Source organism: Macadamia integrifolia, chromosome 8 (assembly GCF_013358625.1).
Source record: "Macadamia integrifolia cultivar HAES 741 chromosome 8, SCU_Mint_v3, whole genome shotgun sequence".
Taxonomy (NCBI): domain Eukaryota; kingdom Viridiplantae; phylum Streptophyta; class Magnoliopsida; order Proteales; family Proteaceae; genus Macadamia; species Macadamia integrifolia.
In genome coordinates this window covers 26,710,646-26,782,734 of record NC_056564.1, presented here as the reverse complement: position 1 = coordinate 26,782,734, position 72,089 = coordinate 26,710,646, and the positions used below count along the sequence as shown (strand labels likewise).

General features: G+C 37.2%; 3 protein-coding genes and 1 pseudogene across 6 annotated transcripts; 2 read left to right on the top strand and 2 right to left on the bottom strand.

Moving 5' to 3' along the window:
* Positions 1-8,327: 8,327 nt before the first annotated feature.
* On the bottom strand, positions 8,328-16,410 carry LOC122085658 (syntaxin-32-like). The gene is made up of 5 exons (XM_042654151.1): positions 15,919-16,410; positions 10,219-10,469; positions 9,671-9,846; positions 9,212-9,412; positions 8,328-8,624 (listed from the first exon to the last, which is right to left on the bottom strand). The coding sequence occupies exons 1-5, from the start codon at positions 16,148-16,150 to the stop codon at positions 8,465-8,467; spliced, it is 1,020 nt and encodes a 339-aa protein (XP_042510085.1). The 5' UTR covers positions 16,151-16,410; the 3' UTR covers positions 8,328-8,464.
* Positions 16,411-23,227: 6,817 nt separating this feature from the next.
* Positions 23,228-25,792, top strand: LOC122086848 (annotated as a pseudogene).
* Positions 25,793-27,294: 1,502 nt separating this feature from the next.
* On the bottom strand, positions 27,295-59,271 carry LOC122085852 (DNA mismatch repair protein MSH4). Of its 4 annotated transcripts, none has more exons than XM_042654448.1 (24): positions 59,152-59,271; positions 57,158-57,361; positions 57,033-57,068; positions 56,811-56,923; positions 56,087-56,132; positions 55,568-55,614; positions 55,249-55,356; positions 49,848-49,923; positions 48,871-48,943; positions 48,616-48,761; positions 48,462-48,547; positions 42,703-42,842; positions 42,478-42,617; positions 42,336-42,386; positions 37,143-37,206; positions 33,574-33,717; positions 33,420-33,487; positions 33,239-33,297; positions 32,951-33,107; positions 30,011-30,063; positions 29,821-29,919; positions 28,941-29,055; positions 28,733-28,855; positions 27,295-27,622 (listed from the first exon to the last, which is right to left on the bottom strand). In XM_042654448.1, exons 1-24 carry the CDS (start codon positions 59,215-59,217, stop codon positions 27,458-27,460), a joined length of 2,379 nt encoding a protein of 792 aa, XP_042510382.1. In that variant the 5' UTR covers positions 59,218-59,271; the 3' UTR covers positions 27,295-27,457. The 4 variants fall into 4 exon arrangements, 2 of the variants coding, with proteins under 2 accessions (XP_042510382.1, XP_042510383.1); XM_042654449.1 differs by having other exon boundaries at positions 28,733-28,849; XR_006142254.1 differs by lacking the exon at positions 27,295-27,622 and having other exon boundaries at positions 29,846-29,919.
* A 318-nt stretch (positions 59,272-59,589) lies between these two features.
* LOC122086266 (inositol 2-dehydrogenase/D-chiro-inositol 3-dehydrogenase) lies at positions 59,590-62,562 on the top strand. Its single transcript, XM_042655010.1, is given in 8 exon segments — positions 59,590-59,909; positions 59,978-60,148; positions 60,341-60,505; positions 60,597-60,618; positions 60,621-60,727; positions 61,605-61,739; positions 61,836-61,933; positions 62,086-62,562. Coding segments are annotated over 8 exon segments (1,110 nt in total). The 5' UTR covers positions 59,590-59,729; the 3' UTR covers positions 62,318-62,562.
* Positions 62,563-72,089: the final 9,527 nt, after the last annotated feature.

The following is a 72,089-nucleotide window of genomic DNA, read 5'->3' as shown; positions in this document are numbered from 1 at the left end:
AACTTATACTATCTTACACTTGATGGAAACAACCTATTCGGTTTGGTCCCTGTCTCACTATATAACCTCTCATCTCTTGAAGTTGTTTATGTTGGACAAAACCAACTGCAAGGGAGCATTCCTGAATCCCTTGGTCAGCTAGCAAACTTTTACTATCTTGCATTTGATAAGAACAACCTATCTGGTATGATCCCTGTCTCACTATATAATCTCTCATTTCTTGAAGTTCTTTCTCTTGAACAAAACCAACTGCAACGGAACATTCCATTCCAGAATACCTTGGTCAGCTAACAAACTTACACTATCTTGCACTTCATCGAAACAACCTATCTGGTATGGTCCCTGTCTCACTATATAATCTCTCCTCACTTAAAGTTATTTCTTTCCATGAAAACAAGCTATCTAGTATGTTCCCAGTCACACTATATAATCTCTCATCTCTAGAATATTTTTCTCTTGGACATAACCAACTACATGGGAGCCTTCCACGAGATATAGGCTTCACTCTTCCAAATCTCGAAATACTTTTGATATGAAGCAACCTTTTCTCTGGGAGAATTCCAGACTTATTGCCTCTATTGTCTCTCCCACCATTGATTTATGTAGATTTGTCACATAATCAATTTAGTGACATACTCGATGGTTTCTCCCACAGCACTACACTGGTTGGACAAATCCCTAACTCCACCTGTAGCGGAACTAATCTTAAAGTTCTTGACTTGTCCAATAACAAATTGAGCGGTATGATTTCCAAGTGTTTTGGTCACTTGATTGGCAATCTAAGTGTCCTAAATCTAGCGCAGAACAACTTGAATGGGCCCATTCCTGATGCTTACACCAAAGGATGCAAACTACAAATATTCAAAGTCAATGGGAATCAACTACAGAGACAACTACCAAGATCATTGGAAAATTGTAAGGATATGGAGGTGTTAGATGTTGGGAACAACCAGTTGAGTGGCACTTTCCCCTTCTGGTTGGAAAGCATGCCCCAGTTGCGTGTTTTGGTTTTGCAATCTAACAAATTCTATGGTCCCATTACACAAAAATCAAAGGTTGATGCTGATTCTCATTCTCCCTTCCCAATGCTACATGTTTTTGACATCTCTCTCAACAGTCTCACAGGAAGATTGCCACTGGAATGTATTTGTCAATGGAAATCAATGGTGGTTACAGATATACCTCAACTTGCCTATTATATAAGTTGGCAAAATTCAAGTTCTCTTGCAAATCTTATCTATGAAGTTATGCTCAAGATTGTAAGCAAAGGAATAAGTTTGGAGATGGAGAAGGTCATAGAAACATTCACCACCATAAATCTTTCTTACAACAAGTTTCGAGGAAATATTTTAGTAGCAATTGGGGAACTTAGAGCACTCATGGGGCTCAATTTTTCTGCAAATGACCTCACAGGCCAAATTCCATCTTCACTTGCTCAATTGACCATGCTTGAGTCCTTGGATCTTTCCAGAAATAGTTTATGAAGGGAAATCTCCCAACGATTGGGAAGCCTCACATTTCTTGCAGCTTTGAATCTATCACAAAACCATTTCACAGGAATGATACCACAAGGCAACCAATTTGGAACATTCTCAGTTGCTTCATATGAAGGGAATGAGGGATTATGTGGATTTCCATTACCTAAAAGATATGGAATAAAAGAAAGAGCACTACCTCCAGCTTCAATACATTCAACAAGTTTACTTGATTGGAGATTTGTGATTGCAGGGTATTGTTTTGGAGTGATAATTGGGGTGGTGATTAGACAAACCATGTTTTGGAGAATCATTGGTTGCTTTAAGTTAACATCAAGAATGAAAAGATTCAAGCCAAAGCAAAAGTCAAAGAAGAGCAAAAGGCATGGGAGAGGAAAATGAACATCTGTCAATTGTGGAGTGAACAAGATCCCACACCCCATGGACGGTGTAAGATGGGATTGAAGTATACAGCCGGCTGAAGAGGATCTGGGCTCTATTTCAGTTGCATATTTCGTGATATTTCTGCCGAGATATATGTATTTTTCTTTTTTCCTTCTTTCTCCTACTTGTATTTATTTGTGTACATAATGTTCAGTGTACTAGTGATGTTGGGTTGTTTTGGTTTCTTTCCTTATGTGGGGATTTTTTGGAATTATGCCGAGACCCTTCATTTAGGATGTTATCTGTGCTCTTTTTATTTAATAAATTTCCTGACTATTATGGAGAGAGAGAGAGAGAGAGAGAGAGCTTGTGGAGACTTCAAATGTCACGCCTATTTTAGTAATCATATCAAGACTTGTGGTCACTGATTTGTGTCAGGAAACTGTTTCTCCGCAAAAAAGTGGGATAAGACTGGATACATTATAACCCTCCTCACTAAGATTGTTAAATTAAGTTAAAACAATAGGCTAGCAGCTAGCGTATGAAAATCCAATATTTTAACAATTCGACTAGAATTTAAGATTTTTCTTCATGTGTTATATGTTACTGTAGATAATACACACTGTCAATTATATGCAGCTTGTGATTTTGGGAAACTAGTATTTGTTCTGTTTATGCCACATTGGACAGTCGTAATCGAATGTGAGCAATCATGCTCAAAGCAAATAATCCAAATACCCATCGAACGAGATGTTACACACTTAACAACTTTTTTTTGGATGAATACACACTTACAGTTATCATTTCCTCTCCACAGAATTCCCAACTCTATAATGGTAGCCCAAGTCAAAGTCAAAATCACCATACCTAAAGGCACCAAATTCTAGACCAATTTAATATCTCTTGGAGCCATGTACAAAATGGTCCATGCTTCTTAATTAGTCCTTCTCCTTAAAACTCGTGATGGTATTGGTAATCATTGGAGCATCTATGTGGAATATATAAAGGTGTCAATTGATTTGATTTTGGTTCAGCTCAAGATGCAAAATATACAAATCAAAATCAAACTAAGTCAAAAGTAGAAACATTTTCTTAAAACCAAAATTAAACCAACTCGGTTCAGTCCTGTTTCGATTTTTATTCGGTTACTTATCCGGTCATGGTCCTGTTCCACTTGGTTCAAGTTCGCTTTCAATTTCTTATTCGGTTTTGATCTAGTTTTAGGTGTTTGGGATCACTATTTACATCTTCACAAAAAATAAATGAATAAATAAATAAAATAAAATAAAAAGTATTTGTTAGAGTCATGATCCACCAAACTTTTAGCAAACATTAAAAGGAATAGAGTTTAAAATCAATATTGATTGAAATATTAAAAGAGAATATAATTTGCCGGTTCCTCATTCGGTGTGGTTCAATGATTTTAGTCATGAAAATAAAACTAAACCAAGCTGAGAAAAGATTCTAGCTTTTGAAATCAAATTCAAGTTAATTTATTTTGGCTCGATTCGATTTGATTTCAAACGTATGATTTCAATTTCAGTTCTAAATTGATACCCTTAATAATATGAGTGTCGTTTGTGACTTGAAATATCTGAGACAATTAAGTAAAACAGAAGAGAAAATCTGTAATTAAAATTGGTGTAGTGTATTCTATTATTCTGTTGTCAAAGACTCAAAAGTTTCATGTTGACTCTTCTTCTTCCTTGAAGTTTCAAATTTAGAAGACCCCTGCTTTACTGTGCCACCTAACACCATCCACCCATTGCTGGTATCATTCTTCTTCTTCCTTTTTTTTTTTTTTTCGCTGAAAGATTGATATTATTAACAAAAAAGAAAAGAAAAGAAATCAACAAAACCCAGCAGGGAGAGCAAAAAACAAACTAGCGGAACCTGAACCTAGGTTTATTCATAGCATCAGTCTCTCACTCTCTCATCCCGATTATGACAAGCAAAATCCCAAACAGCCCCAACATACATGAGAGCGTAGAGAGACTTCTCTCCAAGTAAGCCTATGACTATTAAAGACTAATTCTTTTATATATATATATATATATATATATATGTGGCAAGAAACTTTAGCAAGTTTCCAATGTGAGACTAAAGACAAGTTCACTTGTCAAAAAGACTCAAAAAAAAAAATGTTTTTAAAGAATATAAAGCAAAAGAATACTTGAGGGTTCATTAATTGATGTTTTGAAACTTGAAAAACACCAACAAAATCAGAAAAATTCTTCTCTAGTTCTTAATGGATGCTCCACTTTCCCTTCTACATTCACAAAACTCCAGCTATATGTTGGAAAGTGATCATATATTCAGCATGCAGAAGGGAGAAGGGAGAAGGGGTTACCACGAATCCCATGAAAGGCAGGTTAGCTTCTTGTAACTAATTCTTTGGGCATTTGATCACAAAGAAAAAGGAAGTAATGCTTTGGGCATCAAATTCCTGTCACCAAGTAAGTGATAGGGTCAGTCATGGGTCCTCACGGTAGATTCTTGGTAAGAGGGTGTTCCTTCTAGAAATTGTTGCGGAATGGGGTGAGTCATCTTCCAATTATAGTACAATTCTCATTAAGTCAAGGTCAAGTCATCAGGTTATGATGTGTTTAATTAGTGTATCCTTCATTTTTTTTTCCGGTTTCCAATTTGATCAGTACCGCAGCTCAAAAAATTGCATGGTTTCTGTATTTGTGTTCCATAATTCGATTCTGATGGCACTTCAGCTCTTAGTTTACATTCTTCTTTTTGGGAGCTCATTGAGGTTACAATCAGTCACCGGTAGAAGATTTGTAGGGAATGAGATAGCAGATCAACTTGCTTTGCTGAAGTTAAATAAACAAATTTATGATCCATATGAAGCATTAATTTCTTGGAACGATTGCATCAATTTCTGCCACTGGGTGGGGATTATATGTAATCATCGTCATCAGCAAAGGGTTATCGGCTTGGTTTTAAAAGGGTAGGGCTTAGAAGGAATCATATCTCCTTCCATAGCGAACCTCGCTTTTCTTCATTTCCTCGACGTTGCAAACAATAGTTTCCATGGCAAAATCCCCCAGGAAATCGGTAATTTGATTCGACTACAATACATTGATTTTACAAACAATACTATCGATGGAGAGCTTCCTACTAACCTGGCCAATTACACTCGTCTAAGAGAAATCTTGTTCTCCCATAACAATCTTGTCGGGAAGATTCCGGTTGAAGTAATTACGTCTTTGTCAAAGCTGGAGGTAATTTCTCTTAAAGATAATGGCTTAACAAGAAAAATACCAGCTTCTTTTGGGAACATTTCCTTGATCCGAGTTCTCTCTTTGGGTGAAAATGGACTGCAATGGAGCATTCTGAAATCCTTCGCTCAGCTAACAAACTTATACTTTCTATCACTTTGTCAAAACAAGTTATCCAGTATGTTTCCTGTCTCACTATATAATCTCTCATCTCTCCAAGTTATTTCTCTTAGACAAAACATTTTCTCTGGGAGAATTCCAGATTTATTGTATCTATTGTCTATTCCATCATTGATATTTGTAGATTTGTCACATAACCAATTCAGTGACACACTTGATGGCTTCTCCCACAACACTAAAATGGTTGGAAAAATCCCCAACTCCACCTATAATGGAACAAATCTTGAAATTCTTGATTTGTCCCATAACAAATTGAGCGGTATGATTCCCACATGTTTTGATCTCTTGATTGGCAGTGTAAGTGTCCTAAATCTAGAGAAGAACAACTTGAATGGGCCCATTCTTGATGCTTACACCAAAGGATGCAAACTAAAGATATTCAAAGTCAATGGGAATCGACTACACAGGAAATTACCAATATCATTGGCAAAGTGCAAGGATATGGAGGTGTTAGATGTTGGGAACAACCAGTTAAGCAGCACCTTCCCCTTCTAGTTGGAAAGCCTACCTCAGTTGCGTGTTTTGGTTTTACAATCTAACAAATTCTATGGTCCCATTACACAAAAATCAAAGGCTGCTGCTGATTTTCATTCTCCCTTCCCAATGCTACATGTATTTGATATCTCTCTAAACAGTTTTACAGGAAAATTGCCACTTGAATATATTTGTCAATGGAAATCAATGCTGGTTATAGATATACATCAACTGGCCCATTATATAAGTTCAAGTTTTGGCTATGAAGTTACACTAGAGATTGTAATCAAAGGATCAAATTTGGAGATGGAGAGGATCATAGAAACATTCACCACCATAAATCTTTCCTACAATAAGTTTCGAGGAAATATTTCAGTAGCAATTGGGGAACTTAAAGTACTCATGGGGCTCAATTTATCTTCAAATGACCTCACAGGCCAAATTCCATCTTCACTTGCTCAGTTGATCAAGCTTGAGTCCCTTGGATCTATCTAGAAATAGTATATCAGGGGAAATCCCCCAACAGTAGGGAAGCCTCACATTCCTTGAATTTCTGAATCTATAAGAAAACCATCTAATAGGAATGATACCACAAGGCAACCAATTCGGAACATTCTCAGTTGCTTCGTATGAAGGAAATGAGGGATTATGTGAATTTCCATTACAAAAAATATGTGGAGTAACAAAAGAGCACCACTACCTCTCGCTTCAACACTTGAAAAACAAAAAGAAGATTCAACAAGTTTACTTGATTGGAGATTTGTGATTGCAGGGTTTTGTTCTGGAGTGATAATTAGGGTGGTGATTGGACAAACTATGTTTTGGAAGATCGTTGGATTCTTTAAGTTGACATCAAGAATAAAAAGATTCAAACCAAAGCCAAGATCAAAGAAGAGCAGCAGCCACGAACATCTCTCAATTGTGGAGTGAACAAGATTCAGTTTCATGTTGGATAATACTTGTGCTGACATATATGAATTTTTTTCTTTCTCCTTCTTTTTCCTTCTTTTTCTGAGTTGTTTTTGTTTTTATTTGTGTATGTAATGTTGAGTGTACTTCTATTTATCAGTGATGTTGAGTTATCTTGATTTCTATCCTTGAGTAGGGATTTCTTGGAATCATGCCGAGGCCCTCCATTTAAGATGTTATCTATGCTTCTTTTTTTTTGGTGGGGGTGGAGTTGAGGAGTTTTGAGAGAGAGTGAACTAACTTGTGAGCATAGATTTAGGGAACGGTTTTGGTATCGGCAATACCAATTCGGGTCAGATCAGATCAAGTATCGGTTGGTTTTTTACCTTGATTTTTTTTTTAAAGTACTAGTTTTTTTACTGTTTTATCTCTGAAATGATATAAATAACCGATCTAAATTGATCAAGGAACAAAGATCAATATCAATCGATACCGATACTTGAACCATGTTGGTGGAGACTAGCAGTGTCAGACAATAATTTTAGTGGTCATATAAAGACTTGTAGAGGCAAACAGATGAAAGATAAGTATTTAGGCATTTAGTCATACACTAAAACTATAGAGGCAATTACGACCGTAGCCCTACCTTAGTTTTCTTTTATACTCCTCTATTTTTGAATTTTTACATCTTCTACTTCTTTGTTATTTTACATTCCTAAATTATCCCTCTTTTTCACTTTTAATTTATTAATATTTTTAAATTAACTGGTTCAACAGTTATTTTTACTTAATAAAAAAAGAACGGTCAAATGATTACCCATTTTTAAAGTGATAGATTCATAGGTTGCTTTACTGAACCAGGAAAGAAAAGCGTTTGGCTGAAATTCTCCTCCTACAAACAAAGTAGTTCTTCACAATAATGAATTAATATGGTTATTTTTTATTCAATTTCTTGTGAATTATGTATAAGGGTATTTTTACTGAGTTAATAATGAATATTGCTTATTTATTTATCATTTTTATTTTGTCTCATACATCTTCTTGAATTTAGTAATCAATATCAATCATGATGTTTAATCTTATATTGGTCTCAAATGATACTAATACAAATCGATATGATTCTCAATGGTACATTCACTAGGGTTGCAACACGTTATTTTAAAGATTAACAAAATAAGAAAATTAATAAAAACTATTATCAAATCAATATTATCCTCGATCAATACCAATACAGATCACCTAATTTAGACGGTCAGATACCAATTATTTGATCCATGTTCTTTATTATTATTATTATTATTATTATTAGGTTTTGTATTACCGGAAGAAAGAGGTAAGGGGGGGTGTTTTCTTCTTATTGGAGATTTGCCGTTGCTGGGCATTGCTCTGGAGTGATAACGGGTGGTCATTGGACATTGGAATCATTGGATGCTTCAAGTTAACATAAGAATGGAAAGATTCAAGCCAGAGCAGAGGTCAAAGAAGAGCAAAAGCCATGGGAAACTGAAATAAACATCTGTCGACTATGGAGTGAACCAGATTTCAGTTTCATGTTGCATAATACTTCTGCCGAAATATGTATATATTTTTCATCTCTCTCTCTCCCCACAGTGAGAGGACTAGTGTTTATTCTTATAAAATTGAATATTCTAGTTCTGCTTGTAATGTACATAAGTGAATGAATACCTGCAAATGTAATTTCGTTAAGGAAGAAAAAAAAAAAATTAACGCAAATCGGACAAAAAATCACACTTATCGCCTTTTGTCAAGGCACCCACCCTCTCCTTTTCACTTTGATTATCTAAAATATTTTTATGCCACAAAAAATAGGAAAATCATGAGGAATACAACTAATACAAAGAATATCTTGATCATCAACCAGCGGTTGGATGAGATGCTGTTAAGATACTTGAGCAGTTGCCCCTGTGCCCCCTCCACATTTGCCAGTGTGTCATCCATGTTCTCATCGATCCTATCATTACACAGCAAAAAGAAAAAAAAAAAATCATCCTCGAGTACAGATTAGATTAGAGGTGATCAGAACACATTGAATTGATCAATTACATGTCAAAAGACATAGACTATATGCAATATAATGACAGAGGACGTATTCATTGTTGAAGCACATACGAAGTAAGCCACAATCCATCGACAGGTCCTACCTTGAGGGTTCTAAGTTTTTACCTCAAAATTTGATTGTAACCAGGTTCATAAACCTACAATCTCTAAGACTATTCACAAGCTCCATGACAATCTGGAAGAAGTGGTGTAAATCCTTTACTAGGTCAATCATGGAAAGTATTCTACACCATCTATACAGCACTCTAGCTAGTCCAGGGTAAAATTGTAGAAGAGGGGAGGGAGGGGCATTTCATGCAAAAAGTGAGGTGGGACGACTTGAACCGATAATCTGCACAATGATGGCTAGCGTGCTTACTGTCAAAGCCCACTGAAAGGTGAGTTTAGACTGCATGCACCCATGGGCTGATGGTTCTCGTCATGAAGGGCTTGCACATTCATTTGCACACATGTACACAAATACAAAAGATAAAACAACACCTGATGGCAAGTTCTCCTTGCTGAGAAACCATGGTAGCCAGTTGAGTGAAAATGTTGCTCAGCTCATGAATGGTTGACTCCACGTTTTGAAGGGCTTCTGCTCTGCTTTGCATGTAACTGTCTTGTAATGGAACCAACTGCTGATGTTGCTGCTGATGCTGCTGTTGTAGCAATGGTTGTGTATCCCCATCCACTGACTTCCTGGAAAGAAAAAAAGAGCAGCAAAAAAGTTTCAACATACCCAGGCTATTAGTCAAGAATCAGGACCTTTGTGTGTTTCTTGCAAGAAAGCACACAGAACATCCATTAGTTCATCATAAATGACAAAACAAAATGTGGATTTCCAAAGCATTGGTTCCCAATTTAGTCGATCTTTCTGCTGTACGACCAACAAATGACCCTAGTTTAATAGGACATCTGACATCAATATAACCAACAGCATCAACAATTTTCTATTACCTTGAAAACAATTGGGGTGAAGATGTTGACCCATTTGCCCAAGGAGGTGGTGTGGCGGTTGAGGCACTAGGACCCGGCTTGGAAGCCAATGGACGCTGCCGAACAAAAGGATTCGTAGAATCCCTAGAAGCAGTGGAAGAAAACAACTGCCTTCTATTCTCATGAACCTTCAAATTCTGCAAAAAGCACTAAACCTGTCAACAACAGTTTTCAAACAGCACCAGCTTTAATGCTCAAGAAAGAATCACATACAGCTGAATTTAAGATATTGAGAATCCAATCCACAGGGAATTGGTCAACTTTTACATTGAATCCAATTATTGGCAAAATGGAAATTGCATGGTTCCACAGACCATATCCAACTACAAAAATAGGAGTTGAAACTTCCAATGAAGAGTGGGAGCTATCTTGGTGACTGTATCTAAACTTCCAGCAAAGACTAAATCATATATCTTAATTCATGGGAGTTTCTCAAGATACAAACTTGGCCCGAAAGGAAAGCAGACGTAAGCTGACTAAAGTGTGCAGGAACAGAAGAATCCCCCTACCTCAGTCCGCATGGTAAGCACTTCTTTGAATTCTTTTGTAGTGCTCATCAACCGGGTTTTCAGGCCATCCACAACTGTGGTTGAGTGGCTTGTGGTGTCAGAAGAGATGTTCCCATTTTCATTTCGGGAGTTGCAGAGGAGCTGCAGATCTACTACGGCTGAGTTGAGTGCAGTAATATCCTGCTTGATAACTGCAGTAAGCTCTTGGATCTCCACAGTTGGATCATCAAAAACTGATGTCCTCTTTGCCACTACAGAGAAAGGAAATAGTTCAATATCTCACACACCATACAAGGCTATCAAATTTTCACAGTAACTCTTTTTAAGGCATAATTTATTGCACAAATACATAGAGATATCTGTAAGATGTACGTTTCTTGATAATAATTCCCTAGAACTTTCAGACAAAAGCATTGGTGGAGAATTCCACCCTTGGTATAAACAACATAAGCAAACCGCTAAATTTTCTGGAAGCAAAAAATGCATTAATTTCAACCAATGAATGACGCATTAAAATATGATCATATTCTGCTACATGAACGAGCAACCAAGACACTGTTTGATCCTTGATCCTAGAGAGAAAACAAGAATACCATAAACCGTCTCCTCATTCCAAAGTTTGACAATTGATCTCAGAAGAGCTTCAACATGAGCATCAATCGGTTAACTAGTTATATGATACCCAGTGACTCTCATTACTTGCAATCTGTTTCATCTAAACTAGACAAAGGTATAAACTGTGAAGTTTAACATATTCCTCCTCCCCTTTAATAAGAGTCATTATTTGGTGTATTATAGACAATATTGAGTAACATCAAAATATTTCCTTTTGTTAGTAACAGAGATTCAGTCAATAGAGAAAGAGCATAGTGTTGTCAGATCCATCAAAAGATTGGCTGACCTAGCGGTCCAGAATTTAGATGTTCAGCTAGGACACCGTAGAATGATGAAAGTAAGATAATCTCCACATACTCGATTGCAGAGACGACATACTCCTAGTGAAGTCTATGAGTCGGAAAACAAGGTGCCATGCAAATTCGCAAAAGAGATAGGAAGCAGTTGAAAGTGGCGCACTTGGTTATGATGCAAGCAATGAAATGATTACGCTAATTAAAGCTTAAATTCCCAAATGATTTTATTAATGTATTATGAGCCTTAGATTTAAGACTAGTTAGTAGGGTACAAACAAGCATTGGTCAAATAGAAGTAGACCAGCCTTAGGGCCGGGCAGACTGGTTGCCTAACACCTTCCCAGTCTGTCACTCAACACTTGCCCAGAATCCTGGAGCAAACCAATTTTATCCATTGAGTCATTAGTCTCCCACCCTCATTGGCGGAGACATGTATGTGCCCTAGTCTCCTAGTCCCTTTCTAGGTGGTGACTCCTTTTTATTCATATTATGTATCCCCCTCTTAGAATTTGAGGATCGGGGTACCTATCCATCATCTTAGGGTCAAACCCTATCGTATGTCTGCGCTATATTCGCAATCCAATACCTCTCCCACCCTATGTCGGTACGGGATGAGGGAGAGCAAAGGTCCATGGTATATGCACCCACTAAGCTAATAAAGGCCCCCAGGCCTTGACGGGTTTAGCATGGGCCTTTTCTCCTTCTATTGCGATATTGTTGAATCCGATTCGGTCAAGGATATTAGAAGTTTCTTCTTTAATCCCAATCAAATTCAAGGAGTTAACCACACCTTCCTTTGCCTCATTCCTAAAAACAGAGGAAGCCTCCATGTCTGATTTCAGACCCATTTACCTCTACAATATCTTGTACAAATTCATTTAAAAAATTCTTGCCAATCGTCTCCAGTTAGTGATTGACTCCCTCATTAGTCCTAACCAATTTCTTTCATAGTTGATTGAAGCATTGTTGAAAACACCATCCTCTGCCAAGAGAATGCCAGAGATTTTGACAAGAATGCCCACTCCCCCGCTGCCCTTCTCAAAATTGATAATCACAAGGCCTTTGACTTGATCAAATGGGCTTTCATCACCAAGAACCTTCTGAAGATGTCCTTTCCCCCTGTCTTTGTCAATTGGATCTATTCTTACATCTCTTCCCACCACTTCTCTGTCCTTTTTAACGTTAGCCCCGACTGGTTTCTTCAATTCTTCTGCCGCCAAAGTTGCCCCTTTCCTCCCTTTTGTTAACCCTCGCCCTCGAAGCTCTCTCCAGATCGATCCAATCCTCTGCTGCCCATCACCTCAGTTCCCCCAACCCTAAATGCAAAGCTCTTAAGCTTACCCACACTGTTTTTGCTGAACATCTCATAATTTTCTCCAAGGCTGACCCCCTCTTCCATCCTGACCATCATGTCCTCCCTCCATCTCTTTGAATCCCTCTTCGGCCTTCTCATCAACCTCCTCAAATCCCACCTCTTCGTTGGTGTTTCTGAAGCCTCCAAAGCTCATCTCCTCCAACTAACTGGCTTATCTCTTGGTTCCCTCCTGGTCAAATACTTAAGCCTGCCTCTCATCACTGCTAGATTAACCACTCATCATTGTTCCCTATGCTTGATAATTTTAGGAAAAGGCTCCAGCTCTAGAAAGGCAAGCTCCTTTCTTAAGTGGGTCGCCTGGTCCTTATCAAGTCTGTGCTTCAATCTTGTTACCTATACTTGACTAGTATTTTTTTTCAATTGCCCAAGTCTATCATTAAGGTTGTTGAATCCCTGGTGTGCTTTTCATTTAGAAAGATGTCGACACCCTGCTTTCTTCACCCCATCTGTTGGGCTTCCATTTGTCACCCCGAGTAGGAAGGAGGCCTAGGCTTGCGTGAAATCAAGGATGCTAACAATGTTGGCCTTCTCAAGCTCATCTGAAAAATTGTTTCCAAATAGAACATCTGGATCTCTTGGGTCTATTCCTCCCTCTTGACGAAAGATACTTTCTATACCACCTCCCTTTACCTCCATATCCTTTTAGGTTTGGCGTCAACTCATCAATTCCAGATCCTTAGCCCCTCACATGCCATTTCCTCCTCCATTGGAGATGGTTCATCTACCCTCCTCTAGCTTGATAACTGGCACCCCAGCTGGAGTTCCCCTTTTGGTTGTGGTTTCAGATCCACTTACACCTTCGGTTTGGCCAAGGTCCTCCTTGTGGCCTCCATCATCTCTAATAGTGCCTAGTCCCCTCCCCTAGCCCCTTCATCCATCTCCTTCCTCTTGTCCTCCCTTCTCCCTCTTCCCCCTGCTTCCTTTGCTTTTGTTGACAAGGTTATTTTGGTCCCACTCCCCCTCTGGCTGCTTTAGCTCCTTCTCTGCCTGGGATCCGATCTGCCTCAGAGGCCCTTTTGTCCTCTAGCACAAGATTATCTAGTTTGCTCGTCACATCCCTCACCATGCTTTCACCGTTTGGAAAGATCTCTTCAACTACCTCCCCACCCAATCCTTCCCCATTCACCATCACATTCAGTTCCCCCCTTATGCTGCCTCTGTTGGAATGGCATCGAAGATTCAAAGCATCTTTTCTTCAAATTCCCTTTCTCCTCCTCGGTCTGGAAAAGGGTCTTCTCCTCCTGGTGGCTTGCTAGAAGAGACCTCTCCCCCTACTAACTTGCCAGGAGAAGACCTCTCCCCCTTCAGAGAGAATGGACTTTGGTTGATATGACTTTTGCTAGCAACTATTTGTGATACTACAGGGAAGCTAGCCTTCGGTGCCACCATCAGCCACATCTGGATGGAGCGCAGCCTTCACAGATGGACTTCCAACTCGAAGTCTTTTGACTTGATTTGGAATGCCATCTTCTTTGATATTAGCTCTAAGTTGGCCACTTCATTGGCTCACCATCACTTGGTTTATGATTCCCCAAGGAACAAGCTCATTGTTGCGTTTTAAGCCTCCTCCCTCCCTTCCCCCCTAGGGGTTTCTTGTTGTTTTTCTCTATATTGTTTGCCCCCTCTTTGGGTCTTACATATTCCCCTCCCCATTGGTAATGAATTTATTATTCACCCAAAAAAAAAAAAAAAAACAGTTTATAACAATTAAAACCATGATGCTCCTTTGTGGCCATGGCGCGTCTTGTAAAATATGGAACAATATCAGCAAGCAGCAGCAGCAGCAGCAGCATCATCAATGGCTATACCTCAAATAACCTCAATATAGAAGGATCTAGAGCTCATCACAATCTAATGGGTCATCATCCTACCATGATTCATGGATTTTGTTCATGAAGGAGTTAGTCAGCAGCAGCAGCAACAATCTATGTGCATGAAGGAGTTGCTTGAGCCACAGAGAGGTTCATAACTATACATTGGCTGTAGATTAATGCTTGAATTTATGAGTTTATCTTTACTTATTGCAATTATCTCATTGAAGTAGGACATCCTATTTACTCATTCTCTTAAGATATTTTTTAGTTATACTAAGAAGTTTTCTATAAAAGACTACTAGGATCTGTTCGTGAGGATGTCATCATCTTTTAGTGATATTTACTATGGAATGTCAAGAAGTTGCTTTTTCTACAGAGGTAAGCCTCTTTGCAGTTTTTGGTTGTGATGCTCATAGTTCAATAACAGCTTCCAACCTTCAAATCTGGATCCACTTGCATAGTAGCTAGATGAATTCCCCATTATTGAGACCATTATTGTTAATTCTATTAATCAAAAGGAAAGAAAAACAAGTATTTCTACTAGTAGCTTTGTTTCAGCTCCAATGTAGACCTACATATGCCAATATAGCACCAGTCAACCATGTTGTATCTCATCATTACCTTACATATGACCATTTAAGTGTGTTGGTAGGAATTGTGGAGGAATCTCTTGTATTGTGGTAAAATTTCATTCTTAGAAAAATATGTTATATTCTTTAGTGATGTTGTGTCTGAATTTCCAATAACTTATACGAAGTTATTCTTTAAGCTGTTACTGCCTATCCTATACATAGTTTTCATGGACAGTCTAACAGGTCAGTTGGGACTGTTATTGTCCACTGTTAGGCCTGAGAAGCCCTACAAAGCTCTAGAACTGCTTTCCAATAAAAAAAGTAAGGGGAAAAAAAAGTTAATTTGTTCAACAAGCTGTCCAGTTGAAGAATCAACCACTGGACTAGGGATCATAGTCATTATGTGTAATGCGTAATATTTGATAGCATTTAGTGTAAATCAGTGTAGTCCTTCCTTGACATGAAACTTAGAACCTCTAACATGGGATTCAAACTTTTTTATGCAAGAAATCTTGTGAAGAACCTCTAACATGGCATTCAAACTTTTATGCAACAGATCTTGCAACTAAAGAACTAATTTGAAACCTCAAATATAATAATTACTCCAAACATGTGACAACTCAAATTACTTATAAATCATTCACACACAAATACTCAAAGGCTCGCAATAGATATTTGTTACACCAAGTACCAATTATGCAATAAAGCATATAGAAGGTGAACACCTACAACAATTAAACAATCGCATTCCAATCCCATAAAGTTTACAGAATAGGCGTTTCATGTGCTCTATTGTCACTCATCACAATTTAATATTTGCATAGCCTAATCAGAGCCCTCATATGGAATAAAAAGCAAAAACAGAAATAATAAAACCAGATCAAACTACAGAGATACACTTTTTTATATTATTCTCAAAGTAGGTCTCATTTATTGGTTGCAGGGGTGAACTAAGAATAAAAAAAAATATAGGAAATTCTACGCAATCACAGTTAGAAACTAATTGCTGAGAGAAATTTATCACGTACATTTTGCAAGCTTGGCGAGTTTCTGCGAAGTCTGATTAATCCCATATCCGATCTTCGAAGCCCTAATCTTAAACTCCGACTGGATGGAGGCCGCAGATCGCAATCGCTCTGGTTTGGAGCTACTGCTCTGTCCATTCGAAGTCGAAGAGAGCGACTTCTTTTGACTCTGCGCTACTGTGAGAAACTCTTGTGTTCGATCCCGATAAGAAGATTGCGCGGATTTCACAGGCATTTCGAAGAAATCCCTGTACTTTGTTCAAATCTCCTTCAAAACGAAACCAAATAACCAATACAAAAGAGCAATTCCAGAAAATTGGACTTTCAGAACAGCTACGAGATCGGATCGAAGAACGACGCCAATTGAAGACGAAAAGAAAACTTAGTCAAAAAAAATCAATATTGAAGATGGAAGGAAGTCCGAAGGAAGGAAGGAAAACCAAACAGCTGGACAAGAGAAACCCAATTCCGACCTTTACATTCTGAGCAGTATGATGCGATGAAGTAGGAATCAGTTTATTAAATTACAACTGAAATATAGACCGTTGGATATCAGTCAACATATGAACTTGTTGACCATACATTCATGCTGTCGGTGGTGTCAAACGCGTTGGGTAAAAGACGATAGACCTATAAGGGTTACCTCAGGATGCTCTCCAACGCTCCAACCGTTCTCCAATGGAAGTGTTTTTTTTTCTTATGGGGCAGCGCCGCCCCGGATGGGATTCCACTCCATGGAGTCGGGGATCAGAGGTTGATCCCATGGCTAAGGTGATTTCGAGACGCAAATCTAGGTCTAGGAGTGTCTGTCTGCTGGGTCAGTTTTTGGATTGAATTGGTTTTGCTATGGGAATACTGAAATTTAAACCGAATTAATAAGGTAATTCCGGTTTTGGTATGATTTTGGTTTCAATGCAGTTTGATTTCAGTTTGTATTCGATTTCTTATATTGGTTTGTAATCGGGTTGGTTTCGATTTTTTGTCCAGCTTGGTTTCAACTTTCCATACAAATATATACAAAACTATGCAAAATTTGATTTTTTTTTTTTTTTAATTTTGGACTATGTTCGGTTTCTTATCGGTTTGGTTTCAATTTTCGTTTTATTTGGTTTTGAGCCAATTTTGGTTTGGTTTCAGGTTCATCCGGTTTCCCTACGTGGTTTGATTTGGTTTTGGGGTTGCAATACTCCAAACCGAAACTAGCCCAATAAGACTTTGGTTCGGTTGATCAGGGCCATTATCGGTTCTATCTGGCCGATTTTACCAGTTCGATTTAGGGATTGACACCCCTACCTGGGTCTTTCCAACTATGGGATCACTCTCTAGTCTCTGGGCTTTATGCAGAGGAGCGGGATCCACATGGCCCTTGTGCACGCAATGGAGCGCACAAAAAAGTATTAGATCACAGGTCATTATTGAATTTTATGAGGGTGAAATGTTCATTTTACTAATTATATGTCTAAACGCAAGTGCCACACTTTCCCACAAAAATCATTTCCCTAAAATACACGAGCCATGCATGCCATAACAAAATACAATTATAAGCCCTTGTTAAAAACAACATTATTTCCAAGAGGAGGCTTGGCAAGCTTTGGAGAATTTCTTTCCAAGAGTGGATGGGCCAAATCTCTATTCTGAAAATGATTAACCACCAAAACAAATAGCATACCAGATACTTCTATCAACTCTTTAATTGGATTTCTTCTTCTCCCTTCTCTACCCACATGACAATAGCATAATCAAGCCATTTTAAGAAACCAAATCTCTATGACATATTTCACCAAATACTTGACGACCAGGACCAACATTCATGTACCAATTTGTTGCAAAAATACATAGCTTAATTACAAAATGAAGAAGAGAACAAACATGAGTGAAGAAGAAATTCTTCTCCTGAGGAAGAGAACCAACAGTTTAGTTACAAGCAAACCAAATGTAGCATCTTGTTGAGAAGGAAAGCCACGAACAGGTGAGAGTTGCGAAAAGTTTGAGAGTCGTGTGAGAGAGAGAGAGAGATTGTCTCACCATGCAAGCAAGGTGAGAGTCACGAGAGAGAGAGAGAGAGAGAGAGAGAGAGAGAGAGAGAGAGAGAGAGAGAGAGAGAGAGAGAGAGAGAGAAGGGTTTTATTTTTTCTTCCTATGTTGGTGGGAAAATAAAAAAGGAAAGTTTTAATGTATAAGTGAAATTTTTTTCACATGTAAAATATATTTTCCTTGCAATCATACATCTAAATTTATTTTTCCTATAAAAAAAATTCCACTTTACATCAAAAATTTACATTCCCCTTGCAACCATGGAAAGCCTTAAAAATTATTTTAAATTTTCCTTTCCACGTAACATTATCATAAATTCAATAGAACAAAATAGGCAGAATAAAAATGGGTCCGAATGAGCCCATGGGCTAAACCTCAAACCTACACATCAATTATTCGGTTCAGTTTAGAGAGTCTTGGTGTGATTTGGAATCAAACAAAGAATCACATTGTTTCTGTTAGTGTAATCAGAAATTCTACAATATGATAGTATCCAAATTTGGTTCGATTCAATTTTGGTTTTGAATTCCAGTTCATATGTTGGATTTGGAATCGAACTAAGAACCAAATCAATTCTAAAATCCAATACTCAAACTGAACCTAATAGAATTCAGCTCGATTCGATTTGGCTTATGCAGTTCAGTTCCAATTTTGATTTTGGTTCGAATTTGACAACTTTACTCAAAACCCTTCAATTGATTTATTTAGCCTTGGTAAATGCAATTATTAATGTAATTGATGGTACCCTTCTCTGTAGGTTGCAGGGGTCTAGGATGTGGTGGGGTAGTGGGTTAAGAGTCCAGATCCTCTACGACGATTGTAGAGGTCGGTGAGGGTCCGAACTGTCTGATGGACCTTGACACGCACCCCAACATATGGCCAGAGTCTATATGACAACTGGGTCCTTCATTGCTCTCTACGGCTACCTTAGAGGATTTGGGGGAGTGGGTTAAGGGGTTGGGTTGGGGTCAAATAAAATATATTTTTACAGTTTTTAATCATAGAATAAGTATTGAAAAATAATTAAAATTGCAATTTTTTTGAAATAAACTTTGTGAAAATAAAACTGTTGATGCATTGTTTTCATTTAGCTGATCGGTTATGGCCCAACCGCTAACTTATGGGAGTATTTACCCACACCTTTACTTCCCTGAATACTTTTGCCATGACCGCTGCAAACCTTGCAAGATCCCTCTCGCCTTCAATGCCAACAATTACCCTATAATATTATAATTCGTAGTGGAAAATAGAATTATAGATCAGTACTACAAAAGCCCATCTAATATAACAAGTATCCTTCTCAGAAGAGCCATCACATATGTAGGTACCATGGACCTCCGCCCCCGTCGTGGGATCGCGATATGGCGCATAGCGCGTGTACACACGCTAAGGTTCAACTCTAATGAGATGAGATAGAATCCCATGGTCATCAAATGCCAAGGGGGGATACACGTTATGGGTAAAAGGGAGTCGCCACCTAGAAAGGGTCTAGGACCCATAAATGTCTCCCCCAATCAAGGGAGAGAGACTAATGACTCTGATGGATAAGGCTGGTTTGCACCAAGATTCTGGACAAGTGTCAAGTGACAGACTGGGAAGGTGTTACGCACCCAGTCTGCCCGGCCTTAAGGCCGGTCTCTTTTTGTTTGACCAAAGTTTGTTTGTACCCTACTAACTAGTCTTAAATCTAGGTCACTGAAAACCCTAAACTAGGTATCTAAGCATGACATGTGAAAACCCTAAACCAAGTGTCTAAATTATGCTAGCTAGGTTATGATGCAAATAATGAAATGATTACGCTAATTAAATAAGCCTAAACGATTTAATCAATGAATTATGAGTCTTAGATTAAGCTAATGAAATAAACCTAGACCTAGGATTAGTTTAGCAACTTATGAAACCCTAAATTAAACTAATTCGATTAATTGAACATAACCTAGATGGATGATCAATGAATTTATGAAATCCTAAATTGAATTAATTAAAATGATTAAACCCAATCCCTAGTAATTTGTGAAATAAGTTATTGCAATCCTACTTAATCTAATTGGTAAAAAGATTTTTAAATTAAATGGGGCCGAATAAAATTAGAAAAGTTAAATGGGCTAATTACATTAAATGAATGCATTTTTACTAATCTACCTAATCTAGTATATGAGGATTAAACTAAACCTAAGGTTTAATTAAATTAATTATGAAACCTAATTGGACTAATTATGTCTACTTTAAGCTAATCCTAAGATGAGTTAAACATTTTTCAAAACCCTAGTTAATCTAATGAGAAGAGAATCTTTTAACTAATTAATCTAGTTAATTATTCTACATTAAATAACTAATTAGTTGATTGGTTAAAATAAACAAACCACTAGAGGGAAAAAGATTGGTAATTACACAAGTTTAATAAATTGAATTGAATGAAAAAATCAAATGCAATGATTTAAAAAGCTAAATTAACAAACCACAATTAAATAAACAACAGTTGAAATGACTAATTACATTAACTAAGTTACTTTAATTAATCTAAATTAGTACTACACAAATGCAAGTGAATGTTGGAGTACAAAAGATAGATAGTAGGAAAACCCAAATCCCCAATACGCACCTAATGCTACGAGCCGGTTTGAGGGGCCAACCACGCCCGTCCTAAACTAAACACGCCCTAAACTACGTCCCTTATATTATTAAGAGAGAAAAGAAAACAGAAAAAGAAAATCATTTGATTTTAGGACCCAAAATTAGGCAAATTTGAGATCCCTGGAAAGCTTTTAGAAAACAAAAGAAAATAAGAAAAAATGAACAACTTATCAAAATCATTTAATCCACAATGAACAATTAAGACTATAATGAAGAAAAACAAAAAAATGCAGAAGGATTGTTCTGCATTTTTCGGTTTAGAAAAGCAGAGAAGCGAGGAGACAAAAGAAAAAAAGGAGAAAGGGCTTTGGCCGAGATGAGGAAAATCGAGGGGGGGAAGGATTTTCTCCTAATAAGCTGAGGAGCATGCTTTTAGGGATTGAGAAGAAGAGGTGCAGGTTCGGTTGCAGCAGACTTTGGAGGAAGGAAGATGAGAGGAAGGAGAAGAAAAGAAGAAGGAGGTACAGGTTCGGTTGCTTCCAGTTACAGCGGCAGGGAAGGAAAAGAGAAAGAAAAAGAAGAAAAAAAGAAGGGGAAGTTGAGTATTCGGTTGCTGCCGGTTGGGTGTTGCAGCAGCAGGGAAGGAAAAGAGAAAGAAAAGAAGAGAAGAAGAAGAAGAAGAAAAAAAGAAAGAGGGGGGCTCGATTGCTGCTGGTTGGGTGTTGCAGCAGCAGGGAAGGAAAAGAGAAAGAAAAGAAGAGAAGAAGAAGAAGAAAAGAAGAAAGAGGGGGGGCTCGGTTGCTGCCAGTTATAGCAGCAGGGAAGGAAAAGAGAAGAAGAGAAGAAGAAGAAGAAAAAGAGAAGGAGGAGAAACAGGTTCGGTTGCTGCCGGTTAGGGGTTGCAGCAGTAGGGAAGGAAAAGAGAAGAAGAGAAGAAGAAGAAGAAAAAGGAGGAGGAGTTAGTGCGGCTGCAGTTCTGCTATAGGGAAAAGAAGAAATAAAGGAAGAAAAGATGGGGAAGAAATTAGGGCTTGAGATCCTAATCTAAGGGTCTAGATCAAAAGAACAAAAAGTAACTTAAAAAACTAAACCAGATCAAAGGTAAACATAAAAAAACAATTAAACTTAATTAATCTAAAAAATCAATTACCTAAATACCTTTAATTGGACCGAAATAAATCAATTCATATCTAACGAACCGTATTGAACCCAAATGAGACTAATTAAACATAATTAATCTAAACAAATAAATTAGGAATTAATTTATTACATTAGATAAGCTAGTTCTAAACTGCAATTAGGAGAAGAAAAATACCTTAAGCCGGCTTTAATCAAGGAACAAGGGGAGATAACCCTTATGCTTTGAGCCCCCAAATCGAACCGAACCGGATAAGATCTCCCGGCTCAATGAAGGATTAATGTATTAAACTTTTAAACTTGGAGAATGTTTGATTTTAGAGGGAAGAAGTTAGCCAAAAACCTTAATGGGGCCATCCTCTCTCCCAAATTCTCAAATTTTCTCCTCCTCCTTGGAAGAGGGGAAGGGCTATTTTTATAGCCCTGGGACTTGGGACAATTTTCTCAAATTTTCGATGTGGGACTAAAACTAGAGAAGATTGTCCAAAAAGCCTTGCTTTTGGACAAAGGGGTTTGGGCCTGATGGAGGCCGAGGTGCAGCACGGCCTGATGGAGGCCGAGGTGGAGCATGGCCTGTTGGAGGCCGAGGTGATGCACGACCTGATGTAGGCCGAGGTGGAGCACGGCCTGTTGGAGGCCGAGGTGCAACACGGCCTGATGTAGGCCGAGGTGGAGCACGGCCTGTTGGAGGCCAAGGTGCAGCACGGCCTGATATAGACCGAGGTGGAGCACGGCCTTTTGGAGGCCGAGGTGCAGCACGACCTGTTGGAGGCCGAGGAGTGACAAACAACAATAATCCACAACATCAAATTCTAATTTTTGAAAACATTTTCTCTTGAAAGTTTATAGCAAAATATGATCATTTTCTACTCTAAGTTTGAAAATTCTCCAAGTCTAAAATATCCAACATGTAATCCTTCATATTATCATCATTGCCGGGGGGTGACAAAATTCGGTGTCTACAACATAAAGTACAGAATAGGCTAATCCCAGTTGGCAGGGCTTGATATTAAGCTGGGGACATCAATAACAAGCACTAGACAAATTATATATAGGATGAGTAGAGATAAGAAACAAATAAAATGGCTCTTGATATTTTCCGGTTCTTAGTTGTGTAATTCTCTTTGTCCACATGGTACCTGTATATTTTTAAAATCCAATGATTATAGATCTTTTTTGGAATTCAAATCCATTTTTGGAGAGAGAAGATCTAGTTCAGAGAGAGAGAGAGAGAGAGAGAGAGAGAGAGAGGGAAAAAAAAAAAAAAAACTAAAAAGCAATGTGAATCCTATGCTCTAACACGAAGTGGGGTAAAATGATCACCTCATCCCTTCATGAAAGGTGGAAATCATATCCCCGTTAATGTTTTCATATGCACTCCCATTAACCCCCACATGGATCATGCTCCTTTTAAGGAAATCCTCTCCCTTTATTTATTTATTCAAAATTTCATGAATTCATGAGAATCATGACTTCATTACTCAGTAGGTAATCTCATAGAGTCAGGTTCGTCTCTACTCTACCGGTAACCACCCCACCCCATTTCACACCATCCACAGGGTACCCCATGGATGGTGTGAGACCACACCCCATGGACAATGTGAGATGGAGTCAGGTGGCTTCTCGTAGGTGGGGATCATACGCATTTTTTTCACTTGAAATGACCAAAATAACCTTTCATGCACCTCAAAATGTTCTTGGGTATCATGCAAGACGCTGTTTTCTTAACCTTCAAAAAATCAAAATCATACTTTTTCTCTTCCCTTTCACAAGTTAACGGCTACGTACCTTTAATACCTTTACGCCTTTTAAGTTCATGCACAGGAAGATTTCATTCTCTTCATCCAAAATTTGGAGTCAATTTCTTCTACTTTTAGTAATCCATTATCCAAAGGACTCAATACCCTATATAAAGGAACCAAACCTTCACAGTTTCCCACCTCTCTCTCTCTCTCTCTCTCTCTCTCTCTCATTGAAACCACTCTTGCCTTGACACAATGTCTAAACACCCAAGAAGTCTTTGCTTTCTCTCCTTCTCATCATCCATTTCCTCATATCAATAAATGCAGATATCAATGTTGCAGATTTTGGGCCAAGGGGGATGGGAAAACAGATGCAAGCACAGCATTTCTAGCAGCATGGACCAAAGCTTGCAGCTCCTCTAAGCCAACAATGATGTATGTACCTAAGAAGAAGTACTTCCTGAGTCCAATTTCCTTCATAGGCCCATGTAAGAATTCGAGGATGAACTTAGAATTGATGGGATCCTAATTGCTCCTGATTATAAGAAGATAGGATCTCAACAAAATTGGCTAACGATTGATCAAGTTGAAGGGTTGACAGTCATTGGAGGATACCTCGATGGTCAGGGCTCAAGCTTGTGGTCATGCAAGGCTTCTAGGGGAAACTGCCCATCTGGTGCAACGGTACGAGAATATGATTGATTTATGTATTTATCTATTTCTTGATTTTTTTTTTCTTTTCTTTTCTTTGCAACCAAACATAGCTTTAGAATTTTGTTTCATGCATGAAATTCTTGTGTGAACTCTTATATGAAGTTCATACTTGATTATTTGCAGTCTCTTGCCATATTCAGTTCAAGCAATGTAGTGGTTCGGAAGTTAACATCCTTGATGCAGAACTAGGACATATTAATGTACATACATGCCAAAATGTAACATTGCGAAGGGTCAGAATCCATGCTTCAAAAACAAGCCCAAACACAGATGGATACATGTACAAGACTCAACCAACGTGAGAGTTTCAACACTGGAATCAAGACTGGGGATGATTGCGTCTCAATTGGCCCTGGCACAAATAATTTGTTGATTCAAAATGTTGCCTGTGGACCTGGGCATGGCATAAGGTGAGTAGCTACCTATATATAAACAAAATAGATCAGTGTTAAATAGTTAAACTACTCAAAAGCTTAAGCTATTGGATGAGAGCCAACAATATATGAATGTTTCAATTAGGTCTAAAATTCCATGTGGGCATTATTCCAAACATATACGGAATCCTTTTGCACCGTCAATAATCAATCTTGCATGGTCATTTTGTTTTTCTCCTTCTTCATCTGAATGACACCTCTATCTATAGTGTATTTAGAATTTAACATTTATTTTAATTACCCTTCATCTTATTCACAAAGTTCTTTAAGATAGGAGTATACAAAAGATTTCAAGAATAATTTGAAAATGGTATATCATTATCAAAACGTGTCACTGTCATGCACATTTTTCTAACAAACATGTAAAATGACATCATTACCCTCTTTGAAAAAAAAAGTGTATCATATTAAAAGAGTAAGAAGTAAACTTACAAATTATTTGACACCTTAAGGATGAAGAAGAAAATCCTGATATAGAGTACTTTAATGCTGATGAAGTGCATTTGTTTGTAATACAGCATTGGGAGTTTGGCGAAAGATAGAGAGGAAGAAGGGGTGCAAAATGTGGTGGTGAAGAATGTTGTGTTCACAGGGACTCAAAATGGGTTAAGGATCAAATCATGGGCAAGGCCTAGTAATGGATTTGTCAGAGGAGTTGTGTTTAAGAAAGTTGTGATGAATAATGTTCAGAACCCTATTGTCATTGATCAAAACTACTGCCCTCGAAATGAAAATTGCCCAAACCAGGTCAGTTTAATTCAAAGTAATTAATTTAACTTAAAGAGTATACATTGTTAAATATAAATTTAATTAAAAACTCATTGTATATGCTGTTAAATTTTATGAATTTCTAATTTTTTTTTTTAATAGAATTCTGGTGTACAGATTAGTAAAGTGACATATAGCAACATCACGGGGACATCAGCAACTCAAGTTGCAGTGAAGTTTGATTGTAGTAAGACTTCTCCATGTATAGGAATTAGTTTGAAAGATATTAAGTTGACATATGAAGGAGGGTCGGCACAGTCTTCTTGCCGGAATGCACATGGAACCACTAGAGGACAAGTCTCTCCGCCTGCTTGTTTATAGAAATTATTTCTTTGTTTCCTTTTGTGTATACTCTTATGGTAAAATTCCCATTCCGCTTGCTTAATTTAATTTGTGTGGCGTGGGAACCCTCCCCAAAATCTTATTAGAAAAGCATTGTATCTTTCATTTATTTATATTTTCTTTCTTTTGCTATCCCATTCTTCACCCATTGATGGAAATTCAGCTATACTTCATTCTTTATTTTTTTTTTTGGGTAAATATTCAACTATAGTTTTGGTATAACTAAACTGAGATTACCTCTTCCATATAAAAAGGGATTTTTGTTTTTGGCAATTAAATTACCTTCAATGCTGTAGTTGTTAGCAGAGGGTGAAATTTTGGTAAAGCTAGATGAATTATAAATTCCAAAGGCTATGTTTGGTTATGAGGGGAATTAAAGGGAAAGGAAGTAAATTTTTCATACTTAAAAAAGACAAATATGTAATTATTACCCATGTGATTTTAGCATTAAATTCAAATCATTCCATATTTGGTTATAAAATTTCACTTTATTTTGCATCCAAAACTCTTTGTTATAATATGTAAAATATATCATTACTAAATATGGCTAAAAATATTAAGTAGTTTATACAATCATATAGGGTAATAATTATAAATATTTCTTTTTAAAGTATGAAAATTTCACTTCCCTTCCCTTTTAATTTCCATTGCAACCAAACGGAGCCACAAGTCACAAGCTCAAATTATGCCACGTGGGATGCAAAAAATAGATAATACTCACTCTATAAATTTTATGGATAAATAGACCTCAAAATTTTTTGTTTACATGCCATGATTCAGCCTCAAAAGAATTGAACACTTAACAAAATGAGTAACTAAAAAACTAAAAGTTGTACATAATGTTTGGACCATCAACAAATGCATTGACACGCAAGATAGTTTAAATGATTGAATTTGGATTAGTTTACATATAGCAAACTAGATATACCTCTCCAAAAAAATGTTATAGAGATTTAAGTTTATTTTTTCCCCTTCAATAGAAGAACCATGATGCATGATATCTCTTCCACTTCGAACTCTTAATCTTTAATTTTTATTGGACAGTTTCTTCAAATTCCCTGAATTCACCGCCTGATCCTAGGGTCTACAAAACCCTTTGGGATTTGTAAAACTGAAAGTGCCAAAAATACCGCCTTATTAACACCTTGCTCTTTTGATCCTTTGCGATGAATGGATTCGTGGGTGCAAGAACACTGTCCATTCTCATCTTGGGAAAAAGAAGCCTAAAATGAAATGTAATCCCTACACCTAGACACAATTGGGGACAAAATAACCACCCCACCCCTCATGAAAAGTAAAAATCCCTCCCCTATTGATGCTTCAACTACTGTTCATCTTGGCCTCCACACTAGTGTAAAGCCATGCTGCCTTTCAAGGAACCCTCTCCCAAAAATACTAGTCAATATGTGTGAAGTTTTTAACAAAGAAATGCTCTCTCTCCCTCTCTCTCAACACGGAGAAGGGGAGGAATTCACACCATGGTTTAAAATTTTAGATCCGAATTGGTCCATTCAAATTGGAAAATAGACTGCCGCGATTATGATTAACCCAATTCTGATGAGCATAATTGGGATCGACTATGAGTGCCCACAAATTTCGGTTTGCGAAACCGTAATATTGCTGTAATTCCACAATGGCTCAAACGCAATAAAACGCAATCTTATTGTGGGCTATTAGCCTGATATATTCCCAACTACTTACTATCCAACCCATCGTTGGCTCAACAAAATTGAAACTATTCTCTTGCTTTTTACACTATTCCCCTTGTGGCTCCATTGTATCGAGAAGACAAGACAATTATAACTTCCCATCGGCATAATTCTCCTTGAGATTCTGTAGTGCTTGTCGGATTGAATCCTCGTCTTTGTTGGAGTATTTCAAGCATATTAGTCTCTGAGCAACACGATAAGCCATTTGAATTGGGTGATATTGCATGCAGTTCACTTCCATCCTCCTCATTTCCTACCAGAAGCAGGGAAAGCCCAACTTACCAAGCTATTCATATTCTTCAAATATCAGATATTCATCTACTAATCACAAGAACCAATACAAGCAGAAACAAAGAACTCCAAAAACAAGCGCTTGTTTATAATTTTGGCTGTTTCTAGCATTCACATTTTTGTTTCAGTTCTGCAGGGGTTACAATGTGCAACAACACCTTATGCCCATTAGATCTGCCCATGAGACAGAATCTGGGTATTAAGAAAAACCTCTACCCGTAATTAACTAGACATACTTCATGAATTCACATGGAGAAAACAACAAAATGCTCACAACATAAGAAAACAAATGCTAAAAATTGGATGCATGGTACAAATAAAAAACTAGTAAGATACTCAGACGAGTCAAAATCTTTCCTTCTACATTAGACAAAGGAACGCCTTAGAATCTACTTTTTAAGAAATTAGATCATCTTTACCATGAAATAACAATGCAAAGACACTAGAAGAGCAAAACCATGATAACCTGAGGAGTCGATATGCTATGATATTACAAACAGCTACGCTCAGAGGATAAGAATTGAGAAATTGAAGTAATGTGTGTGTTCCTAAACAGGGGTTGAGGTAGAAAGCCAGCCACGACCATGAGACTGTCATCTAACATGTATTTTCCCGAAGGATGCAATGGCAATGAGGTGGTTAAGATGTCAAGGATTTTATTTGGAGATCTGCTAGTCTCCATAAGGTTGGTCTTTTCTAAAATTTCTCTCATTCAAGTTACACATCTGCATTGAACCCAAAGCCTAAATATCCCGATCACAATCCTCTTAGCCAGGAGCTAACCTTTTCTAAACACTAGTTTTTAATATTGTACCCCAGTGGCCCACCCCACCCATCATTGTTTAGTTATACACAAATATCAAGATAATTGGGAAATTCTAACTTCCACTATCATACTGAATCACTGTCATAACAGTATTAACAATTAAAAAGTAGATACGATTGGACAAAAAGGACCACTTCATACCACCCAAACTCCCCCTTCTTTTTCCCTTCTAGTAAATCTAAGAGCTGGATAATCAATCATGTAAAGTGCAGACCCATGGATATTATGCTGTAAAATAGCAGTTACCTTTTCAGTTATCCTTGATGTGATTCTTCTGGCTGTTTCAATCACTGAGCTCGGTAGTCCTGCAACTCCAGCCAATAGGAGCCCATAGTGTGGCACATGTCTTGGCCCATCTTTGAGCTGAAACTAAATCAAGAGAATTGAATTTTCAGGGATGAATTCCATCCAAATAAACAGTACATGTCTGGGGATGAAAATTTGACATGAACACCTTGAATTCCAGGCGGTTGTTTTTTACATCAACATCAAAATGGAGAATTTTTACATTTGGGTAGATCGTTGCTAGTTCGGATAGGTTTTCCATGTGAGTTGCAAATATTGTATACCTGTATCAAGCAAAAAAAGTTATTCCAAGAAAATTAATTTAATGAATATTGAAGAACTATGGTTCAGCCAACTCAACGCAGCATTCACAAAGATGTTCAGCAGAAGACTGTAAACAATAGTAACAAGAGTTGAGAAATTACAGGAAAAAAGCACATATAATTACAGTAAACAAGCAAAAGCTACAATGAATGAGTGCCTTGCCCCAAAATCTGCAGGCAATTAGTATGCAGAAATGCAACTAGAACTAACCTTGTATATTTTACAAATAAAGAAATGGGGACAACATAATGAATGAGAATATTTCTCATTTTCTGAAATAAATATTGACAACATTTTTCTACAATTATAGTGCCAAAGGAATGGCACATGCAAAATGTCAAATGCTTAGAATAACTTTGAGAGAAGGTAATGGGATTTGCTCAGTAAGAGATTAAATAACAGCATACCTTTTTTTTTTTTTTTTGGCTAACAACGGGTATCCAGGCCCTTTTTTTACATAGCAGCATACCCAAAAAGGAAACCAAATGTCCTAACTCCTAAGGGCTATGCGATAAGGGCATTCGTAGGTATGGGAATAGGCATCTTCTTTGCTGGACCTTAAACACTTGGAACACAATGACAAGACCTTGCAAATATAGACCGATAATAGTTTCAGAACCCTGAACCAAAGGAAGGGAAGGGGACTATGTCTTCTCAGTAGTAATAATTCAAATATTTAGTAATATTTCATGGAGGATACAGTAATGTGTCTTTCAAGTAGTTACGCTTTCAGTGATAACAAGTGCTCACAACAGCTCCATGCAATTGCGAATCCATCAGTAGAAGAAGTAGCCCTCCCAAGTTCATCCATAACAATAAGACTCCTGCAACCATTGATTGCTACTAGTAAACGTGAAAGCATTTATGTATGTATCATTGTACGTGTGTGTGTGTGCAAAAATACAATAGGCACACCTTGGCGAGACATTCTGCATGACAAAAGCTGTCTCTTTCATCTCGGTCATAAACTGCAATTCAGGTAACTTAATCATTGATTGATGCCTTGTCATAAGGAAGCGACTTACAAGAGTTTTCCAAATTTTAATGGAGAAAATCATACTTAATATCACAAGCTATTTTAACTTGATACTTCAGAATTCTTAGCTTCATCTTTTGATCCAATTTTGACATTAGAAACTGCAAAAATACTAGAGCTTCTTTTAATGGATCTGCGAGTGATCTTCTTTACTTGTCTACTATTCTTTCTATAATTAAGGTAAATGTTACTGTTTAGCATTAAAAAGTGGAGCGTAGAAAGGGAGTAAGGGGGGATTCTTGAATGTGGTTTCTTGTTTCCTGCCGTGCCATGAAATAATCTTTGTTTCTTACGATTTCTACATCTTAATTACCAATGAAAAAATATATAAAGTGTATAGAAAAACCAATCAGACCAAACTCAGTAGGATTCAGGCACTAAGAAGATGAAAGAATGGTATTGGGATATCTATGTCCATATCTGCAACCCTATCCACATCTAGGAACCAAAGATTGTGTGGAGAAAATGACAAGAAACACACTAGGTTGGCAGTAAATTGTTCCTAGGACAAGATATAAAACATGCACAAGCAAATATCCTTTTCATTTCGGTGGGAAATAATTGCAATCACCAACTACTAACGCTGATACCTATTTATAAGAAAGGACTACTAAGACCATGATGGATAAATAGTATAAACTGGAAGACAGCTGGTTTATTTTATTTTATTTATTATTGTGTGAAAGGAGTTCTCATTCCTCATGAAGGGAAATGCCATCGAATTAAAAGCTTTGCTCCTATCGCTAAGTTGAACACTATTCGTGTGATCTTGTCTTGTGCCGCCAACTTAGGTTGGGATCTTCAATAGCTGGATGTGAAGAACGCCTTCCTCCATGGGAAAATTGAGGAGGAAGTATATGTGGACCACTTGCTCCAAGACCCAAGATAAGGTATGCAAGCTGAAGCGAGCACTATATGGGCTGAAGCAATCCCCTCGTGCTTGATTTGGGCACTTTTACAAGGCTATGATTGCTACAGGCTAATCTGAGAGCAACACTGACCACACTCTGTTCATCATATCTGGTGGGAAGATTTCCAGCTTGATAGTCTATGTAGATGATATTATTGTTACTGGTGATGATATGACAGGCGAGGAATTCGAGATTAAATATCTAGGGCAGCTTCATTACTTCCTTGGCATTAAAGTAGCCAGGTCTTCTCGTGGGACCTACTTGTCACAACGGAAGTGTGTGCTTAACCTTCTTTTTAAGACAGGAATGTTGGGGTGCAAGCCGGCAAATACTCTTATTGAAGCTAACAATCACCTAAGTAGCAAGGACAGTGATTCTGTGGATAAGGGGAGGTATCAAAGATTAGTAGGGCGTTTGATCTATCTTTCTCACAGTCGCCTTGACATAACATTTGCAGTCAGCTTGGTTAGTCAGTACATATATAATCCATACTCAACACATATGGAAAGTTGTGCTGCGTATTCTCCATTACTTGAAATATTCCCTAGGACGTGGCATCCTTTTTTCTCCTCACAACCACCTAAGTGTGGAGGCCTTCACTGATGCTGATTGGGTAGTTTCTCCTGATGACCGTAGGTTTACTATTGGTTATTGCACCTTTGCTGGTGGTAACCTTGTTACATGACGGAGCAAGAAGCAAGTCGTGGTTGCCCGTTCAAGTGCTGAAGCAGAGCTCCGTGCTATGCCTTATGGCATTTGTGAGCTCCTATGGCTTTATGGTCTTCTCACAGATTTGGCTATCCCTACCACTATTCCTATGAAGCTCTCTTCTGACAGCAAATCTATCATTAGCATTGCTCACAACCCTATCCAACATGATCGAACCAAGTATGTGGAGATCGACAGACACTTCATCAAAGAGAAGCTAGATATGGGCCTTATCACTGTGCCGTTTGTCCCCAATTGTGGACAATTGCTGACGTATAGTAGTAAGATGTTTTATCCTATTATCTGCAAGTTGGGCATATCCGATATCTATGCACCAACTTGAGGGGGAGTGTTGTAATAATGGGTTTTAGGGAAAGTGTCAGTTGCCAAACAGACCCTAAGGGGTTTAATGGTCTTTGTAATTTTCTAGAAACTTCTCGCCGTTATTATAAATAGAGAGGGTTGGTGTCATATTAGACACAAGTCATTACCCCCATCCAATAATGTATAACCTTGAAAGTAATTCATTAAATATTTTTGTTGTTATTTTATGTTATAAAAAAATAGTATAGAAAATTCCAGGTATTGTCCCTTAAATATATTTTAATGTCAGATGTTATTTATACTAACACCTGACTCACTCAACTTAATTATACTTGCTACTATCACTCTGGTTGCTACTTTCACTTGGATTCTCCTAGGAAAGATCCAAGCAAATGGCTTGGACTGTGAAAAAACCGATAGTTTCTACCTTTTGGACGGTTGGTTGACAAGTGTCTGGCTAGCAAAAATCCAGACAAAATATATGCTCTAACGATTTCTGTCTATTGGCAAGTAATGGTAAAATGTTACTTTAAAGCATAGTTTTCAAGGTGTCACCTAGGTGGGGCCACGGGTGCCTTGACAATTAGTGTCGCCTTGGTTTCCTATGTCCAGGCCCCCTCCAACACATTCGATTGCCTAGATATCGTGACAACTATGCTTTAAAGATTTTCCTTTTATCAGCAATTTAAGGAATTTTATTAAGAAGGTATAAGGCGAAGTAACATAAAGGAAAGAAAACCAACAATAGAAGCAATGAAGCTAAAGCCCCCGCCACCATCCCATCCCACAAATAAAAACATAGATAAGTCCTCCAAAAAAATAAAAGTCTCAAAACATGATTTATGATGAGTAAACTTTGAAGTTTGGAAAAAATACTGTACTAGAGTTGGATTCAAGGTTGTCCCCTGTTCCCATTCGTGTGAATATCCGATCAACCACTCTTATAGAGGAGAAGCGTGCAGGAACATAGCAACCAATCTGACCAAGTATGACTAAAAGACACACTTGTTGGAGATAAGTACTCTTTCCACTCCTGAACAAAATAAAAGGGCAACTAGATATCAACAAGCAGAACCCATTTTCAAGACTAGAACCATCTTAATAAGTTATTTAGATTCACTAATTAGCAGTCAGCAAAAGCAGAATCACGAAAGAAAACCTTACATGTTTGGACCCATGACGATTACCATGTTGGATGCTTCGGAAAGGAAAATACTGTTAGGCTGCAGAACAAAAATTAAATCATGAACTTCTAGAGGTATTGATGCATTTTTATCCTATAAATAGCAAATGTTTTATGTGTGACTATCTGGACCCTAGAAACCAAAATAAGAACTGAACATACAATGAAGTCATTATGTATGCTTTCCAGAATAGGATGCCTGCCAGCATCAATTGCCAATGGGCCATTATCTATCCAATAACATCAAAGTTAGTCAAGCACTATTCTAGTGCACTTTGACTCTGAAAATGTGCAAGATGAGATAACAAATATCTACCTGTCAATTCTGGTCTAGTGTAACGATCGACAGGCTTAGTGGATATTGTATGAGCAAATGAGTTTACAATCATGTCTAGAAGACATAAGACCTCGGCAAGGAGTGTGAGCGCAGAAACATCCCCCCTTATGCTATCAATTAGTGCTGAAAATTGAAATAAGGGGCATAAACAAGAAGTGAAACACATGAAACAATTCCAACATTGAAAATCATAACAGGAAAAAAATATACAAGTTGCATTAACCATCAGGCACATAGTGTGACAACCAAAACTATGAGTATAATAAGGAAAAGTATTGGACATCATTAAAAGCAGTCTGAGCAGGCTTGGTTGTGTTTATATCCTATATACTTTTGATTACAACCACTCAATTTCTAGAACAAGTCACTGAAGTAATGGAGACCATGGATATAAGTTTGATAATGCCAACAAATTAAAAGATTCAGTGTTAAGAAAACAATTAAGGCTTGACTCATTTTACTGTTACATATGTATAAGAGGCCTTTAAATCAAACAATAAGAAACAAACAAATCATCCTCTTGAAATACATTATACCAAAACTATGTCATGTCATCACTCTAATAATCAATAATCACAGTAGGCATGGAATTTCCTATCTACTCAAGGTATTGGATAGATTTCACCCACTAAGGATAGAGAAATGCTACAAGGTTTGCAATTGATTTCTCTTTCATTAGCCAAAAAGGAAGTCCTCATATTAATCCTGCACAAAAGACACTCTTCCTCACCAGAACAGTGGGCAAGGACAGCACAAGGTAGGAGAATGGAAATTGACAGGCAAATAATGTTTGAACTCCTTTCTTTTATTGATTTTAAAAACAAGAATACAAACTGACATTGAAATTTAACGTAGGATTACATATTAAAAAGTATCTTATGGGATATTGGGGATTTGTGGAGTATGTTTGCAGTTATACAATAACTATACATGGTAGCTGAAAAAAAAATACAACAAAAATATACATGTGTAAAGAAATATTTAAGTATAGGGAAAAAGAAAGCTCCCGGGTTGCACGGTCCCTGCACAAGCGTGGGGCCGCACATGGACATCAACAAAAAATGTGTTTATTGTATTTCATAGGGGGGTGTCATTTGACCCGTGTCTGGGATCAGGGAGCATTATTTTGCCCTTAAGTATATATTAATTTCTTTGATAGAATTAGCAACATAATTACTTTTTTCTTATCAGGAACAAAGTAAAATTTTTAAAGGGGGCATCTAAATGACACCTTATAGGTATGTTTAGAAGTTGACACCTTCTATTAATTGCCTCTTGTCTTACTCCCAAAAGTATTTAAGGTAGGGGTATAAAAGGGTTGTCAAATATAATTTGAAAATGGCATATCATTATCAAAAGGTATCATTGTCATGCACATTTTTTTAGTACATATGTGAAATGACATTATTTACCCTCTTTGGAAATAGTTGTGTTGTACTAAATAGGAAAAAAGGTAAGGTTTGTAATTATTTGACACCTTGAGGGGTGTCGATAAGAAAATCCCATTTTTAAAATTAATAGGAGTTTGACGAATAAACAGATAGAAAAAATAAAATTACTTATAAGTATTTAAGCTCAGATCTCAAGAATACTCCAATAATCGCAGATTCACTGCCCCCGTTTTGCTCATTCCCTCAATCTTCAGTAGAACAGCCCAATCCACAATAAATTAACCCACATCTAAGAAAATCAGAGAAATAAACCTCTTTCTATCATCAAATACCTTCTGCTTCTGCCATTCCAAAATATCCCAGCTTTTTTTTTTTTTGGGGTAAAAAATCTCCAGCTTAAGAGCCTAAGGAATAAATTTCCTAGACAAATTCAACCATGTGACAGCACTGATAACTGCAATGAGAAAAATGTGTTCCATCCAAGGAGGAACCCATCAACAAACAAAAATCCCACCCAAAAAAAAAAAGAAGACCACAGAGCATCAGGAACCTCGTAACCCGAAAACAAATAAGAAGTGGTCTCCTTTTCTTGAAGGCATAGATAATGTGCTCTCCAGAAGCAGCAACTTCTTAAATGCTAAGTTACACTTGAATATCATAAAATAATTATCTACTGGGTTTAGAGGTTACTGATTATGGGATGTGGAAGAAAGTTGATTCCTTTCAAAAATTAAAATTATTATCACTTTACTGAAAAATTCATTATTAGAGCACATTATTTTGTGTGCTCTCCATAGCAATTATTGTACGCTTTCTCAAATGGAGACCACTGCATAACATCATCCTGTTTAATGCTTCCACATCGAGTTACCTGCCAGACGGTAACTAAGCTTTCTCTAGCATCAAAGCGCAACCCGAAATGTTTAAATGTCATCAAGTAACAAGAAATCATGAAAGACTGCTATATTAAACACCCTTTATTAACGTACAACAATTCAAGGGAATTGAATCAAAGTATAAGCTCAACATAAGTTACCTATTGTCCTCTCATCAGCGACATCCATGGTTCTAAATCCCCCCAAAAATTCTCTTGAAACTCCAAAATTTCCCAATTCCGGTATGGCCCAAGACTAAACCAAGGGTCAAAACCAAAATGTTACTGGTTTCGACCAGTTTCGATGAAATTTCCCAAGTTATGCAAGGTTCAACCAAACTAGTACAACCCATGCTTATATAATTGCCATGTTTTAATGGAACACAGACATTGTTTCCCATATTTCAACAGCCTCTCAAGTTTTGTGTGTTTCAACAAAGGGGTAATTTGGCCACAAAAAACATCAATTTTTGCCATCTTCTTCTATTATCTTGCATCACCAATCAAGATCAACCTAGAGAGAACTTCAACCTACTTTTTCCCCGAACTTCTTTTTTTTTTTTTTTCAACACAACAATAAATATAGTAGAATTTTTTCAAAGCAAACATGTACGCCACCTTGACATCTTCTTAGGTTGGGATACCTGCAACATGATGATGGGGCTCATAGGTGGGCAATGATGGACTTTCAGAACATTTGGGCCCAAAACATGTCATAGGATTCATATGTGTTGCATTCAGAGGAGCAGCTACAAGTGGTACGCACCTCAAGGATTGGAGCCGCCTCAAAACTCCTCCTAGTATCGAGTGGTGAGTGTTGTATGACTAATTCACTATCTAAGTTATATGTTTTGATTGTAATAGCTTACATATATATATATATATATATATATGTAGACTTAGTGTGTATAACAAATTAATAAGGCTGCTAGTGTACGACATCATTCAGCATATACTAGCAAACTTGGGTTAACACCACAAGTACCATTTTAGGTGTTCTTTTTGTGAGAATAGTTCATGGATTAGCTTTAAAAGGTTCAAAATAGGCTGTACCAAAAGAAAAAAAAATCTGGGGGAAACCAGAAAAAGTACCTGGCTTCCCTGAAATTTCTCAGGTTTCAAACTCAACCTGGTCGAAACCCGAGATTTAGAACCTTGGCGACATCAACATTCTGGAAAAACACCACTAAATCAACATAACACATAGAGAACCACATAAAGAAGAACAGTGAATATTTAAAGTATTAGAACTTGAAGAGTATTATACTTGAGTTTAGAACAACCTTCCAAACAAAGTTCTGTTCGCACATAGCACTCTGCGGCCGCAGAATTGTTCCTAACGTTCAACTGCAAATTTCAAGAAATTGATCAGGAGAGCCAAAAAAATCAACTTCATGAAGAACAGATTGAAAGGACTAATAAGATTTACACATTCAACCACACAAGAAGCATGGGAATCCAAATTTACAAGAACCAAAAGATAGAAGTTACATGCTTCTAAAGATTTCTCCCCAACCAATCATAATACAGAAATGCTATAATAAAAGAAAGAATATTAATATGAAGTTGACCTACAGCTGAACACAATGTCATGCAGCAAATGTCTGAATTGTGACCTTGGCAAAGCCATTATTATAAAGATTTAATAGCTTTTTCATCAAATAGTTTAGTCCATGTGCATTGCAAATTCAATGTATACAATAGACTATGCTTGCTGGGGTGAAGAAATTTTTTCTGTGAGAGAGAGAGAGAGGATTTAACTGAAGAGGTACTTTTGGAATAAACCAATAGTTGCATCCTATTTGTTTATGGACTGTGAAAGTATGTAGTTTTGGAAAAATATTACCAAGAAAGAACCAACTACATAACTGGAGCAAATATTTTATTAAAGCTATACTGGATGGCAATTTAGGAAAAAGGAAGTCAAAACATTGAAAAAATAAATAAATAGCCAGGAGATAGAATGCTATGGAAATAAAGACGCAAATTAGAAATTTAATGGCCATAGGAACTAAAAGACAAAAAGGGATAGGAAAAAAAGGAGGCAATTTTGGAATAAGAAAAATAAAAACAGAAGATGTCCATATAAAGGGGTGTTTTTGGAATAAGGAAGCAAAAAAAAACCGATGGCCGTATAAATTTATGTCACAAACCTGCCCAAAACACCTTTCCTCTAGGATGAAAAATAGTTATAGATATATAAAGAAAAGTGGTATTTTCTGAATCAAAACAAGAGATGGCATATAAAGAGGACTAGAGGAGGGGCAAGTTTGGGATAAAATAAAAAATAAAAAAGTTGACACGACATGGTCATATAAAGTGGAAGTTTTGGACTAAGAAAACCATAGAAACACAAGATGACTATAAAGAGGGAGGAGTGGTAATTTCAAGATAAGAGAAGTACAAAGAACAAAAAGTCATAGATGGCTTACAAATTGACCATTTCAATTTTTATTTTTTTCTAAATTAGGTTAGAGAGAGAGAGAGAGAGAGAGAGAGAGAGATTAAAAGGTAATATTCTTATGGGATTGAGTTCCTTGTCCAGTTGCATAGTGTATGCTAGTCCCTCCCTATGTCTATCTCCCTTCTCCCACAAAAGGGGGCAGATATATCATTTCATAGGAGGGTAGAGAGAAATAGACATAGGGAGGTGCTAGTGTATGTTACGCAGCCTGGCAGCGTTCTTTCTTCCTATTCTTATTTAAGGATAATTTGGGGGAATGAAAAAAGAGGAGCAGAAGGATCGATAGAACTCATAAGACCACCAAATAAGCATCCTAGGTGATTCCCTGGAACAACTCACTTTGAGAAAAATGCATTGCTTTCAATAATCGATACCATATGATACACTGAACATGTTACGCATAGCTTGCATAGTGGGTCACATGTTCAGGGAAGGCACGGGTGGAAAGTTAGTAGTTATTATTTGCATTAGGTGTAGTTACGATGTAGTTACAATATTAGGGATTTATATTGGGAGTTATGTTATGGTGTAGCCCTTATTTGTTTACACTTATCATTGATGATTTGACCAGAAATATTCAAAGCGAGATTCGGTGGTGTATGCTCTTTGCTAATGATAATGTTTTGGCGGATGAGAAAGCAGTAGGGATAAATAAAAAATTAGAGTTTTGGAGATCAACCATGGAATCAAGAGGTTTTAAGATAGATAGAACAAAGATGGAGTATATAATGTGTAACCTTAGCCACAATATGATGGATAATGAAATGGTGAAAATTGCGGAGAGGAAGATACCGCAAAGTGATTATTGTAGAAGAACAAGAATTGTTGAAACTAGTATATTGGAAGATCAATCGGCCAAAATAACCATGAGCAGCTACGATATTATAAGTTTCTTCCTCTTGACCAAATCTGTAACCTTCATTAGCAGATTCATTTTCAATGGTTTCCCTTATCAAACTTGAAGTTACCCCTTCTGTTCTTTAAATTGTTAGGGATAGGAAGATCCTTCCTCCCGGCAATTGTCTTAAATTTGTATTTAGGTAACGGCTGGGATTCCTTCGCTGGCACCGTTCTTTGTTCTCCGCTTGTTTGCTCTCCTTTTTTCTCATTCCTGAATCAGGAGTCCATAAATTTGAGCAAAGCAATCAGTCGCTCCATAATGAAGATTCAGGGAATCAGGGAAAAAAAGAGCTATCTGCTCGTGATAAAGACAAGCCCAATCCCGTCCCGACTTTCACTCTGAGAATCCTGGGGCGAAGAGCTGGTTCTATGGAAGAAACCTCGTCGAAGTACATTTTCGAAAAGGGTTTTCCATCATCAACAAAGAGAATTTGCTCTCCCGGTCTATCACATGCTAGGGGTGAATATTGGGATCAATCATAAATAAAGAATGTGACATAGAGGATGATGCTTCATAGAGAATTAAAGTGGGATGGATGAAGTGGAGAGATGTGTCCGGACTCCGCAGTGTTGTGCACTTGTGTGATTGACTATTGCTTTAAAGCTTAAACAAAAATTCTATAGGATCGTCGTACGACCGGTCATAGTTGTCATGGCGTCGCCTAGGTGTTGCCAAGGCGGCGATTTGGCATCCTGGTGGAAAAAGAAGTTCATGGCAGTGCTACGATTTACGTAACTCACAAATGGTGGTCGCCATTGGCTGATAGGCGTCGCCATGGCACCACCATGGACGCCAGGTCACACCCAATTCACTAGGCAATCGATTTTTTGTAAAATGCAGGGTGATTTTGATAGGGCTATGTTGATTTTTGATGATTTGATGTTGCTTAATGTTGGTTTTATATGTTATACGGTATATATTGTAGGCTTGTAGCATGCTAAATAACTTTAGAAAGTAGGGGAAATAAAAAAGTAACATACTAAATAACTTTAGAAAATAGAAAAAATAAAAAATGACACATGGGCAATTTGACCGCCATGGCAACGCCATAATGGGCGATTCATCGCCAAATCGATTAGCCACCCCTCCACCGCCTTGGATCTATTTGACGCCGTGACAACTATGCGACCGGTTATGATGTATGGGGCTGAATGTTGGGCAAAGAAGTGTCACCTATATGAGCTATGTGTAGCAGAGATGAGGATGTTGTGATGGATGTGTGGAAAAACTAGGAAGAACAAATTAAAGAATGACCTTATAGAGTTGATTTAGGAGTTTCGTCCATTATAAGCTCCGAGAAAGTTTTTTGAGGTGGCATGACCATGTTCAACAGAGGCCTTATGATGCTCCAGTAAGGAGGAGTGGTCTGGATCAGATTGAAGGAACTAAAAAAGCTAGAGACAGGCCTAAAAAGACCATAGGAGAAGTAGTGAGGAAAGATATGCACAATTTAGGTCTTGTCCCATGTATGACCTCAAATAGAGCTGATTAGAGGGCAAGGATTCATGTAGCCGACCCCATATAGGTGGGAATTTTCTGAGTTGTGTTCCTCTCCTTTCACTTTTTCTATTCTTTTTGCATTTGAACAGATCCATATAGTCGGCCCCATTTAGTTGGGATAAGGCTTAGTAGTTGTTGTTTGTAACTTTATATTGGGAGGTATGTTGTACATGGGGGGGAGAAGTTGTATGAGTAATTGTAGGAGTTAGAGGAGTATGATAACTACTTGAAATGTAAGCCTATTTAATAGGAGAGAAAATAAAAGAAAGAGCACAATTGAATTCCCTAAAACTATACTATCGATCGTAAGAGGCCAGCTTCCTCAGTAAAGCTAATTTCTTACATACATTATCTCCAAAACAACCCATTCTCTTCCTAAATGAATCTTATCTATCACCCTTTTCCTCTCTTTCTCTATTACACTCCTCACCAAGATAGGTAAGCGTAATTATCCCTTGTACATACCAGAACACCAACCCAATCTTGATTTCTATTTTTCAACAAAAACTTTTTCTTGACCATGTCAACCTTTCTATTTTATAATTAGGGTATATGAAGAGAGATATATGGAGAAGAGAAGAGAAAGAGAGGTAAAAAACGTGCCAAGGTTAAGATGTAGGACTGACTCCAAAGTCGCCCCGCCAAGGACCCTGCAAAGGCAGGACCAGCTGGGTAATGGCCCTTTAGAAAGAGAGATTAAAAAAAGGCAATATTTTAATTTAAGGGCGATTTGGGGAATGAAAAAAAAAAGCAGGAGGATTTATTGAACTCATAGGACCACCAAAAAGGCCATCAGTCTCTTTGATAATAGGTGCCACTATGCTCATTATCCTGTGCTTTATATGCATATGTTGTGTTTGTAAAAGTAGGACTGATCACATACAGTGAGATAGGCGGTCTAATAACGACATTTAAAGATGTTGCACATTAATATGTGCATAAGATATGATTGTCCAAATTCTGTAAGCCTGAAATATCTCCAGCTAACAGTAAATGTCTACAACTAATCTATACAGCAGCTACTTGTAGGGCTTCCTTGTGTATTATATCACATGTTGAAACTTGAAAGTGAATAATTAGGATGCGTGCGTGAATGCACTCGGTAACACTCACTACGGACAAATGTTTCTCCGCTCTGCAGATTAGCCCTTTGACATGAGTTATTCTTGATTTCTTTTAAATTGTGAAAATTAATTATTTTTGAGGAGTTTTAGATGCCTAACAAGGAGCCATTTAGCCTGATTTCAGATAATATTCAGCTTTAGAACAGAGTGATTTATTGTACAAACTCTGTAACTGGTAGTATTTGGAGAAGAGTTCATAAATTGGTTTCAATAACTTCTTCCATTTAATTATGTTCAGACAGTGTATCAGCATTTGGACAATTTTCAAGGAACAAAAAACATTAACTGATGAGTATACAAAACAATGCTATCATCCGATTGGCTCTCCAACACCCCCCCCCCAGTGTTCATCACATAGTCAAACAACAAATACACAAGAACCATAAGTATGATCTCAATTAGCTGATAGAATAACCATACTATCTTAGAGAACCTTAAACTCCATACTGGCTACAAAAGGAAACATCTAAATGATCATGATACTCACAGAAGCAAGTTCAAGAGTTGAGAAATGTATGTTGTTCCCATGCTTGAGGACCTGATTTCATCTTGCAAACATAGAGGAAGTTAGCAAGGATCACTATGAGCCGCACATGTTAAAGAAATATAATAGAGATCATAAACACAACCTGAATGAATTTTCTGGGAAGTCTTCCATTTATATCCTTCTGTGGAATGCTCAAGTAAAACCCCTGCCTACTCTTGAAAGGAATTTTCAAATTTGGTAGATTGAACTCTTCACGGTATTTGTTTGCAAGGTTATGTATGGCTGTCAACACAATGTTTATTAGGATTCTAGCACAATAATTTAATCTAAACAAAATGAGGAAGGTTTACTAGTAAATCAGTAACACCTTCACTAGTATCACAGAACAATCTCCGAGCAACATCCAGAAGTCCATCTATTCCAGCCTTTACAGCAAAACATTGCTGTGTACGAGCAACAAAAGGAACTCGTGCATGAAGTACATCTTCATCAAACACTTCACTGATTCTGAAAGAAAAGTGCAACATCTTTACGGGAAAGAGGCCAAATAGTTCAGAACTCTCAAAAAATATCCAAGTTGTAACTAAATTTGCCTTCAAGCAAGAATGGTGTTTTATAACATGCCCGAACACAAGCGCTTGAAGAATAACAAAGACTAAAAGGTATACCATTTGTTAAACAACCCAAATCGTAACCAACCACAAACTTGTAGAAATTAGTCCAATGTGAAGTACCACATAAATGCGTAACCAAGAACAACCTAAAAAATGAAAGATCCCCAATCTATTGCCATCAAGTAAGCCTTGTTCCAACTTCCAACTACTTGAAGTTGGTCCATGCAGGATATTCTCACTAGGTCATGTATGCAAAGATTGAACATATGATGAGGAAGAAAATTACAAATACTGACTATATACATATACAGTAAACAACCCCCCCCCCCAAAAAAAAATTTTTTGGAGTGATTACAAATAAAGAAAAGTGATGGGTAATTCAATGGAGGATATATAAAATCAAGGGTAATTTACAGCGCCAACCCCTAGAGAATGCCATTATTATAAGAACACCCCCTCTATTTCACCAATTAGACTCAGACCCCCTACCGTTAGTCACTGTTAAGTGAGAAATTGAAATGACTGTTATACCCTTTTAACTAAACACATGTCCAAACTTTCACTTTAAAATACCCTAATCTTGTCAGGATCCATTGTTGTCGTTCCTTCCTCGCTGCTTCTCAGCTTTCAATAACAGCCCGGTCAGGCGGATTCCATGTCCGCTCGCCGATTCAAGGAGGTCGAGGGAAACCCAGCAGGCTGCAGACGAACTTCTTGTTTGGGTTTCGAGCGACGACCGTGAGATCGAGTTTGGAGTTGAGCTTGGTGGAGGAACCATCGAAGGAAGTGGTGACATTGAACTGCGAGATTTGGAGGGACATCACAGTGAAGGTGGTACGGTGGGGGCGATACAAGATCCATAAGGCGGCATAAATTGGGCGGTTGTAGAGCTGAGCTTTGTTGCGCCAAAATGAAGGATTGCCATTGGGCTTCAGTGTTTGGGGAGGATATGAAGTGGGTCTCGAAGGGTATACCTATCAGCCATGTCTTCAAGAGTTTCAGATCACTTTAGGGTTTCTGAGAATTAAGAGATTCAATCTTTGATTTTTTAAAGGGAGAGGAATATAGATGGTTGATGAAGCAGTAATGTTTCAGAGGAGATATTTAAAAGCAACAGAAAAGAACTATGGAAGCAAATGGAACTGAAGAAGAACCAGTTGAGGAGATAATAATAACCCTTCACCAACCCAGATGTTTTGTCCTCACTTACTTTAACGTGGAATCTCTCTCTTTAAAATGATTACATAAATCTCAATTCTCAATCCAAATTGATTAAACAAAAAAGAGGGAAGATGAATCTTTGTGTTATCCTTTGGAGTATAATCATGCTGAACACACATGATTACGTAAGAATCATCAATCAACTCTATCAATTCCTTACAATTTGTTGTGTAAAGGAAATCACAATCAACAAACATTGCCCAACCATCGAATGGGCAAGAAATGGAGTCAAAAACCGACTGAACCAGAACTCGGTGCTCTTTGTATGCCCTCTCTCTAGCCAATAAAGACCCTTACTCCTTAGATCCTATTGTTTGATAGGTATAACTTCCACTGGAACCGAAGAACTCTTCAAGATCGAGTAACGACAGACCTTGTAAGCAACATCTTCACACGGATCATAACCCACAAAGATCTTGAAGGGATTCTTCGCATAGAGGTCAGAGGGGTTTCGCCTGCAAAGAAAAAACGCAGGGGGTTACGGTTGAGAGCCGTTGCTTGTCGCCGTGAGTCCTGCTGATCGATGCTATCATTGATGCCGCCGCCATGACCTCCGGTGCTCTGAATGATCGCCGGTGGTCCAAGAAAGGTATAGTAACTTATTACATGTGTATTTTAGGTACTTCATATTTAATAAGGGCATTTTGGTATTTAAAATAAAATATAATAGCTGACATCAGCATAAAATATATATTCCTTAATAGTGACTAACAGTAGGGGGTCTGAGTCTAATTTGGTAAAACGGAGGGGGTGGTTTTATAATTATGGCACTCTCCAGGGGGTGGCACTGTAAGTTACCCTAAAATCAATTGCAAAATATATTACTCTCATAAATCAATATGACCTCTAGTTAGTTTCCTACATTCATTCCTATGCCAACTGTGTTGTTCATCTTGTAGACCAAACAAATATAATGGTTTCATCTTCGATTCCCCACTTTTAGATGGGTGTATCAATCCGTGGTCCTCGATCTCGATACGTGACATACTCTTGGGAGTTTGTAATTCAACTTTCCAAATCACAATTTTGCCATCCCATCATAAACTTTAGTTTATTTACCAATTCACCACTCCTCTTATTTGAGCCTTCTATTATTATCATGGATTCCTTTGTGTTCAAATTTAGAGTGTGGTTGCCCAATGGAAAGCCTGCTACTTTGTTGATTGATGAGTGACTAAATGACAATTTTCATCTCTAAATCTGTAGTGGATATGTTGTCAAAGACCAATCAAATCATTTTTTAGTCAAAGGTTGATGTATTCGTTGAATTTTTTGTTTCTCATTATAATGATGGTGCTTTTTGTGAAGTGTTTGACTCTCCTCGACGCATCATTAAATTGGGTCGATGTTGGTCGGAACAACGAGATGGCATTCTTGATCGTGACAATAATATATGCACCCTCCAGGCTTACCACATGCATAAAAAATTTTAATCTTCATGGATTGGTTGAGTCAAAGAAAGTGACACCCACAGTACAACCATAAGACGAACTAGATGCATCAACATAAGTGGAAGACCGTCCTATTGTGGAACAGGTGATGATAACAGAAAGTGAGAAAATTGTGGATTAAGTAATGAAGGATATCAATGCATTGCCAGTTGTTCACCACTATGAGTTCATTCTTCCCCATGATATTTCGAGCTTGAATACACCTCCAAAGCTTCACATCATAGATTTTGTTCGTGATGCAGACAACAAACAATTCACCCCCATTCATGAATTTTTATTATTATCATTATTTAAAACTCGTGGACTAGTTTTTCTCAATATCGGGGGAGTTGATGCAGAATTGAGGCTGAGCCGGGTTGACCTATAGGGCAATTTCAACCGAGATGAGCTAGATATGATTTGATTTTTGGGATCAATAGAATATTTTAGGATTTTCTTTATTTAGGAAATATTGAGTTATTTTATTTAGGGATGATTTGTAATCTTTTATTTTGGGTAGTTGTTAGTCAATTAGGGAGTTACCAATTTGAGTTTTATTCTATTTCTAATTTCATTAGTAAGAACTTAGGAAGCAAATTAGAAGTTGTTATTTCAGTCTTAGATTTTTATTAGGCAAGTTTTAATTTCAGTTTATTATATAAAGGCATGTAACCGATGGGTATTACAGTGTTGAATTGAATTGAATATTTGGTTGAAAACTTGGTAATTTTTTATTGGTCGTGTGACCTTCTTCCTCCCCTTTCCTTATGGCCCTCCATCAAGGTTTTTGGTGTATTATCCTTTGTATAATTGTTTTCCCCTCCCCTTATTTTTTATGTATCATTATTTTAATTGTTGTTTTGGTGCTTGGCTAGGGGTCCCCTTTCGTCCAACCTTTAGGCTCTATTGCTGTACTTTGTTTTTTCACTTAATTAATTTTGCATTCACCTAAAAAAAAAAATTTTTTTGACAAGTACTAAAAATAGAAGTGTATAAGAATTGGGGTGGTTAAGGCAATAAATTCCCAATTGCAATTGGGTACATCAAGGTTCAGCTTTAAGCCCTTATTTGTTGTGCTTATCATATATAAATTAACCAAAGACATTCAAGATCATGACCCTTAGTCTATGCTTTTACTGATGATATTATTTTGGTGGATGAAACAAAAGTAAAGATTAATGCCAAGTTGGAAACATGGAGATCAACCTTGGAATCAAAAGGCTTTAACATAAGTATAACAAAAATGGAGTATATGAGATGGTGAAAATTGATGAAAGGGAGATTCCACAAAGTGATTATTTTAGGTTTCTAGTCACAATCATACTTCACAAACAAAGGAGAAATAGAGAGGATAATGTTACACATAGAACTAAATTATGATGGATGAAGTGGAGAAGTGCGTCCGGAGTGTAGTGTGATCGACGTATTCCTTTAAAACTTAAAGGAAAATTTCATGGGATAGTCATATGGCCGGCTATGATTGGACATTTAAGAAACATTATATAGATAAACTCATTGTAGCTGAGATGAGATGCAGAGATGGATGTGCAATAACACTAGGAAGGATAAAGGAATGAACAAATTAGAGCTGATTTGGGCCCGACACATGATGAGCTGCAAAAGTCGTTTGAGGTGGCATGTTCACATATACAAAGGGCTTTAGATGCTCCAGTATGGAGAAGTGATTTGATTTCGATTGTAAGAACTAAATGAGCCAAGGGCATACCTAAATTGACTTTGGGAGAAGTGGTGAGGAAAGACATGCATAGCTTATCCCTTGTATCAAGTATGGCTTTGAATACAGCTGATTAGAGGGTCAGGATCCATGTAGCTGACCCTATTTAATTGGGATAACGCTGAGTTGAGTTTAGTATTTTTGTATTTTGTACATAACAATTATATCTAAAATATGACCTTTTTGGCATTAGATTTGGATAGTGAATTCTAGCCATATTTTTGTTTTGAGTTCTCGTTCTTTTATTTTTTTTAAGGTGGAGTTGAGTCGTGATATTGGCAATTTTTCATAAATTTTCCTATTTTGTTGTCATCTGAAAATTTATCTAGTTGCCTTTCCAACAAGATGAAGATTTTATGAACCTGAGTCAATTTATTAGCGTTATTCCCATAACAATGGAAAGATATTAGTCTACAACAAGATTTATGGTTTGAAGAAAAAAATGGTTCATAGTGGATATGCAAAGAGGGTGAGCCTCAGTGCAATGATAAGGATGCTCCATTGCAACCTGGTGGTTTCAAACAAGGAAACAGCAGCCTCTCAACAAAAAGTGGGGGTAAGGCTGCAGATATATGCCCCACCCCAGACCCTGCAATAGCGGGAGCCCCTTGCACAGGTTATGCCTTTTTATAGTGGATATGGAAAAATACTACACCTTCAGCCCTTCCACTATCACTTGTGGATTTCAAGAGCTCCACATGAATTCTCATAATCCCAACCTATTTCTTTATCCTCATGGATCTGCCATATTTTGTTTGTTATCATCATATTATTTTTTGAATTCGAAAGACCTTCCATGAAGCCTTGACAAGGCCATAAGGATTGAAGTCATTTGTAGTCAAAACTCAAAAGGTGATATCAGTCATGATTTTATTTTAAGAATCAATCCTCATTATGTAGCTCCTTTGTCTTAAACAGGAATTTTCTTTTTCAGCTTGTTTCCAGATTTTATTTTTATGAATCAATCCTCACCTGGAATGCAAGCCTGTCTGCTAGCTTCTTGGATTTAGTCACTCAGACGTGAATTGTCAAAACAAATCCAATTGATATATAAATTTTTTGTCATATGAACTACCTTCATGAAGATGCATATAATATAAAAGCAGAAGCTAAAATACAACTATACCTTTCCCTTATGGCGGCATATTTTTCATTTTCAGAAATGGACTTATAAACGTTCGTAAGTAGAGAACTTTTTGCATCCTTAAGCACCTGAAATGGTATGGAATTCGATCATTCCGCGATCACAGTTACGTACTGAAATTAATATACAGATATACCGTTGAGAGCAAGGGCAGTGCTTCCAAAGCAGTCTTGAGAAGGATAATGCTTGATATCAGTAACTGACTCTTTCTAGCATTTTCTACTTGCAAGACCTCATTTGTAACTTTATTTGGCTTGAAGCAGAAATGACACAAGACCCTATCTGGATTGGAGCAGGAAGCATATGACACTATTATAGATATTGACAGCTTACAAGAAAATTTTATAGAAGCGTGTTCCATATAAACAATCAAATATTAAATTGTGCTTACCACTTTCTTTTGGAAACTTACGAAGGACTTGTGAGAGACTAAAAAATAACTCCTCATTGCTCATCAACTCATCCTGGAAAAAAAAAATCAAGAAACATACACTAATATCACAATTTTAAATTGAAAAAAACACAATATTAGTCTTTAAAAAAAATTGCTGCATACTGCACCTTCAAATGAACAGCTGAAACATTTAAGTACATGGATATGAGAAAAATGTGTGCTACTATTTCTAAAACAATAATATTGTTGCATGTGGCAGCTTAGATAGATGATACTAAAAACTCATGACTATATGGAGATAGGGTGCCATTGCATTTTTTGAGAATGAAAATTTTGTTTAATCTTAAAAAAATAAAAAAATAAAAAAAAAATTAATAAATAAATGCATTAACGGATATCTTGTTCTATGACAAAAGGTACGCAAGCATCACCTTCCTATTTACAATTAAGTTGATTAAATCTAGTTTTACCCCATATTTTAGAATTGCAATTGTCACAGATATTGAAACTTGTTAGTGTACTGTGGGTAATGTGGTGTACCATGGGACAGTGTTTGATTTGTAACTAGATTAGTTCTTTAGTTGTTATTTCCTTTTCTAGTTAATTCTCTTTATTGTAATTAGATTTAGACTCTTTGTAGGATTCCTACTAAGAGTTGACTTAATATTATGTAATCAAGGGGCTAGACCACAATAGGGAATTCTGTTTTTCCCATGGTGTTCTAGCTCTCTCCCTCTTCTCAATCTCCATTGTGTTTTCCGTCCTTTACTACAGCCCTCCATTGTAGGTGCTGGTTTACAGAATCAGTTTTTTGTCACAAAACTAATATATTCTACAGCAGGAAACACAAAGTATAAGAATTTCATTAGAATTACGTAATAAGTTTTCTCAACTGGTGATCCACTTCAAGAATAAGATAGTTATCAGCAGATAACTTGATAAAGAAAGTTGAGAAATCTATAATTGATACTGACCAGGCAGTCAAGACGGGCATTGATAGTCTCAATGTCTTTTAAAGGCTGCAAAAGATTGGCGCGGAGAAGTCGAGTACTGGAAAAACAATTCAACATGTCTTATTGAACTTGTTCATCACAAATATGAACAATTTACAGTAACTCATTATTAACAAAAGATAAGACCTACGAAGAACTGAAAAGGCAGAGGAATATTTGTGGAGCCACCTACAGAACTGGGATAAGACTTGCTTCAGTTGATTTAATATCAACACATATTTGTCATCATATATCATCAGGTCACAGACTATAAAGCCAAAGTACACTCGCAAGCATAAGAGAGCTACCTCCAAGGATTAGTCTTAAACTGAAAGAATGCAATTACAAATTTCTACATGGTGAAATTGACTTATGTAACATGAAACTGAGTTCATTATAGATGATTTTAAATTGACTAATTTGACACTGGAGATGCATCTTTTCAAATCCCTCAGGTCAGAGCCCATTTTGACTACAAGTACAATGTTTATCTTATCTCTATATCAGCAGAATCTCATAATTTGAGTTGTTTGTTCTTTCCAATTTTCCAAAAAATCTAGGCACTTGTACGCAGCCTTAACCCTACTCTGCAAAGAGGAGGTTTCCCGACTTGAATCCGCAGCCACTGGGTCACATTGGAGCAACCTTATCGTTGCACCAAGGCCCGCCTAATTTTAGTAACAAAGGAAGAAATAAAAGATAGATAATAGAAATATGGCACCAAGCAACCCAGCTTCTAACTAGGCTCCATTGCATCCCATAGCTATTGGCATAAAACCAGAAATTCCATTCAACCTTTTAACTTGTTTAAAATGCGTGCAGGCAGCCTTTATATAGAGTGGCTGGGAGGGCTCTAAACTCTAATTTGAACTTTCTCCTAGACACTTTGACCATTTGATGAACTACACATTTTCAAGGACTTACACAACCATTATTGGACTGACTGACATTTTCAAAGACTTACATGACCATCAATGAACTGACAAATTGACTGAAATAATATCTTCTAAGACTTTAGATAATAGTTGTAACTAACTAGATAATCCTTTCTCTCTTTTTTTGGTGAATAAATAATTCATTACCAAAGAAGAGAGAACAAAGCGGCCCCGAGGGGAAAGAATATACAAGAGTGGGAGATTCCACGAGTCAAAAATAAGCCGATTTCTAGGGGAGTGTACACATCTGAAGGACACCGAAGGCAGCTTGCTTTTAACATCAAAGGTGATGGGGTCCCAAATATGCTAAAAGATCTAGAATTTGGAGTCCATATTCTAAGATTATGCTCCGACCAAATGTGGTGGATGGCAGCAGCAAACACAATCTTACCCACACTGTCACAAACCGAGGAACCGCCGAAGGTCATATCAACCCAAATCCACTCACGTTGAGGAAGAATCCTACATCTATGAGGCCTACAACGAGGAAGAACACCAGTCCAGATCTTGGAAGAGAAAGGGCAGCTGAAGAAGATATATATATATATATATATAATAGAAAGGGCAGCTGAAGAAGAGATTATATATATATAATATATTCAGTGGCACTCCAGAAAAGGATGCAGGAAGGAGAAACAGGAATATACCTCTAGATAAGAAAGGACTGCATGGTGTAAGCTTGTGTTCCTGACACTCCAGAAACAGGAATTTTGACCCTGCTTTGACTAAGACTTGGACTGGATTAATTAAAACTTCTTTTGCTTTTGGGGTGATTCAGAAAACACCCAGACCTGGTTGGTCTGGCCTAAACCAACTGAACCTGGTTCAATTGAGCCAGAACAGGTTCATTCAACGACCACATTCCTGATTCCTCCCTTCTTGCGATGGTACTGCTTGGAGTAGAACTTATCTATGTCAGCTCGCCCCGACATGAAGATATTAGATTTCGATGAATGTAGAAGGACATATAATGCTTGCAAAGGTCCTGGTTGATGCATTTGAAATCATCTTCATTGATCTACGTGCAATCATGCCATGGATGATCCTTCCATTTGACAAGGAAAGAGTGGTAACTGCCTCCTTTCTGTGTCATATAAAACTTGTTGTCGACAACATATTCAATCTCATCCTTGTCCAATGAAGCAAACCGTGGCCCCTTGTTGGTTGCACTCTTTCCAACTTGTTGGTCCATGTTTAGTGATTGTAGAATATTTGTACGCTTTGCTAGGGCTGACTGTAGCTTTGCTCTCTCGTCTGGTATGTTGATTGGGTTGAATACCATGGGATTGCAGTTGAAATAAAAAAAATAACACTAGTTCTTTATTCCTCTTACCAACACGCCGTTGTTGTACATCGATGGTCTTCAAGTAGCACATCAGTCTATGTCATAGTAATGACACACTCAATTCATTCTCCTCATAACCAGCAAACTTTAATGGAATGAAGCATCGCTGATTTACCTAAAGAGTGTTTCCATTAACAAGGAAAATCTTATAGGATTAGTGGTGTTTCTTCTTACGTAACTTAACCTACATAATAAAGGCTTGTGACATTAAATTTACTCAACTACCACTGCCCATGAGGACTTGTGCCACACATGATCCACAAGTCATTCAAGTGTAAATGATGCAAGTCGATGCCAATACTCTACTTTGTACTCAGCAATCAGAATTCAACTCACCACGTGTATCTTATAGGAATCTTCAGGTTCCTCGTTTCCTAAGCCAAGGTCAAGGTATCATCCTCATTAGCTGCACTGTCAACTACTCCATCTTGGGGGTCACAAAATTGTGCTTCTTCATCAGATTTTATGACTACTATTACAAAATTACCCTTGTCTCGCTATAGACAGAACTTAGCAAAGTGTCCATGGCATAGGTGTCAAGGTGTCACCAAGGCAGCACCTTCCAGGCGATTTTGTAGGCGGTCAAGGCAACTGCCTCCTTAGTGTAAGGCATTGGTCTGGCTAGTCTGGCACTTAGTCTGACAAACTGACACTTATTTATGTCAAATATTAAACAACTGGGTGAGAGAACACTACCCAATAGCGCACATACACACCAGGCGACATGGTCTTTTCGCACATGTTGTGTCTTAGAGCAGGTTCACGCTATCGGGTAGCATTCTTTCTTCCTAAATAATTTTATAATTGTTTTTTCATTTATTGAAGATATTGTTCATAATTAAGCAAACACCCCCTATTTGAATCCAATAAAAATAGTTTAAAAAACACTTTCCAAAATGATAAAAAGTTAACTCCCTAACTCAAAAACAAAACTGGATTTTTTGTTGCAAGGGTGATTTTCAATTTTCAAATATTAGGTTTTTCCCAAATTTTAAAATTCCAAATCTTGCTAAAACATTGCTAAAAACCAAAAGTAAGGCAAAATAATCTTTTGTCCTGATGTCCATAACTTTATTTTCATTCAGATGATTTTTAACAGCATCCACACATCTTAAAATAAGTTTGACCAGAATATAACTTTGTCAACACAACTTAGATTTAAGAATTCTGGATTTGTCGGAAAGATGGTTCTGTGCTCAACCTAATACAAAAAAGTCTCATGTCAAAATAAAATCATTTGACCAGTCAAACTTGTTATAGAACAAGAATATTTCTCTAAATGTTGATTTTTTATGACTATTTTTGAGTGAATAATATAATTTATTACCAAAGAAGAAGAAAAAAATACATGGCCCCGAGGGGAAGAGACAAAAAGAAAACAATGATCCCTCCTCAAGGGGAGAGAAGGGGGAGCGGATGTAAGAATGGGGAGATCCCAGGAGACAATAATATGTTTGCTCATTGGGGAATCAATATAAGCATCTGTAGAAGAGGACAATTTTGTCTTGATGCCAAAGGATATGGAATTCCAAATCTTCTGGAGAGGCCTAGAGTTTGAGGTCCATTTCCTGAGGTTACGCTCCATCCAAATTTGATTGATGATGGCAATGAAGGAGAGCTTCCCAACCATATCACAAATAGAGGAACCCGAAAATGTATATCAATTCATATCCATTCTCTTTGAAAGGGCAAAATTTGACGATTTCTTGGCTAACATTTGGTGAGGACACCTTTCCAAACTGAAGAGGATAAATGACACTCAAAGAAAAGGTGATCAATATCTTCCACACCATTTAAGTAGAGACTACACTAGGGGGAAACCAAGATTTGGTGGTTGATCAAGAAAGGTTGGGTTGGCAAACAATTGGAGAGAGCACATAAAACCGTGAAACTATGATGAGGGATGAAGGACCTAAACCATACGAGTTTCCTCCAAGGGACAAGAGGGCCGCGAAGCCTAATAAAATCCCAAGGAGCTTTGGAGGAGAAGAGGCCTGATGAGGCAGGAGACCAAATAGTAGTGTCACCCCTACCACTAGGAAGCTTTTAGATAATTTGCAAGGCATTCCATGCTGGAGCCAACAAGGGGGAAGAGTTGGTTGGAGGGACCTAGTCATTATCTTGGATGACATCAGAGACCATTGAATGCTTAGTAAATCTGGATATGTAGATAGCTTTCTCAGAACTATGCAAAGGAGGACACCTTGAGGGTGCCAATGGTCTAGCCAAAGAGATGTAGAAGCACCATCATCAATGTGGGAGGTAATTGCTCCAACAACCAGGGATCTAACTGAAAAAATCTTGTGCTAGACCCAGGAAGCATCAGACAAGATAGGAGAAGTCCAAATAGAATCCGATTTTAGAAGACTAGAATAAACCCAATCCACTCAGATGTTTTTCTGAAGCCAACTACCAAATCAACTTTATAATACCTGCATAATTGGCATCCTTGATGCGCCTTAGACCAAGACCTCCTTCATTTTTAGGAGTGCAAACATAAGCCTAACTGATGGGGTGCAGAAATTTTGTTGAGTCAAAGGCACTTGATGTGGCTTAATGTTGATTTTTTATGGTATAAGGTTATATGTGGGTGCGTTGGTCGCCTAGGTGGGCGCCTCATCACCTAAGCACTTAGGCACCCCTCAACCGCCTTGGGTCGCCTTGACAACTATGGTATGTAGTTGTTGCAGTTGTAATATTTAGTCTGTCCTCAACTAGTTATAGGAGTATTCCCCTTCTCTGCAGCTAAAACTGGAACTCAACCTAAGACAAGCTGCACTATAAACAGTACAACCACAGGAATAAGAACCAGGCCCATGGTTCTTCAACTGGACTTTGGTTCAGACCACACCAAGCCTATAGGTCTGGGTGTTTGGTGGTGGTTCATTAAAGATACCTGTTCTGCTGGAGAAATGAAGATGTAAAAATACCTGAGCTGCTACTCAATATACGTGTCTCAGATGAAAAGCCAACAACCAGAAAATTCGATTGGATTGATGGCAAACATAATTTAGTGGCCATAAGATACAGCAAGACACTACTGAATTGGAAAAGAAAAGCTAAAATGACAGAAACAAAACAACTAGACAGCCAATCAACATACCCTCCAACAGTTCTTGTTGTCTTAAGCATGTGAAATAGACTTCTTTTTTTGTTGCTTGTTCCCCAAAGGGTTGAATGTAGTGGCTCAATGATTTCCAAGTTCTGTACACTGTTATGCATATTTCAACTATAAGATCCATAAAGAGAATTCGAATTGTTATTGTAATATAAAGCATAATGATGTGCATTTTCTACTCCTGCCAATGCAATATCATTTGAACAAAGATATTGGACCAAAACTGCATTTCAACCCTACTTTCTGGACGAATGGAAAAAAAACCAGCAACTGAAAAGAAGAGGTTATTTTTCAAAAAGGATACCTAGTAGAGTCAATATTCATATGGTCAAATGAGCCATTAAACGTGACCTGGCAAAGTCGGTGAAGCATGAACTAGATTAAACATTGAATCCTCCACCAATCAAAAAGGGAAACAAAGCTTAAGAAAATGCACATTTATATCATAATATTTGAGGAAGAAATATAACTAAAACTTTGAATTGCTTCATTAGAATTATACAACATAGAGTAGAAAACCATAAAAGCTCCAGAAAAATGTACACAATCTACTCATCTCATCTTCAGAGATGGAATCAATGTAAACCTACTAGGGAATTACTGTTTAACATTATCCGAAGTGAAAGCAATGCTACCATATTTAATATTTAGTATCGCCTCTCTAAACATAGATTTAGGGTCAAGCAAGTATAACAATTGTGCCAAAACCCATATTGAACATCCACAGCCAAACCAGATCCATGTAATATGGGACAACAGAGAGATGTAGTAAAGCATATATTAATCAAGGAAAAAGCTCAAAGCATCAAGAACAAAATCATACCAACAATGAGTGGTTTGTAACAATAACCCCTTTCTCTGCTTCTGTCCTGTGCAATATGCAGTTAAAAATTTGTGTTAACAAAATGATCAATTATACAATCTAGTCACCAAATCAAAGAGAAACACTCAAAGGCACTCAGACCTCACGGAAAATTCTCAGAGATGTTGACCATTTGATTAATGAAGGAATTACTGGTGAAATGGGAGGTGGGACACTGAAACATAAGATTGGTTCAATATAATTTTCAGTGGGGGACCAAATAATTAATGAATACTTTGGGGAAAATTGGTAATGCTGAAGGATAGAGATTGTTAAGATTTTGAAGGGAATCCTGACTGCACCAATAATTAGACCACCCTAGCTCTGTGCATATATTTTGTTCTAAATTTACTTATCCAAGGAATATCTCGAAGAACTTCACAAAGAATGTGTTTCTACGGCCAAAAGCAAATCAATCAATTAGAGTGCAATGCATGGTAAATTTCAATCTGTCCATGATTCTTACACGACCTGAAATTACAGTTGTGATCCAGCCATAACTACTAATCAAAAAGGTTTGAATTGTTTTTCTCGGAGGTAATCAACACCTGGGTGACCACGCATGGAAACAGAGAAAGAAAGAACTCTTATCAAACACTACCTGTGTAATTTAAAAAGAGCAACACTCCTCCAAAGATGTAAAAAAATAAAATTCAAGTTATCGGATAGAAAAGTTGCACACTACCATTTGATAGTAGCTGCAGCAGCAGCCAAACATAGATAATATTGCTTGTAATAGGTGTCTAGACCAAGTGCAGATGGATCCTTGGCTGCCAAACTTTTAACCAGCACAACCCCCTATAGATGTTTGATCAAGACCACAAATAGCAAATTGCAAGATAAATATATACATGAGAACATACAAAATCATGAGAAAGCATACAAGAATAATAAAAATGAACCAGACCTTGGTGTCATCAAAGCAACCGCGAGCCATTACAACCTGGAAAATGCAGTGCAAGGTATTAAACATAGCATAGAGCACACACATTCTTGCATGTGTGGACACCTGCAAAACCCATAGATTGTTACCTTCTTGGCTGATGAATAAAACCTATCCACCAACTCTGAGACTCCAACCATACCATCTGGTGCCATCTTATTCGGGGGGACAATGATTAACATAGGATCGTAGAAAAGCAACAATGTCTTTGTATTTTGATACGAACTGCTAGTTTCAATGTATTGAGAGAGATGCAGTGAAGCTGATCTCAAGTCAAACGCAGCAACTCCAACCTGTACAGAAGATTGATCCTCTCAATTGGCATTGTAGACCTTAAAGGCATCAAAACCGAAAAGTGCAGTTGGAATAATTTATTCCACACTAGCTCTAAGAAGTTCTAGATATACCATTTAACAGAAACATATTATTTTACAAACTATTTAACTAACTTAAATAATTAAAGCTGAAAAGATCAAACAAAACTACCTATTAGGAATCGCTGATCACATGAACTTAGATGTCAATGTAGAATTATCTTGGTTGTGTTGCCATATAGGATGTTTTCCCAAACTCTCCACAATGAATTCGGGATCAATCCTCAAAAAAAAAGAAATTATTCTATGGGCGATATTTATCAGAATTTCCTCCACATTGTTTATGCTGGTACCCAAGGACTTACATGCTGCCATCTCCAGAAGGCAAATCACGATTTGTATGCATAAAGACACTCATGAGAGAGTAGGAAAAAAAATATATTCTTCATTTCAATAACTCTTTAGCACTAAAACATATAGGAAAATTGGTTGACTATTCTGCACCATAAACATGAGATTATAAAGCAGTTCATTATATTACTTATAGTCCATAATAATAAAATTCAATCACTCATTTAACCATTAATCTGGTGTGTCCATCAAATCGAGTCTCTTATCTAACTGGACAAATAAAAAAGATAAGAAAATAACATAAAACTATGGAGGTTTAAAAGCACTTTATTCATAGAATTTATTGTGAATAAATATGAGGCAAACTCCATTCAGAACTCATCAGCGGTAAAACTCAATACATCAAGCATTCTTATTTACAAAGTTATTAACAAATATGTAAAAGTGAATTACTATAAATTATTGAAACTACCTTAGTTGGAGAAATGCTTATTTTGGGTTGAATTGAGTTGATCCTACTTTATGAAATCAGAATTTAAAGAATATTAGGTTTTCAATGGCAGGCGATGAAGTTACCAGCAAATATGCATTAACATTATTCATTTGCCAGCATGAGATCCCTAGAAGATCACCTCACTTTTGCAAAAATTGAGCAAGAGCACTAATTGGGAGATGTAAGGATTAAAATCTATTTCTAAAAAACTTGATTAAAGACAAACAGATACAGAACAAGCTTGATCATTATATCTATAAGATTTCAACATCCGAAACCCATATCTGCTCCAAGATTCAACTCTATGGCATCACAGAGACGCTCATGTTCAGATCCAGGTATTCTATTATAGTGTAGATCGTAAGACACTACAAGAGACCGGAGAATGTAGATTTTGGTTTCTGGATATCAACACAACTTCTTCTTCTCATGTAAAAGTAGATCTAGTTTCTTTTAGTTCATCGGGATCTTTGATCAAGCAAATCAAACCGCATATGCTAAAGGAAACCTCAAGCTAATGATCCGAGGAGTAAACAGGAAACTTCGATTCTTATTCCAGTAGCGGACTTAATTAGTAAACATCAATTTTAATTCAAATAATTGATCTTCCAACTGATGCTTGCAAGTCTGAAGCTAATATCAAACAGATGAGCAGGAAGCTTCAATGTTTAATCTGGTATCCGAACTAAGAAGAAGCATTGAGAAATGAGAATTAAAACAGTGACTATCATCACTTCCAGCTTCCTATAAAGTGATCTTCCAATCGATATTTGGAGATAGAACAACAAATTCCAAACCTAGAAGTTACAGAAACCTCCATTATTGATTTTAGCATCACAATCAATAGAAGATTAAAGAAGCTGCAATTTCCATCATCTTTGAAATTAAAAAGGAAAAATCGAGAGGTAGGAATAGAAAACAATGCCTCCTTCGCTCTGTTCTCAATCAAACCGATCACGATGCTAGACCTTTCGCCAACTTCGTCTTCCATTCTTCTTTGCTGGAATCAGGGGAGAACCGAGCTTTTCTCTAGACTACGAATCTTGCAAATGCGCGCCAACTTTACACTTCGAAGCCTTTATAGTATCAGATCTCATGGTTGAAGAGATTCCACCTTCACCATTTGTCATGTATAGGTTAGGGAGCAGGATACGCCAGCAACTTATTCCACCTTCACTATTTGTCAATCATAGATAAGAGGCAGGATACGCTAGCACTTGATATCTCTCTCTCTTTCTCACATGAAATGACATCGTTACCCCTCCAATGTACAATACCGATTTGTCATCCCGATTCATAATGCAATCGATCTGATAGTAATGGGCCCTTGGGTCGTAAGACAATACTAAAAATAGTCTCGCAGACACCCACAATTGCTGACCTTTCCCCCGTGTCTCCACTCACTACGTTGATCACCTATCTTCTTCAGTCACTGCTACATTGCTATAGTTCGGCCCTTCCACCTATAGAGGCGGCGAAGGGGGGCAGAGGCTGTGAGGAGCCATGGGAGGAGACATGGTGAAATATGGAATCATAGGAGTTGGGATGATGGGAAGGGAACACCTATTGAACTTAGCCCATCTCCGATCTCAAGGTGTCGCCGTCGTCTGTATTGCTGACCCTCACCTTCCTTCCCAGGAATTTGCCCTCAACTTGGCTCAATCCTTCAATTGGTCACCCAAGGTATTATAATTTTGACCCTGCCCTTTTCAGATTTCCCCTTAAACATGTGTGTTATTATTATTATGCAGGTGTTCTCAGGACACCAGGAACTACTGGATAGTGGGGTCTGTGATGTAGTTATTGTCTCAACTCCAAACATGACCCACTATCAAATCCTCATGGATATCATCAACCATCCAAAACCCCATCATGTTCTTGTGGAGAAGCCCCTGTGTACCACTGTCAAGGACTGCAAAAAGGTCAATAATCATAAAACTTGATTCTATTCTGTTTTAATTTCTGTATATCATGTTATTGGAAATTGGAAGTGGATATCACTTTATATGAACCTTTCAGTTGATAAAGCATGGATTTTGATGTCATTTTAGTTGTCAGGAAGCCCTTTGTTTGGCTTAATACTATCATTTGACAGATGGAGTTTGTCTTCCTAGGTCATAGATGCTGCTAAAATGAGGCCAGAGATACTGGTTCAAGTAGGCTTAGAGTACAGGTACATGCCACCAGTTGCTAAACTGATAGAGGTAGTTAAGGGTGGAGCAGTTGGACAAGTGAAAATGGTGGCAATTCGCGAGCATCGGTTTCCTTTCCTGGTTAAGGTTAAAATTGCTATTCTTGTCTATGAAATTCCTCTGTTGAGCATTTACTGTTTATTATTTATTGTTCTTATTGCTCCCATGTTCATAATAGGTGAATGATTGGAACCGGTTCAATTCAACAGTGGGGGGACTCTTATAGAGAAGTGTTGTCACTTCTTTGATCTAATGAGGCTGTTTGTTGGTATAGATGTTAATCACAAGGATGAAATTTATGATGGAAAGGTATTTGTTTATGGACAAAGATTACTAGATCATAAGAAATCTATAGGAGCCATAACCAACAGAACTTGCTTGCAAATATTGATAGCTAACATGAAAAAACATTCCCAGAAGAATAAGACGTGTTCTGAGAAATGTTTGCTTATCTCATCTGTATTTGGCCTCACCAAATGAAATCAATCTGAGATACAGAACAGAGCACTATAATGGAAAATTTGTTTAAATCATATTTTTTTTATAATGTGAATGGACTGATATTTCATCACACCACAGAATCAAATCTCTTTTCAGTGAGAAAACTGGAATTAATGCAGGTCTAAACAGTCACAGTAGTTCTCAGGTGACTATATTCAAAACTTATTGGTTATTGTCAGTAAAATCTAACAAGTCAAACAGCTGAAGTCCATTTTCCTCTGTGGTGGATGGATGTCATATCGATAATCACAACAAAGTTTCTGGTCACTCTCTTAGTAATCAACCTTAGAAGATACTCTGTTATGAAAGTGCAACTCCAATCAAAAGGCATTTGTTGAGAATTAACAATAATCCAAATTAGGTTCTTGTTTGTGGACTCTAAAAGTTTATGCACCTAAGCGTTGGAAATTTGTGTCCGCTAATTACTTTTTTTTTTTCATTTCGTCCGAAGTAAAGACATGATTGTTGCAGTGACAGTACTCAGCAACCCTGCCTGTTGATTGCTTAATGTACTTGTGGAATATTAACTTTGTACTCATCCATTTTTCTATTTCTGTGTATTGAAAATTTCAAATGTATTCTTGGCTCCACTTCATCTCTTATGAGCTGAAACTTGAGCCTGATCTTGTATTTGTTTTATCCATTAGTCACCTATTTTTCCTTACTACTTCAATAATGGAAGCAGGTACCCGATATCATTGATAATGCATTTGTTATCGTAGAATTTGATAATGGTTCTCGAGGCATGCTTGATCTTTGCATGTTTGCTGAAGGGAGTAAAAATGAGCAAGAAATTTCTGTGGTTGGTGATATTGGGAAGGTATCACTCTCTCTGACGTCCTCTTCTCTTTCGTTTTCTTTATTCGAAATATTTCATCTAGTTTTCATTGTGACTCGGGTTAACACTTAATAACAGGGTGAGGCATTTGTCCCTGAGAATGTCGTGCGTGTGGGCACTCGAACAGAAGGAAGGGTTGGAGTCCAAACTTTAAAAGCCGAGGATAAACGGATAAAGTGTGTAGTAATTTATTTTGCTTACTTATGTTTTCCATTGTTCACTAGAGTAGTAACTTATTCAAAGTCTATGAGAACATGAGACAAGGAAGAGTACCCATGACCATCATTTTATAGCTTATGTTAGGCTTGACTGTCCATTTGTTTATCAGATATGAGGGATTGCATCATGGCTCAAGTTATTTGGAACATGTCAACTTCTTGGCTGCAGTTAGAGATCAAGGCGTCCGAGCACCTGCAGTAGGTTTGCAGGATGGGTTGCTCTCAGTTTCCATGGGAGTTGCAGCGCAGCTTTCAATTGAGTATGGCCGTTTTGTGACAATTGAAGAAGTTATAAATGATCAGAAAAATTACGGTCTCCAATTGAATAATGGGGTTTTATAAGCAAACAGCATAGGGCAGAGCACTAATAAGGGGTGGCAGAATGGTTTCATAAATAGATGGCTGGCAGAATGGTTTCATAAATAGATGGCTGAAAGGTCATTTCATGTGAGGAGGGACAGAGAGAGAGAGAGAGAGAGCGCGCATTTGGTTCAGAGAACATTTTCTCTTAAATAAATTTGTTTCATGTGCAACTTTTCTATATTCATTCTTCTTTTCAGTAAAGCTTCGGAATCCTTCCTGCAATCTATGGGAATATGTTTCATACATATTAGCAAGGTTCTAGAATCCATATAAAAGGGTTTGGCGAAAGTGTTTTTGTGCCGGCTGCTGATCTGATACAGCAACCCTCCTCCTTTATCTGGGCTTGGGATCAGTAGCAAAACACTGGTGGATTTGACATAAAATGACTTTGGAATAAGTGGTGAAGGAAAGACATGCATAGCTTATGTTTTGTATCAAGTATAACCTCGAATAGAACTGATTGGAAGGTAAGGATCCATAATCCATACAGTTGTATATATACCTATTAGTAAAGTTATGTGTTGACTCTTAGGGCCTGTTTGATTTTGTTTCTGCTGTTTTAACAAGAATGGTTTTTCTGTTTTTGTGCTAAGAAACGATTTTTTGAAATTATAAAAAGGTATTTGATTTTTCTGTTTCTCAAAACATTTTTAACAGTGTAATGGGATCAAGACACTTGTGAAGGTACGATGTTGTAGGTATGTAGCTCATGAGTGAAGGCATGATGTTGGAGTTATAGGTATACTTCATGGGATGAGCTTCAGAAGGATGAAGGCAGACCGGAACTGTGAGCTTTACACAACCAGGTTGGAATCGCCGCTTTTAGATAACAAAAGGTTTTAACAATGGGTTGGTGGGATAGGTTGATGAAGTATCGGATTTTTCACAATTTATGTCCCTCCCAATTGTTTCTAGAAACAGAAAAATAAGTCTAACTTATTTCTCCATACCTTTTTCTAGACATAGAAATAGGCATGAATTTATATTTTCTATTCCAAAGAACAAGTGAAACGAAACCGAAAAATCAAACGGATATTTAAGTGTTTTTTCGTTTCTGAGCACAAAAAAATAAAAAAACACATTTCTAGAAACAAAATCAAACGGGTTCTATTCCCTCATCTTGAATGTTGGCTTGGCATTTTTTTTTTTTTTTGTAGGGTGCTGGGTAGTTCAATAGAAGAAAAACAGTAATATGTAAGGGGCTTAAACTGAGTGTTCCTCTGGTGGGGACAATGTTGGTATATCATTAAAAATACAGTGATTAAGTAAATCGGCTCAAACTGGGTATTCGATTCAGTTTTAGTTCGGTTATAGGGATTGACAGTGGGATACATAACGAACCAAGTCTAGGATTGGTTCTTCTTCCCTATCTTTATTTTGTGGGATTAAGTTTTTCTACACACATGGTGAATAAGAATGGGCTTTAGTAGACGTGGATAGATATTGTAAGAACATTTGAGAAAAATTGCTAATACCTTATTGGAGTATTTGAACCCTAAGTTGGTGTGATGAACCTTTTAGGATAAAATTTTTTTTTTTTCTATTTTATAATTGGGCAGGTGATGATTTAGTCTTTATATTTTATAGATAATCAAGAAGAATCTCGACGACTGTTGATTTTTATTCGCTTTATATTATGCTTTGTCTTTGGTTTTGTTTTTTTATTTTATCACACTTAAAACGAATAGAATCAACCAATCAATAGCTATTATATTATTTGTAGAAAGAACTTTGTCTGCTAGCAGAGCGAGGCCGCCCCACTCCTTATTTTCATTACTATTGATGTTTATGTGTGTGCGTTCATTGGCCCTCACATTCGTACAAAGTAATGCTTTTGGGCAAAAAACTATTTTCTTATATTATTATGGCAGAAGGTTAGGTATGTTGTAGGCTATTTTAGAGTTAGTGGCTCAATCAATGGGAGGCTGAGATGAAAAGGGCATAAAAGACTTTTTCAAAGAGAGAAAGAAAGAGATAGACATGGATCTAGGTATACCGAAGGCATACCTAGCCTTTTCGCTATTATTATACATCTTTTGGGATAGGAATCCGTAAAGGTAATGTAGCCCCAATGTGGAAGCATTAATAACGGCGAACTTATCAAACTAACCTCCAATTGATGTATTATTTCATCGAGATCCAATTCAAATCATTTCTTCTTCCTGAATGGGTCTCTTTAAATCTTTTAAGTTTATGCTCTACTCTCGGTATTTCCGTTTTTTATTTACACATATTGTGGGATTGATGTTAAGGAAGGGGAAGGGGAAGGGGAAGGGGAAGGGGAAGGGGGGGAAGGGCAAGGATGGCTATATTTCTGGGAGCGAACTCTAGGTGAAGATGAAGTGTATGGATACAAGTTATGATTTCAAATCCACTTTGTCTACGAATAGGGAAGCTATAAGTAATGCAACTCTAAATCTCATGGAGAGTTCAATCCTAGCATATGATTCATTGACATATTCAATTCAATCTATGAATGAATCGACATAATCTTCTTATCTTAAGTCCATTTTTTGTCTTTTAAAACAAATGACCTTTCATGAGGGGGCAATGCAATCATTTTGCCCATGTATCTAGGTGCTAGGGCCATGATATCTTTCAAGCTTCCTTTTCTAATATCTTTATGTTTTCTTCTCTATTGTATTCTTATATTATTTTTTTTGCACATTTGGTTTTAATTGGTTCGATTTTTGTTATAGCCATCGGTTTATAAGCTAGATCTAAAACCGAACCAAACCAAATTTAAAAGCCTCTTTCATATCAGAACCAAATTAAATTCGGTTTGATTTGGTTCTGCTTATCAGCTCAATCCAAGATTTGGTTTTCAGTCTGGTTCCATTTTGACACGTAAGGAGTCCTAACTCCTAACATTTTGGCCATAGAGTAGAGAGGGGAGTTAAAAGTTTGGCATATGGCTGAGCCAAGCCAGCCCGTTGAGTGGGTTTATTGGTCTGGGCCTGGTCCTGGGCCTGTCTGGGTAGTTGTAAGGCCTGGCAGCTTGGGCCTGAAACTACAAGTCATGTCAGCCCGTCCAACTTAACCTTTTAGGGCCTTAACAAAAAACAGCCCAGACTTGGCAAGACCGCATGGTTCACAGTTCACAACCATAAGAAGTCATTGTCTGTCTACCGGCCAACGAAAATAAACCATGCACCATTAAAACTCAATTTGGGTTCCCTTTGTATTGATTTCTATTTATATTTCTGACTTATTTATAAGAAATCATTATGATACTAATTTATCAATAAAAATTTAAAATAATTTGGTTAATACTAGACATAAGTGATCATAAAATGAGAAATAGGTTTAGCATGCCTATGTGCTAAACCTATCCGCGGTTGGGATACTTTGATTTACTTCCACAAGTAAAACATGAATGTAAATGTGGTTCTATACATTTGATGGAAAGCTTCTAAGTGTAATCAAGCCATGTTTGGAACGTCTGAATTCTGCCATCTAGCCAACCACATCATCCAAAGTCCACATTCTTTATAGTCACTGCACCAGTGTAGTGAGCATACTCAGGCACACACCCCGAGGTGCTTTCAGCCGTCCAGATCCTCACTTCGCCAATGTAATGCAACAGAGGATTTTTATATCATTATCTACCACCACCACCTCTTCCTCCTCCTCTTGTAATGTATCACATGGTAAATATAATTTTTTTGTTAGAAGTAATATATTATTTCATTGCCTTTCTCTTACAAATCTTTATTCCATGAAACCCAATCAAATTTCGGTTCTAGATCACTCATATCTTGTGGTCCGCAAGACATTTTCCTTTACTTAAAAAGTATCACTCCACACTCAAACAAAAACACTTTTTTATATTAAACGAAGCAAAAACAAAAAATATTCAACATGTAAGTTTTTGCCACCCTCCACGGTGATTTGATGCTTTGGTGATTGGACATTTCCCACCCCTACTAACAAAGGTTCGAAATTTTCATTTTAAATTCAATCAAAGAATTAAATCCCGTAACCGAAGAGATTCATTACCACTCTAGGTGAAGGAAAACTCAATCAATATATACCCAATACAGACCCAATATGAACTTCTTTATTTTGTTGTTATTTTGAATTTAAAGATTATTTGTTCTTAAAAAATTTGACACCACTGATATGTACTTTGATTCATAGGCCAAATTTTTCGTCTATCAAATCAGTCTAAGGAGATGAAACATCGTAATCATTTCCTAGACCACATATATGTCACAAAATCATGCAATAATCAATCACTATTTTGAGCCATGTATACTCTTCATGGAGGGATAGTCCAAATAGTGCCCATAAAAGGCTAGTTGTCCGACATTTGATTTATGCAAATCCAATGGCCAAGAATTTGAAGCCTTATTTTTACAAGAATGGATCAGGTTCATGTACGAGAATGTTCTCATATGTGCTTGGTCCATAGATTTAGAATCTATTAATGAAATGAGAGAAAATTAATTCTAAATCCATAGATCAGGTTCATTCTCGTACGTGCCTGGTCTATGGATTTAGAATCTATTAAATGAAGTGAGAGAAAATTGATTCTAAATCCACGGATCATGGTCGTTCTCATACATTCTCATTCGTGAACCTGATTCGTTCTCTAATTTTACCTACTTAATCAAGTCACTGTCTACTTTGATTCGAACTTACAATCTCATGTTGACCAAACCTGCAAGTCTTCTTCCTTGACTAACCTCCATGTTCGCATAATCAGACCTCTATAGGCACTATCTGGACAATGCTATCTCCATAGAGAGGATCCTGGATCCAGCTTTGATAGTTGTTTTCTATGTCTTTTTTATTAGGTAAACAGTTGTTTTCCATGTCACCACTGCTCACTAGAAGTGAAGTGACCAGCACTAAGAATTATAAGTAATGAAGGCTACAAAAAAAGGAGAGATCAAAGAAGAAATGAAATTATGATTCACATGTCAAGTATGTATAGATAAGGATCCATTAAGTAAAAGTTCATTCGCCTTCTAAAAATGAGATGATGACACTAGAGATTTCTGTGAGAGGTTGGATAACCTTGAGTGGATATAATTTCCCTTGTTTTTCCTTTTTTCTTTCCAAAGGTAGTGGTGATTCTGGTGACTAGTAATTAGTGAGTAGTGATCAAGGGACGGAGGCCCCACACGTCAAAGAGCGTGAATTGCGCTTATAGACAAGACTAATGATGACAGATTTCCAAATTACACTGACATATGTGGGTTCCCTCTTCTTGGATGATTGAGAGTATTTAAGACAATGAAAATCACTATTGGTGAAGGGAAGAGATTTTCTTTTCACTTTGAGTGAGAAAAACTAAATATAGGATCTTCAAAGTAAGATATTATAGTAAAAATAGAACTAATAATTTGAGGAAAAATGGTGAAAACATCCTCTGTCATGGGTGCGGTGGTGTAGTGAGCATCCGATGATCGGAATGACATTAAAACACATGTCAATGTCGTCTCCGTCATCCGATGTTCACTATACCACCGCACCCACTGCAGACAATAATCACTCGGGGAAATGGATACATGCATACCAAAATAGATGGGCAACTCCATATATTACCTCAAGGAGGATGGAGTTAGTTTTTTAAATTGATAAAATGTTCAATAAATCAGCCATAAAATCCCCAATGTTGCTCGAATCAAAAGAAAGTGACTCCATAGATGTCAAAAGATTTACTGAATCTTGTTCTATCAAAATTATATAATCTCTCACACACGCTCACTTACACTCGACCAATTAAACAAAGAAAACCAATATAAAAAAAAGGGAGGGGGTATAGTAAAAGGCAACATGCATGCTTTCTGCACTAGTATTGGGATCAATGTGAATACACATGGAAGCATTAACAACAATGAAATTTCAACCTTTTCATATGGAGCAAGATGGTCATTTCACGTTCCAATGTCTCTTGATGCAGGGGGTAGAAACACAACACTAAAACAATACAGAAGATAATGGAAAAACAAGAACGTGAACACTATGATAGCCTAGTGGTGGTAGCTTCAACTTGTGGAGTAGGCACCCAAGGGAGGAGGTTGTGGGATCGAACCCTGTCATATGCATTGTGTGAGTGTGTGTATGTATGTGTGTGTGTGTTTTCTTATTTATTCTGTACCCACCTATGGGTTGCTAGATGGTTAGGACAAACTGTGGAGAATAGGGTTACAACACTCGCTCTCACACTTCGAAACTCTCGTTACAAATATAAAACGAAAAACCCTAATCCAAAATGTACAAAACTGCCCTCAAATAAAAAATTCGAGCAGGGATTGTGCCTCCTATACCCCCGTTATGCAAGTACCCCCACGGCCTATTAATCAGTTAGCGGGATTATCGTCCTGCCTGTCGAAGCACCTGCACTAGTACTCCCTAGATTAAACTATGACAAAATATAAGACATCATACACCAACAAGAGGTATGCTACCGTTTATGATATTTTTTGAAAAAAAATGAACCAGTATGCCCCATGGACTCAATCACGAAAGCATATAAGCTTTATTTTTATTGTTGTCTTTTTGTCCCGCTGATCCGAAGGGGGAGGGTGCAGATGAATTGCATGAAGTAGGTACTACGGACAAAATGCTAATCCCTGGAGCACCCAGTGTTTCCTCAACATAATTATCGCTAATTTACTAACAATTTGACTTAACATAACACATTTTTAATATGATCTAGACTTTAGTGCGTGGGTTAAATCGTACGTAGACAAGACAAAAGATTAGTCGGTTCAGATAAGGGATTTCGCAATGATTAGCAAAACTTGTACAATCCTAAACTACAATTATTATTCTTTTACTTGCAAAACTTGTGCAAGCGAAGTCCATTCAAATTCCCAACCGCATATTGTATATTTAGGGTGTTGATTGCACATCGGTTTAAAAAAAAAAAAATTTAATGTGGGCTGATGTGATCTTGAATTCCCTCATCTTGTAAGATAATTTACGGGATCGAATCCCCAACTCAACCTGGGAGCAAAAAGGGCAACCTAGTGCTAAAGAGAGAGCTCTCATGAAAGAGCCAACTAGCGCTAGAGAGAAACCTTGGAGCAGATTGAGAATGCACTATCGGAGATGTTGGGTTCAAAAGTGTGGTGGCGTATTAGTAGGGGTGCCAATTCCAAGCCCGGATCGGTAGGCCCGATCAAGCTTGACACGTTCAGGTCATGCCCCGATTAATAAACGTGTCGGGCTTAAGCCTAGCCCGTTTATAAATAGATAGTATACGGTCCAAGGGATAAGCCTGATGGGCCTCCCGACCAGCCCGGCACGTTTACAAGCCCGACTTGGACTAACACATTTAGCCCAACCATTTATAAAGGCATTTTGATTTTTTTGGGATAGAAAAGGGTATAAATTGATATTTTTATCAATTATTAACTGTAATTAAGCGTAATATCTTTTCAAAATTGTTGATGATTTAACAAAATAAATTAAAGGATCTTAAATCTAAGAAAAGTAAAGACCGTTCAAGGCTTTATTGGTACATTACCCCGTTTAAGGCCCGATTAAAGCTCGAAACCCGATCGAGACTCGACTCAATTCATTCCTTAAATAGGTAGGTCATTGTCGGATGACATAGGCCCGCTAGGCCTAGCCCGGTCCGATCGATTAACACCCCTATATACTATTATATTATGATCCCATATTAGTTAATTTATTATGTACTCGAACGATTGAGGGATTTGGCTTTCTAATTTTTGTTGTAATCAAAATTTATCATATGTAAATGATATAATTTGATAATTGTTGGAAAATTAAATTTATGATTTAGAATCTCTTCATGGTAGGTAGGTGAAGAGACCCCTTCGATGATGAATATTGATTGATGTTCTGATTAGACTAAGAAAGAGTGAATGTTATCATCAACTCCCAAGTACATCCCTTATTTTGAAGATTCTAACTGCCCCTCTCCAAACCAACCAAAGGGTTAAATCTGAATATTTCACATTCAATAACCATTTGACGTGCTACCAACTAAACCACTGGTTAGTCCACATAAAATGTATCTTATCATAAAAATATGTGGTTCCAATAAAACCCATTTAATAAGTCCTAAAGCATAGGGATTAATAAGGGGTCCGGTCCTCACAAAAGTTCATGTCACACTAGTTGCCTTGCAAGAAGGTGACCCTCAGAAAAGATTTTAGCCTTTTCTTTAACCAAATCAGTAATGAGGATGAGGGTTTTCTTGTTTTTTCATTCAAAACAATTCCCAAAACAAAAAGCATCATTTGGTTTTGGTTCTTGGGCCAACTTTAGAAGATTTGAATCATTTGAATGTCGATTGTAATTTTTTTTATTTTTTTATGTAGAGATGAGAAAGAGAACAGTCGGGAGACTCAAACTCAAGATCTTTCGGTGAGTGGGGATTTTTACGCACCATAGCTTATCAATCACGTTAGGCAATTATTGTTAACCTAGCCTTTTTTGGATATGTTTAATGTATGAAACTCTCCCCTCTCCCCATTCCCCCAAATATTTCAGTTATCGATATTGATATCAGCCAAAATGATACCGATATATAGTAAATATTAGATCTGTGATATGGTATGATAGAGGTTGAAATTGTCAAAATACAATACAGTTTCACTATCAATCTCTTTGATGGAAAAACAATATGATAGACCTTACTGAACGATATCAATATCAATCTCTATCCTGATACCTACAATCCTCTCCATAGTCCTACTCCCTCCCCCCTCCCCCAACCCAAAAAAAAAAAAAAAAAATAGAGTTAATGAACATTGGAAGACTAGAAATTATTTGTGTAATAACAAATAGGAAGAATGAATGCTACCGATAGAGTGTAACTACGCCAAGACACAGCAGGTGCAAAAAAATTACACTGCCTCAAACTGAAGATGCTTGTGTGCGTCTTCCTATTAATGGAGGGAGCTGGTGTATATATGTGCTATCGAATAGCATTTTCTAGTCCTAACAAATATATCTTGAGTGACGAATGACCATGAAGAACTTAACGTATGCAGCTCATCAAGGTTGGACAAAAGATTTTGAGGTCTAGAAAAATAATTCACAAGAATGATTAGTAGAAACATAGTGGGTCACATGAATATCTCCCTTTGATCTGGTTTTCTTACTTTACCAAATCAGTTGGTTTAGTCTGCACACTTCAAAAAAAAAAAAAAAAAGGCTATTTAAGAACTATTATACTTTTAAAGAAGATTGATATAGATTATGATGTTTTTCAGGTAACATTTTAGTTGATCATCCATGCCCATAGGCAAACATAGCCCATTCTATAGGTCACTTCGGTCCATGGGGAAATTTAAATCCTTGACAGCTATGTAAATCAGTTCAGATTGTTTTCTTTTGAGCCATTCATCTCAATAACCAATGATCTAAGTCCAGATAAGGTAAGATGCATAAGCTCTTACATTGCGGGACAACATATTCCAACGTATGGTGTTATAAAGTTCTAATTCACAGTAACTTTATAGAAAGAAGTAAATCAAAACATTTGACGGACCTATTTTCAAATGTTTCCAATAATTATAATAAATTGAAGATATGCATGGATGAATAAAATATACGACAAGATGCATTTAATCATCGCCTTCGAGTAATAAATCTAACCATTCATTTAAAGAAAGTGATCTGATGAACACATAACAATGGGCTGCATGAGGCATATAACCATCACCCTTAATCTTAAAACATGGATTGTAACAATGGGATGCCAAGCCAATGTAATGTAGAGGGTTTCACATACTCATATTCCAAAACCCTAATAATTTGG

Coding starts and splice junctions, on each gene's coding strand:
- LOC122085852 (XM_042654448.1), bottom strand. CDS start 59,217: ATGGAAGACGAAGTTGGCGAAAGGTCTAGCATCGTGATCGGTTTGATT. Junction 33,718..37,142: donor AACAGAACTTTGTTTGGAAG/GTTGTTCTAAAC, acceptor TTCAATTTTCAG/CACTAATTGATAGCATAAGG. Junction 28,856..28,940: donor ACAACCGCCTGGAATTCAAG/GTGTTCATGTCA, acceptor CTCTTGATTTAG/TTTCAGCTCAAAGATGGGCC.
- LOC122085658 (XM_042654151.1), bottom strand. CDS start 16,150: ATGCCTGTGAAATCCGCGCAATCTTCTTATCGGGATCGAACACAAGAG. Junction 10,470..15,918: donor ACTCGCCAAGCTTGCAAAAT/GTACGTGATAAA, acceptor CTTTCTCTGTAG/TGGCAAAGAGGACATCAGTT. Junction 9,413..9,670: donor TCACCCCAATTGTTTTCAAG/GTAATAGAAAAT, acceptor TTTTCTTTCCAG/GAAGTCAGTGGATGGGGATA.